Source organism: Setaria viridis, chromosome 5, assembly GCF_005286985.2.
Source record: "Setaria viridis chromosome 5, Setaria_viridis_v4.0, whole genome shotgun sequence".
NCBI lineage: Eukaryota > Viridiplantae > Streptophyta > Magnoliopsida > Poales > Poaceae > Setaria > Setaria viridis.
In genome coordinates, this window is record NC_048267.2 from 12,066,551 (window position 1) to 12,130,249 (window position 63,699).

At 48.4% G+C, this 63,699-nt stretch overlaps 5 protein-coding genes across 5 annotated transcripts; 3 read left to right on the top strand and 2 right to left on the bottom strand.

Moving 5' to 3' along the window:
- Positions 1-3,037: 3,037 nt before the first annotated feature.
- Positions 3,038-11,970, top strand: LOC117855310 (protein FLOWERING LOCUS T). Its single transcript, XM_034737629.2, has 4 exons — positions 3,038-3,288; positions 3,416-3,477; positions 3,586-3,626; positions 10,757-11,970. Exons 1-4 carry the CDS (start codon positions 3,088-3,090, stop codon positions 11,005-11,007), a joined length of 555 nt encoding a protein of 184 aa, XP_034593520.1. The 5' UTR covers positions 3,038-3,087; the 3' UTR covers positions 11,008-11,970.
- A 7,733-nt stretch (positions 11,971-19,703) lies between these two features.
- Positions 19,704-22,465, bottom strand: LOC117857230 (protein BZR1 homolog 2). The gene is made up of 2 exons (XM_034739755.2): positions 22,068-22,465; positions 19,704-20,820 (listed from the first exon to the last, which is right to left on the bottom strand). The coding sequence occupies exons 1-2, from the start codon at positions 22,326-22,328 to the stop codon at positions 20,038-20,040; spliced, it is 1,044 nt and encodes a 347-aa protein (XP_034595646.1). The 5' UTR covers positions 22,329-22,465; the 3' UTR covers positions 19,704-20,037.
- Positions 22,466-37,038: 14,573 nt separating this feature from the next.
- On the top strand, positions 37,039-39,049 carry LOC117856226 (GDT1-like protein 1, chloroplastic). The gene is made up of 3 exons (XM_034738634.1): positions 37,039-37,131; positions 37,263-37,316; positions 38,783-39,049. The coding sequence occupies exons 1-3, from the start codon at positions 37,039-37,041 to the stop codon at positions 39,047-39,049; spliced, it is 414 nt and encodes a 137-aa protein (XP_034594525.1).
- A 322-nt stretch (positions 39,050-39,371) lies between these two features.
- LOC140222788 (uncharacterized) lies at positions 39,372-40,294 on the top strand. The gene is made up of 2 exons (XM_072293921.1): positions 39,372-39,534; positions 39,903-40,294. Exons 1-2 carry the CDS (start codon positions 39,372-39,374, stop codon positions 40,292-40,294), a joined length of 555 nt encoding a protein of 184 aa, XP_072150022.1.
- A 5,323-nt stretch (positions 40,295-45,617) lies between these two features.
- LOC117855237 (uncharacterized) lies at positions 45,618-48,358 on the bottom strand. The gene is made up of 4 exons (XM_034737543.2): positions 47,858-48,358; positions 46,670-46,787; positions 46,216-46,544; positions 45,618-45,965 (listed from the first exon to the last, which is right to left on the bottom strand). The coding sequence occupies exons 1-3, from the start codon at positions 48,226-48,228 to the stop codon at positions 46,341-46,343; spliced, it is 693 nt and encodes a 230-aa protein (XP_034593434.1). The 5' UTR covers positions 48,229-48,358; the 3' UTR covers positions 45,618-45,965; positions 46,216-46,340.
- Between the last annotated feature and the right edge of the window lie 15,341 nt (positions 48,359-63,699).

Below are 63,699 nucleotides of genomic sequence, written 5' to 3' on the forward strand. Positions count from 1 at the left end.
TACTCGGGACTGCTGCATTGACTAAAAGGTACTTGGGGGTTTGTCGTACATACATCTATGGGCCCACCAGAAGGTACACCAGACAGTCCTAGATACATGGCTATACACCGGGACGCGTCAGACATGGAGACTACGGTGCAGGACGGCGTGGTCTACGTGGAGGATAGAAACTAGTCGAGGATTAGGAAACTACCCATAGCAATTAGAGTAGGACTCACTAGTTGAATCCGACTAGTATTCTTGTAAACAACCAACCTATAACTCTACCCCCGGCAATATAAAGCGAGGTAGGGACCTCCTCCAAAGCAATCCAATACAATCAATACACAGGACGTAGGGTATTACGCAATCTAGCGGTCCGAACCTGTCTAAATTGTGTGTTCGAGTTCACCTTCGAGTTCCTGATCTCGGCAAGCCCCACACACTAAGCACTACCTCGGGCACCCCCCTCGGTAGGTTGCCGGGTCTAAACACCGACAGGAGGGAGGCGGCATACTTATGTTGCTCAGCCACCACCACCGGTTGCGCCACCGCCGGATCTGAGGGAGAGGTGGCCACTACTACAAGATCCACGCGCTCCTTGCTCCGCCACGCCTGCCGACGCTCTATCGCCGCTCCTTGCTCTGCCACGCCCTGCCGACGCTCCGCCGCCTCGCCGCGCCCTCCCTTCTTGCTTCCGCCGCTCCTTGCGCCGCCACCGCTCCTCGCCACATGTAAGAGGTGAGGGGCGAGCTGAGGGGAGAGGAGAGGGACGGTGACGGGAGGGGCGGCGAGGGGATCGATCTGTGTGCGGGAGAGAGGGAGGGGATCGATCTGTGCGAGTGAGAGACCGGATGAGAGGGACAAGCGGATAAGTACGTGTGGAGAGGGGGCTGGGTGAGCGTGGGGTGAGAGAGAGAAGGGGGGCTGGCGCGTGAGGGGAGGTACCCCTTTAGTACCGGGTGGAGGCTTCACCTGGTACTAAAGGCCCTCAGGCATATTAGTACCGGTTGAAGCTAACCGGTACTAATGGATGACCTTTAGTACCGGGTGAAGCCTCCACCCGGTACTAAAGGGGGTTACGGGGGCTCCTCAGGGACTAGCTGTTAGGCCCGGTACTAATGCTCATATTAGTACTGGATCAAAATGCAACCGGTACCGAGCCTCGGGACGAATGCTGAGTTTTGCAGTAGTGTATTTTTTTCTTGTGGCAGTGGAATGAAACTTCGCAGTGATGTATAGTTTTATCTACTTTTATGCTTTTGGCAATGAGACCGTTATTTGCCTTTTGTCTGTCGGCATCATTTGACTAGCGTATATATACTCCTATATTTTTCCAACCCACTTGAATGATTCCATGTCTGGCCAATAATGTATCCTTGGATAGTTGCATGGCCTGGCTTTTTAGTTGTATTTTTCACGCACCAAGCTCTCTTCAAGTCAAATGTAAATTTCTCAAAACTTTTGCTTCAAGGCATTTGTTCGGCTTGTACCCCCTCCTACGCGTGGAGGATAAACGGTAGGCGCCGTGGCCTTTTTGAGGCTGCTTGCCTGGGCATCCTTTGCCGAGGTTCTGTGGCCAGCAAAAAGGCCACATTTCGGCTGAATAACGAACGAAATCCTTGGGTCTTTTCTGGGCAGTGGCGACGCCCATTCCTTTGTTATCTGCCGGCGCCAATTGGCAGATGCATATGCATATCGTGTCCGCGCCAGTACTTTTATCGCCATGGAACCTAGAGCACAACGCGAAAGTGGATTCGGAGGTAGCCGAGACGACGCCGGAAAGGCAGACACCTTTGTACTTGTTCGCTGTAGCATGTGTGCCTTTTCTGCGAGGAGACGAAGGTCTGGTTTGGTTCACTTGCTTATTTTTAATCACCCGTCACATCGATGTTTAGATACTAATTAGAAGTATTAAACATAGACTATTTACAAAACCCACTACATAAGCGGAGGCTAAACGGCGAGACGAATCTATTAAGCCTAATTAGTTCATAATTTGACAATGTGTTGCTACAGTAAATATTTGCTAATGATGGATTAATTAGGCTTAATTAGACTTAATAGATTCGTCTCGCCGTTTAGCCTCCACTTATGTAATGGGTTTTGTAAATAGTCTACGTTTAATACTCCTAATTAGTATCTAAACATTCGATGTGACACGTGCTAAAAATAAGCAAACAGAACCAAACAGCCCCGAAATTCTTTCGTGACACCGCCCGTACAAGTGTTCGCTTGATCGGCATGTTGTAGACGTGTGTGATGATCGAAGCAATCTTGGACTCTGCTCGATCCATCAAAAAATGCCAATGGAGATAGATGCCATGAAAATGTGTGTCCACCTCAATGTAAGTTAAATTTAGTTTTATTCTAAGTCGAACCACTTACAACAACAAAAATTATATATTATTGACATAAGGTTTGCGTATATTATTATGTGGGGTAAGGATGGTATCTTCCGGATGATTACTTATTCAAGATTCATAGGCGCAATTACCTTCTCAATTTTTTAACTTTTCCAACTAAACCACAACATGCACGTACATACGTTTGCCGGGCTATTGGCACATGAACATGAACATTGGCGCGTGCTATTCCAATCCAATGCATGAATGAAATATCTCCTGGCCAAATGTTTGGCTGCATTTAGCATACGAAAAGTACATAGGCATGCATCTAGCCTTTTTGAACAAAAGTACCTTAATTATTATTGGCTTTCAGAAACATTCTCTTGTCCCCATCAAGAAAGCCGGCACTATCTGCTGAATACCCTACCATGCATACCCATATGCACACAGCTTGTGCAGTGGAGTCAACTATCCCAAAGTGCATAGCATATATAGCCTTTTAGAGGTATTATATAAATATCATCGTTATTCTTTTCTATCTCCGTACAAGCAGGTTGATTATTTAGGGTTAGAGAGACAGATGACTGCCATTATAATTTCTGAACGTTTAATTTCTTCGTTGTCGGCAGCATGACACTGATGAGGCGCATGCATGCGTCAGCAGGCTCTATATAACGCGCGGCAAGCTGCTAGTAGGTTGGGCCATAAGGCTTCGTCTAAATTAAACCATCTGTCGATCTTGCTTGTGTCGATCGAGCAGATGTCGACGTCGTCAAGGGACAGCCTGGTGCTGGGGCGGGTGATCGGCGACGTGGTGGACCAGTTCTCGCCGGCGGTGGCGCTCCAGATCTCCTACAACGGCCGCCGCCTCATGAACGGCGCCGACTTCCGGCCGTCGGCGGTGGCAGCGAGGCCGCGAGTCGAGATCGGGGGCACCGATCTCAGGCAGTCCTACACGCTTGTAATAAAGTGTTCAAAACATTTATTTGCACCTCGATCCATCTCTATTGTGCGTGATATATATACTACTTTTTTTACAGCTTGCTAATTAATTTCTTGATCATTCCATGGCTTTTGGATGATGCAAGGTAATGGTGGATCCTGATGCCCCAAACCCCAGCAATCCGACGTTGAGGGAGTATTTGCACTGGTGATCGATCATTGGTTTAATTAGCCTGCTTTCGTTTTACGTTACGTACATGGAGAATGTTTCAAAAGCCATGCATGATTAAATTTGGATTCCACCATCCGTTTGCAGGTTGGTCACAGACATTCCTGGGACAACTGATATTGGCTACGGTGAGTAGAAATCAAGTTTTTTTTTAAATATCCATCTATAACATGAATAATAGTATAGCTTCCATATAGCTGTATTTTTACATATAGGTCCAGTTCGTCGCTATACTAGATGCAAGTGGAATGGCTCAAATTGCTCTGTTATTTGGCTAAGCTCAATGGGCCAAAAAAACATGCTAATTTTGAAAATAAAGCTTTATTGCATGGCAGAAATGCATCTTCTAATTATCAAAGGTCCAAATTACTACCTAAACTACGAGCAAAGTCTGAATAACCTCCTAAATTATCAAACCGTTTATTTAACCCCTCCAATTTGTAAAATTAATGCACAATACACCTTTTGCCTCTAATCAGAACCAGTTTTGCTTATGTGGGGGTGATTTAATGCCACGTGGGCTGATTAATGGATCCACGTCATTGGTTCTCTTCTCCTCCGTTCCTCCTTCCTCCTCTCGCCTTGCCGCCCCCTGCTCCCACCGCTGGAGCCGGATTCGCTGGCCAAGTCACACCCTAACTTACCTCTCCATCTCCATCCTACGGCTCATGAGAATTCGAAGCATTCGACTCACAGGTCCCACGCACGCACGCAACTAAGCTGTCGTCTTCCCCAATTTCTCCGTGCTTTCTCTCTCTGCTTTGCTTAGGAAACCATAGCGCTGGCCAAAATCGTCACCACGGTTCTACAGTTGGCACCAAGAACAAAGTAAAATCGATTGCCCAAGGCCTACTCTTCTCTCATGCGCTCTCAATTTTGTTGGAGATAGCTTAATTTTTTGTTGGTTGCTGCTGCTCTTAACTTGCAAGGAGCTACGTCTGCTCTACATGCGCCCGTGGCGGCAGCTCCAAGATCTCCAGGTCCTCGTCGTCATGCTCCTCTCGTCCCTCGACTTCCTCCGATTCCGCGCTGCTGCCGCCACTGCGTCACTATGGGAAACAGGGAAGATGCCGAGTGCCCGGGGCACTCGGCGAAGGCCTAAAAACACTCGGCAAAGGCTTTGCCGAGTGTAACACTCGGCATCTGACACTAGGCAAAAATTTTAACGGCGAATAGAACTTTACCGAGTGTCAAATGTCGGGCACTCGGCAAAGATCTTTGCCGAGTGTCAGTAAACACTCGGTAAAAAAACACCTCGGCGAAGACGGAGAAACGGCGCGGCACGGTAACGGGCGCTTTGCCGAGTGTTTCACAGAAAGGCAATCGGCAAAGGCCAGAAGTTTGCCGAGTGCCATACTGCCAGACACTCAGCAAAGGCCAGGAGTTTGCCGAGTGCCAGGGGCGAAGCACTCGGCCGCCGGGGGAGGGCTGGCCGGGGGAAGGCCGCCAGCCGCGGGCAGGGGAGGGATGGCCGGGCCAGGAAGGGAGCCGGCCGGGTGCAGGGGAGCGGTGGCGGCCGGCCGGTGGAGGGACGTCGGTGGAGGGGCGCCGGCGGGAGGGGCCGAGGCGGAGGGCCGGTCGGCCGGAGCTACGCAGGCCAGTCGAGGGGCGGCCGGGCCGGCGCCGGTCGCGGGCAGGGGAGGGCGGCCGGACGGGGAGCCGGCCGCGGGCGGGGAGGGGCGGCCACACCGAGCGGGGTGGCGGCCAAGGGGAGCCGGAGCAGGGCCGCCGGAGGCGCGGGGCGGCGGGTGCGGCGGCAGCGCGTACGAGGCAGGGCGGCGGCGAGGAAACTGTTTGCAAATGTGGCTCACCGAGTGAGGAGACTGTGCCGCCGGGTGGATAGGCATCAGGGTTTGCCAAGTGCCCGGATCCAGAACACTCGGCAAACTACATTTTGCCGAGTGCCCAGATCCAGAGCACTCGGCAAACATTTTTTTTATATTTTTTTACCCAACTAGGGAAACGGTATATGCGCTGTTGGTGGGCCCATACACAAAGTTTTTCGAGTGTATTTTCAAAAACACTCGGCAAAAAATAAAACACTCAGCAAAGTCCTTTTATATTTCATGTATAAATACCTTCTCTAACGTGCTTTACTAAATTTTTTCGATGTACTTCAAAAAACATGGTCAAATTCACTTAACAATACATATTTAATTTTTCTATGAATATTGTTCCATTATTTTAGGCAGTTATAGCTCAAATTTAATTTATCTTAATTTAAAATCTATAATTGGAGTTAATACATTAAAATTATCAAACGGATACGAAAAATTCACAATATTTGAAAGGAACCCATTGCCTATACAAAAAGTTTTGAAGTCCAACTCTAATTCAACTATCACTTTGACTCCAAATCTTAACAGTTCATTCTGAACTTCTAGACTATTCTCTCGAGATGCTCCGATTTGTTAGCGTCGTACGTGACAGAAGGTGCGAAACCTTCTCAATTTTTTTCCAAAGTCTCCATGGATGACATCATGAGATCTTGACAAATCTTGTGATTTTCAGAGTTCATTTATTTTTTATAGAATTTATAAATCATTGGACCACACGTTTGTGATCGTGTTTTATGACCAAGATGTTCGAAATTTCTTTTCATTTTCTAGGTAAGGCCCCAGAGTGGACTCACTAACATGAATAGGATTTTTCCACTGAACTTATTCCATTATTTAAAACACTTGCAGTTCAAATTTGCCCATAACCGAAAAAATCCTATATGTGCTATAAATTTATTAAATATAGCAAACTGATCCAAAAATATATGAAATTTGAACATGTAGTATCACATGTTGTGTGTGGAGAGTGGAAAAAGTTTGGAGGGCAGGGAGGAAAAAATTACTATTTCGCCGAGTGTCTACAGAAAACACTCGGCAAACGGTTTCCTTTGCCGAGTGCCGCCGGGAAACACTCAGCAAACGGTTTCCTTTGCCGAGTGCCGCTGGGACCGACACTCGGCAAAGTTACGGTTTGTCGAGTGCCGCTAACAGGCACTCAACAAAGTGCAAACGCCGGCCACGCTATGTAACGGCGGCCGCGCGTGCTTGTCATGTGATATAGATTTGCCGAGTGCACCGTTTTACCGAGTGTCATCGTCTCTATTTGCCGAGTGTTTTATTTGTGGCACTCAGCAAACGTGTGATTTGCCAAGTGTTTTTTAAATGCCGAGTGTTTATTTAGATACACTCGGCAAACATGTATTTTGCCGAGTGCCCGATAGTTTGCACTCGGCAAATGTAAAAACACTCGGCATTATCTCGGTTTCCGGTAGTGCGTGATGCAGGGGTGGAGTGTTGCGGCACTGCAGCAGCCAGCGGGTACGGGGGAATGGCGTGCCGAGGACCGCGGCGGAGGTGAGAAGATGGAGGAGGAACGTAGGAGAAGCATAACGGATGATGTGGATCCATTGAACAGCCCGCGTGGTATTAAACCACATCCACGTAACCAAAACCAGTTTTGATTAGGAGTAAAAGGTGTATTGTACACTGGTTTTGGAAATCAAACGGGTTGGAAATCAAAGGGGTTAAATAAACAGTTTGATAGTTTAGGGGATTAAATGGATTTTGCTCATAGTTCAGGGTAATAAATTGAACTTTTTCCTACATTTTTAAAAATGTAGGATGGCATCGTATTTTCCTTTTTTTCCATGTACACCCACTAGCATTCATATGTGCTTCCTACGACGTGATACTTTCGAGAAGAATATTGTTATTTATTGTCTTAGATATATTATCTAGTATATATTATAAACCACAACAGTTTTATAATTTCCTTTAGATGCGGGTTATATTATGCATATTTGCTTAGATTTTAATTTTAAAACATGACAAAGAGGTAGCTTCTGCATTAGCTAGCAATAGTTGTTTGTATAGCTCACTATTAGGGAAGTGACATTTAATTCCGATCAGTAATCCCCCTTCAGTACCGGGCGCCTGAGTCAGTGGGATTCGAACTCACGACCTCAACTCTCACGTGAACCTTCCTTACCATCTCACCTACAGAGCACATATAATTGAGTTAGATATGCTTTTCTTTTGAAGTAACCCGTGGAGAGGCCTTTAGTACCGGTCAATAACACAGACCAGTACGGTGTTATTGACCGGTACTAAATGGTACTCCATAGGGTACTGGTGTTATTGCCCGGTTCTAAATGGTCGAGGCCTTTTAATACTGGGCAATAACACCGACCGGTACTAAATGGTGACATTTCACTACTAGAAATATGAGCATTCATCCTCGGCCTTAGTGCCGGTTGCATTTTGACCTGGTACTAATGTTAGCATTAGTACCGGGTCCAAATTTTGGGGGGGGGAGGGGGGGCAGGAGACCTTTTAGTACCGGGACATAACACCACCCGAGACTAAAGTTACCGGGTGGTATTATGACATGGTACTAAAGGTCTCTCCACGGGTTACTTCAAAAGGAAAGTATATCTACCTCCATCACATGTGATATGTAGGTGAGATAGTAAGAAAGGCTCGCGCGAGGCTTGAGATGTGAGTTCGAATCCTGTGAAAATCGCGTGACTGGTAACTTGGGACGATGTGCATGTGCGGGCGCCTCCTGGCTGTTTGCCGATTTTTTTGGGAGAAAAACACATTATAAATATCCTTTAGTACCGATTATTTGACCCGATATTAAAGGACCCCCTTAGTACCGACATAGCAGTACCAGTTCTGCAACTGGTACTAAAGGGGGGTTAGGGACCGGTACAAATGGTCGTTTCCCCGGTAGTGTTTAGTACCGGTCGGTGTTATTGTCCGGTACTAAAAGGCCTTTGAGGATCGAAAATTTCTATCCGATACTAATTTTGCGCGTTAGTACCGGACGAAAAGTTGTCCGATACTATAACATCAAGGACGAATGCTCATATTTCTAGTAGTGGCTGTTTTCCGGATGATGACGCAGCTTGGCAAATGAGGAAGTCATGATGTAGAATTTTGGTAAAAATTTGTTGTGTCATCAGCGCAACATGATGTCAGTCGCCATCCACTTTCGATGCAGAGGAAGATAACTTGAACTAAATATATTTACTTACTGCAACATATATGCGCATAAACATAAAAAATGTGTCATGCCTCATGCTAGGTCTCACATCTATTTTGGTCGTCTTGTCTAGGCACTCATCAAGATTTAAAGCTAGCCTCTTCTAGAAAACCTAGATACATGTTATGTTTAATTATTTGCTTTGTGTTATGAATGAATTGAGGTCAAAATTTCAAAAATGCTTGACATCTCTTTTTATAAATGATTTTTCTAAAAAAATAGACTCGTATAAGTACCCTACGTATAAAGTCATTTCAATGATATGTAGCTCACTATATATCGACCACTGTTCCTGATCATTGAACTCTGTGTAAACTTGTACTAACTTCTGTCATAACTTTCTACCGATACAAAGTTATTTGCACTAACTTACGGCAACACAACACCTACTTGAAGATTAGTTAATTGAAACTTAAACTGAGATGTACTTCTAAAATTAGAAGTGCCGCCCCAGTTCCAGATATATACCAGAGGCACGTATAGGGTGATGTCCAGCGCTATTTCACATGACTAAATGCATGCATGCTTACACAACATCCATTTGCAGTATAATCAGGTTGTGCAGTACATTATTATTTTTTTTCTTTTTGAGTGCATTCTATTTGCCTGGATTTTTTTATGTTAACTGTAAAAGTATTACTATATAGACTTGTCACCTGAGGAATATATGGATAGATATTTAGACCTGTCACATGAGGAATATGTGCATAGAATACTGAAATTCGTAGATGAAAAGGTAGGGAATAATAGTTCATGAAACGAACACGTGCACAACCTGAAATGATAGCGTATAACCTAACATGCATCAGACATGTTCTTATAGGAATATCTCATGCTTTTGGAACCTTGATTAGTAAGTACACTCAACAATTTTTGGAACCTCACAACAATTCCAGAACTCCTCAAATATTAACAAAAACACTAAGCAAAGACACTGCGTGGATTTGGTTGGACAACATTCTTCTAGTTACGTAGATAGAATATTTAAATTGTTGAGTTTCAAATATATATACCTGCATATATTTCTCAAAAAAATTATAGTAGCTAGAATATATGCGGCATGAATTGTATATGAAAATATGGTTTTTATTTCATTTAGTTAATTGTGAGCAGCATTGTTCAACTCATTATAAAAATGGATACATGGTTACGGTTTAAATGTTTTGCATTCTTACTTGAAACACCAAGCCCTCCCACGCACAAAAGGATTCGAACTGCATATTTCTAGTTGGTTTAATTAACTAGTACGCTAGTCTACGTAGTATGGACACGGGTAGAAAAAAGACCTTCCATCCAACGTTTTTTCCATCCAACGTTTTTTGTCCAAGTTATCTTTGAACCCAGGACTAAAGGGCCTTTAGTCTTGGGTTAAATTTCCACCACCGACGACCACCGACGGGGGGAGCTTTAGTCCCGGTTGGTAATATCAACTGGGACTAAAGAGACTCTTTAGTTCCAGTTGTAACGGCTAATGGGACGAGGGGATCTGGTGAGGCGTTTAGTCCCGATGGCTTTCAGTCCCAGTTGGTGTTTTCAACTCGGACTTAAGGGGGGGCCTTCACTCCCAGTTGGTGACTAAAGGTCTCGCCTCACCAACCGGGACCTTTAGTTCCCCTCTCTCTCTCTCCACCTTATCCTCTCCCCTCCCTTATCTCGAGTTTCTTCCTTATTTCTCTCCTCCTCCTCTCCCTTTCTTCCAGGCGGAGCGGGCGGCGCAGGGTGGGCGGGTGGCGCGGCCGGGCCCATTTTTTTATTTTTTTGAACCTTTTTAGTCCTGGTTAGTATTACCAACTGGGATTAAAGGAGGTCTTTAGTCCCGAGTGAATGATCTGAAACTAAAGAAGGGGCTTTTTGTCCGAATAGTTAGTTCCAGTTAGATTTTCGAGACCTATGCATCTCTCTAACCGGGACTAAAGGTGATCCAACCGGGATTAAAGGTGAGTTTTCTACCAGTAGGAGTGCTTTTCAGCAGTAATAAGAAAAATAGAAACTAAATTTCATGATACAAAATAAGACAAAGGTACAAGTTTTGGCATGAGTGCTAATAAAGAGATATAAGATTATTACCACATCATTAAGCACATGTATGAAAAGTTAATCTCTACAATGCATGCTTAGATAGGTTCAGCTTTCTTGTGAGCAGATCTTAGCAACTGGAATAAACTTTTAGTTTTTACAAGCATCTGCACCTGGTGCATATGTATACACGCAGGCCGCGAGGTGATCTGCTACGAGAGCCCCCGGCCGCCGGCGGGGATCCACCGCGTGGTGTTCGTGCTCTTCCAGCAGATGGCGCGCGGCTCCGTGGACGTGGCGCCGCTCCTCCGCCACAACTTCTGCACCCGCAACTTCGCCGTCGACCACGGCCTCGGCGCCCCCGTCGCCGCCGCCTTCTTCACCTGCCAGCCCGAGGGCGGCACCGGCGGCCGGCGCCTCGTCCTCCGGCCGCCGCGGACGACCTAGCAGCTAGCTAGCTGCATGCTGCTGCTGTCGCGCTGCTGACTGCTGCTGCAGAATGGCCGTCGGTGGTGAGCCCATGGCTCAAATTATTTCAGCTGTCGATGCTATGGATTACTTAATAACCGTAGAGCTGGGTTCGTTGTCTTTCGATGTGAACCGAAGCAATACGAAGGAAGGAGTTATATCTACTACAGCCACTTTGCTAAAGAAGCTAATATTTAAAGGAGATAATTTTCTCAAGAAAATAGAAGAGAAGAAGGAAGTAAAACAATATATTTGTGTTGGCCGCATGCAAGTTGAGATCACACAGGAGGCACCAAGTTGATGGACTAGGCGTGCTGCACTGCATTGTGCTAATAAAAAAAAATTGGTAATGTTGCCGGCTTAATTTAATCACTTGTATTCTTGCCGGATTATTATATTACTTCCATGCATTAGATTCCTAGCCAGGTTGTGTTAGTCGGTCTTTTAATTAGCAAGTCTATAAAGTCTGGTGCATTTGTGCATGCGTCCAGAGGTTTGGTCGAACCAGGTTGCGGCCTTGTGGCCGAATCCAAGTCCATGCCTGCGCGCATATATCAGGGAGTCCTTGCTCCTTGTAAAGGTTAGACTGGTTTTTATTTGTGAGCTTCTTGTCGAAAGACAGAACCCAAGGCGACCATCCCCTCCATCTCGTGAAGAGAATTATGATTGGATCCCTGCGAGGATTTGTGTTGGTGTGTAATCAGGAATCAATTCTTCCTGGGCTCGCATTGGTTCCTGCTGGAATCTCCTCTCTGGATCGTGCCCTAATTGGTGCACGGGTTGGAGAGTTTTGCTCCTGTGGATTGCATCTACAATCAAGTATTTGTAAGATAATTCTCATTATCGTTGATACTCAGCTGTTTCTGACATTTGCCCGATACCCTACTGCTAGTACTGAACCGCGCGCTGCTATATTATCTTGGTTTGGTCACGTAAGATAAATCTGTTGAGGCTTCTGTTTACGGCTGCTGGCTTCTATTGCCGTGGAATCCATCTATACTAGCAAGTTATGGCTGCTGGCTTGCACTAGAATATAATCTTTATTTACGTGAATTTTCTTTGGTTGTGCATGAGTCTAATTAGCAGCAAGAAAGTTCTACTTGTTTGTGTGATTACTGCTGGCTGATAATTGAACACTCAGATATACAGTCGTGATTAGTCTGTACTATCAGTTATCTCCCAACCTGAATATATTATTGAGTCAGCCACACTGTATACTTTGCTGTTTGACTCGACTGAAATTCAGCGAAGAATAATTTCTGTTGCTGCCTGTGCCATGAAAGATTGGGACATATCTCGAGCATCATAAGCGTGTCCTTATCAGGCTCGGGCCGGGCATCATAAGCGTGTCCTTATCAGTCGGTATGTACGTGACACGTACAGACCGGTATTCGATGACGACGTACTCATCGATCATCAGTTAATCAGCAAGATGGTATGTATACAGTATACACATACGGCATATAGGTGTGTTTGTGATTGATCATGGTATATGATGAATTAAACTGCTGTATTTCTCATGGAGCTGCATGTGCTAGCTTTTGTAGATAGCGTGTGTACTTGTAACCTGTGTACGTAATTAACCTGTGATCGCTGAGAAATGAAAAGGTGGGATAATGCCCCAGTTTATCACTAAGCTGTCCTAAATCAAACCGAACTATCTGGCTGCAGAGCTCTCTAACTCAAAGATCCAATCAAGATTAGTTTTTGGGTTGTTTGAATAAAGTGGTTGAAACCAGTGTGCTTAATCGAAAATAAAATAAAATGCAATGATTCAGTTATCTATGCGAAACTTCCCGACAATTTTTTTTGAACGAACATCCATGAGAGAGAGTGTCTATTTCGTTGATAAAGAAAAAGAGTAACAACCGGGTATACACCAGTTCGATCTGCCAACTGGTTCTGACAATTTATGAAGCTAGGGTAAAGGACGGCAATCGCTCTCGTACAGTTACTACCAAGTAGGAGCCTATATATTCTTTTGCTGGTAGGAGTTATAGATGTACATTCGGGCCGCCCGGCCCGGTCAGATCTGGGCCCAGCATGGCCCGTTAATTTTTGTGCTGGGTCTAGCCCATCACGACAACCCCGTCGTGCCACGCCGTGCCAGCCCACGGCCTCCCTGGCGGCCCATGCACGGGCCCGTGAGGCCTTTTTCGTGCCGAGCCGACTCGAAGAGCCCGACCATTTTTACGTGCCGTGCCGGCCCACAGCCCGTCAAGAGGAAAAAGACTTCACCGAATAAGGGTGAAATACTGATTCACAATCTAAGACTTTAAAATTCATTAAACATTCAAGAAAACAAAATATAAGGTTAATCAACAATCACACATTCATCACATGCACACAATCACACAGAAATTCATAATAAAGGAATTATTAGAGCCGTTAACACTTGATCTATGTGATCAAGTGTTGCCTGCCTCATTAAAAACCTTCCTAGGTAAAAACTCACCCTTGTGAGAAAATCCTAGGAAGGGAAAACGAGTACAGCCAGCTCAAGACTCAAGTTCAATTCAACATTACAGTTTACAGACATTGAGACACACACAGAGATATAAAAGTATAGAACTAGAACACCCAACTTGCCAAGCCAACACCAACAAGCAACAGTCCAACAGGCTTCAGCTTCATCCTCCAACCCTCCAGCAATTCAGCTTGCTCCTGGGGTAGGCCTAAAGGTGCACAACAACATAAGTGTTAGCAATTGAAAGTGTTTAACAATTGAACAAAAGATGAGTTAGTAATGGACTTACTGACTAGCTTGGCCTTCATCTTGATCTGGGTAGGGACTTTTGTAAGTTTTCTCAAGTTCATTGACCTCCTTCTCAACATCATGTTGTGCCCTTGCATCTCCCAACTCCCAATCCTTGAGGCAGGTCAGCATCTCCACCATCTCCGGCAACAACTGTCGGCGCCGCTCCTCAATCACCCTGCCAGTTAGACTAAAACAAGATCCGAAGAAACAGTAAAAACTGGAACAGACATAACATCTTTAGCAAGTATGGACAGAATAGGATAGGATAGCTTGAGCTCATGCCACCAACTAAATATGTTGAAGTCATCATCATAGCAAGTAATAGTATCATTGTCCAAGTAGAATGACAGCTCAAAAGCAGGAGATATAGGAGGTGTAGATGAAAGAACAGGAGAACCACATGAACCAGATGGACCAGGACCACCAAAGATCTTACCACATGCTGTTCTTTTCTTACCAGTAGCAGCTGTAGGTTGAGAGGACCTTTGCGTCCTAACTGCACCAAACTTGTTTTCATACTTGTTAAACAACTTATATAATTCAATTCTTACCTCAGTGAAATAAGAAGAGTAATCAACAGCAACTGTCTGAGAAAGAAGTTGGAGAACATTATGAAAACCTCTCACCTTGGCTCTAGGATCCAAAATGAATGCAAAAGGAATACAATAGAGGTATGTTCTGCTAATACTTGAGGAACTTAAGCTTCATGGGAACAACAATGTTTCTGAGCAATGGATCAGAATCTTAGCCATGCAAATGACCAGCAATCTCAATAATATGATGCAACATCAAAGGACTTGTTAGATAGTAAACACCAGATAAAGCAACAGTGGAATCATAAAACATTTCAAGGAACAGCAAAATTTTCTCAGCAATTACCCAATGGCTTTTAGTCAGAAGTGGTTGGCCATTGTGCAAACCATAATGAGCAGAAATAAAGACAGAAAAGACAGTCTTATATGGTAGTAGATGTTTGAGCATGAGATATGTAGAATTCCATCTCACATCCATATCTAAACCAAACTTACGAGGGCGTACCCCCTTGACAATGCAGAAGTTATGGAAAGCTGCAATGCGTTGATTAGAAGAGTTCAAAAAAGAGATTGCAGTCCTAAAAGCCTCAAGATAAGACTTGATCCTCTTCAAACTGGACTTGACTATGAGATTGATAATATGACATGCACAGCATTGATGCAAAAGACCAACAAGTGCTTTATCAGAATCAGAATCAAGAGGTTTAGGATCTGGACCTAGATAACCAATAAATTTGGCAATAAGTGTGGACATGGCAGAAGTATTAGCAGAAGCATTGTCAAGTGTGACAGAGAAAATTTTATCCTGTAAACCAAACTCAGAAACTACTTGTTCAATACACTCAGCAATGTTAACACTAGAACGAGAGCAATCAATCAACCTAACAGCAATGACTCTCTTCTCTAATTCCCAATCAGCAGAAACAAAATATGCAACAACACTAAGGTAGTCCTCCTTAGCATTGCTAGACCAAATATCAGAAGTAAGACTGACAGAAGAAACATGAGAATTCAAAGTATCAATAAGAGAAACATGACGCAAGGTAAAGTACTTGGTAATATCTCTAGAAGTAGTATGTCTAGTAACTTTAGCAAAACGAGGGTTATGTGCACGCTAGATGTACTCCACAAATGCCTCTGTCTCACCAAAGCCTAGGGGTAGATCAAGTCTAGCAATCAACCAGCACAATTCTTTACGAGCAAGATCAGGCTTGTATTCCCAATATCAGAATTGAATTGCAGTTGCGACTGAACAAGAGAAGAATGGTTTTGTTTAGCCAAGCACATCTTCTGGTGCCGGAGCAAATGCCCAGTACCAGCACAAGACCGACCAGTAAGAATGTGAGAACAATGACAACACTTGGCAGTGTACCTTACCTTCTTACCGTTGGCGTCTTCCTGGAACAACTCCTCAAAGTCGTTCCAGGCAGCAGATCGCCGCTTCCCCTTGCGGACACTTGTGCCCATTGATGTAGTCGCGGTAGAAGATGGGGTAGAAGATGGGGCAGAACCTCCAGCACCGACAGCATCCACATTGACAGGAGCAGCAGAACTACCGAAAAGTGCCACGGCTCCGGCAGCCACGTCGTCCTCATCGTCGCCTGGCAGAACAGAATAAGAAAAGGATCAGGAAGATAGGAACAAGAAGATGAACAAGAAGATGATAAAGAGAACAAGAACAAGAAGAGGATCAGAAAGAAGTTACCTGGCAGGCCACAAGCCCTTAGGTTGTCGTTGATGGTGTAGCTCTCATCCATCAAGACGACCTCCTGTGGCAGGCGGCAGCCGGGGCGTCTCTCAGGCCTCAACCGCTCCGTCACTCAACGACACGCAGCACCCGACGGGCGACGAATACCTGCAAGAAAAATAGGAGAACAAGATCAGGAACAACAAGAGGATCAGCAGAACAATAAGGGGATCAGGAGGACAATAAGGAAGAAGACAGTTACCTGCGACGCCGGAGCCCGGAGCAGGAGAAGAAGACAGTTACCTACAAGAAGAGGATCAGGAAAACAAGAACACGATCAGGAGGATCTACATCAAGAGAACAAGAAAAGGATCAGGAGGATCTACATACCTGTGACGCCACAGCCCGGAGCCGGAGAGGACGATAGGAACAAGATCAGGAAAACAAGAAAAGGATCAGGAGAACAAGAAGAGGATCAAGAGGTTCTAGATCCAGATATAGGGAGGCGGGATGGGAGGAGGTGAGGAAGAGGGAGCAGAGAAATCGAGGCGAGGAGGCGGTGCCGGTGGCAAGCCGGCAAGGCACCAGGGAGGCAGGGAGCCAGAGGGGCGGTCAGGCGGAGGCGCGGAGGAGGTAAGCCGGGAGCGAAGGAGTCGAGGTGAGGAGGCGGCATGCCGGTCGCTGTTGGCCGTCGCCGGGACGCGGGACTGTGGGTGCGGGACGGGACGGGAGGAGCCGAGGAGGCGAGAAGCCTAGAGCAGAGGAGTCGAAGTCGAGCTGTTGAGGCGAGGAGGCAGCGGGCAGTGGGGAGAATGGGGTAGGCCGGTAGGGTTTGCGGAGAGGGGCACGGCCGGCCACGGGGGGTTTATATATGCCCCCCTCCCGACCGTTGGTGGAATGGTGGGCTGCCTAGGCCAGCCGGCTGTTCGCTTGATGGGCCGGCAACGGGCCAGCGGTTCGCTTTCGTGCTGGGCCGTGCCGCCCGTCGGGCCAAGGCACCGGCCCACGCCCGGAACTAGCATGTGGGCTGGGTCAGCCCGAGTCCGAAGAGTTACAGGCCGGGCCGGACTAGGTTCGGACCAAAAAGACGGGCTTCGTGCTGGGCTACCGGGCTGCGGGCTGCATGTACATCTATAGTATGAGTTGCACTCAGTCTTTGTACCTGATTTATTTCTCCATATCCAAAAGAAAAATAATTGCTCGCTCTCTTATGATGATACAGTGCTCCAGGGCAATATATATGAATTCTGGATACTATTTTTACTCACAAATTAGCCAACACAAGAGATATAAGAGTACAGAGTTTTCTTGTTGGGTGCTTCATGCTTCTAGCAGCAACTGCGTTGGAAACATTACCGGTTACGCGCGCTTAAGTATAGCTTTTACTTGATGATGCGCGCGCTCCTGAGGAACGAGCCGCTCTTGTTGATCTCGCGCAGCGGCTTGTCGGTGAAGCGGACCAGGTTGTAGGCCCACGCTCCCGCCACCGTCCCGCACACCGGCCCAACCATGTACACCCAGATGCTCTTGTACCGGCCTGCCACGATCGCTGGGCCCAAGGTCCGCGCCGAGTTCATCGACGCACCCGTAATGGGCCTGCGAGTGCGCCAAGGCAAAAAAAAACCCAACTAAGAACGTCTCAGCCCAATCACCACGAGCCCCCACACGGCGCAGATGCCCGGGAACGTCACCGTGCCCTCGGTGCTCAGGTTCACCACCACGGAGCCGCACCCAGCGAAGATGATGAAGTAGGTCCCCAGGACCTCCGCCACAATCTGCATGCTCTCGTTCGTTCCATGCACCCATCAATCAAAGAACACATCATTCATCCTCATTCGAATTTCGATTCATATGTAGAGTACATTGTGAATTCGCATTTATTTTCAGCTCTGTGCTTCCAGATCGGTGTTGATTGTGCTGAAAATCTGTCGAGAAACTTGTCTAGGGGTACAATTTAAATTTGCACTACTACTGTGCAGTGCTGAGCTTTGACAGCTGATCAGTACTGTTACTGTACATTGCATCGCTACTACTGCTTCACTACCCCTAAAATTACAGCCTCCACGCCACGAAGGATTTAGCACTGACAGCTAGTGGTAACCAGCAAGCAAAGGCAAGTAGGCAACGGCATCACTGATGGTACTGAACAGTGAACACTGAGCATAACGAACAGAGCAGATATGCTCGGAGCACTTTAATTTTGTAACAGCATTATCAGCCATACCTTCTGCATGAACTGGACGGAGATCATCTCGTTGCCGCCGCTGCATCTGTCGCTGCTACCGCCTCCATCTTCTGAACTCTGGTACCTCGCCTGCTCTCCATGCTGCCGGCCTTCTTCCATGGTTTCCCCGGTTGTGCTTCCCCCGCCGTCCGCTCTCCTGGCCATCCCCCTTCCCTTCCTACCTCATCGCGATCCTCCTGAATTTCTGTTGTGTACAAGTAGTCAACTACACCCTACTCCTCTCTGCTAGTACCCTGTAATCCGTATTTAATAGAAGCATGGCTGTGCATGGCGTGCAAAATCTTCTCGGATTGGCCACCTACTCTACGTATGTGTCGTGTGCCAGAACGAAACCAATCAACAACCGGACCGAACTAACAGAGATAAACCTGAATTGTTTTCTACGAGGATTCGGGTAAGCTCGTCGTGGCAGCTTTTTTCCCACCAAACTGAACTCACCTCAATACAGACAGATTTTGGAATTTTGCTGTCCTCTTCAGCCAGTGCGACAAACTTCTGCAGCTTCTCTTGATCAATCGATTAGCTAAGGCAGCCCATCGTCACAAAATGGAACCTTTCTGACGCGTCGCCAATCAACGTTCTCTGCTTGGGCCAAACTGACGTGCAACGGATTTTCACGAATACTCAAGATGCTCGTAGTGCACCGCAAGTCTAGACCAGCATCACCACCATACCATTCAGGAACGTCGCTCTCAACATAGACTCACCCGGACACGGCCGACTGAAATCCCTGCGCAAGTTTGGCCAACGACTCCGTGTCCCCAAACTTGCTTACAGCAAGCCTGGTTGGTGACCAGGGCAACTAGCACATAGCCAAGCCGCCTCCTCTTCCTCGTCTCCAATTTGATCGGGTCAAACAATCCGCGCCGCGTCATCGTTTACCCGCACGTAGCCATCAGCTCACCCTGATCGGCGACAGCCCACTTGGTCCTGATTCAGGAAACGCACGAGAGCAAGCGTGTCGTGTGGTGGCCTTGAAAGAACGCGTCGTCCGGCCGCACGAGGGGCAGGGTTTTCCGGGCGGACGGGGGAGGGAGGGGAGGACGATCGCCGCGGGAGAGTTCACGATCACACGCCTGCTCTGACTCGGTGCCATCCGGTCAGTTAATTCGGAAAGCGACGGCGAGACGCAGCGCGTGCGGCACCACCAGCGGGGTGGAATGGTCAGGCCGGAGAGAGATGAGATGAGAGACCCCCCGCCAGACGCCACAGCGACCGGTCACTACCACGCGCCGGCAAGGCGGCAGCCCCCGGCGACCTTGCTGGGACACCACGGGGCACGCGGGGCCAACCCGTCGCCGTCGCCGCGGTCGTCGCGGCACGGGGGGGGAGCACCGTCATCCCGCTGACAACGGCAAGCGGCGAGCGACGTCCGGGCTCCGGGAGGTCAACACTATGCGTGGTGTTGCCGAGAACAGGATGTGTTGCCGAGAACTAAAAATGCTTCACAGGTTTCTGAATGACTTCTGACATTAATTTACAATTGTCACGACAACAGCACAGGGGGAGCTTATGCGACACCCAACCGAGATCACCGGCTGTGCAGGGCACCGGGCTACATCTGAGCTCATTTCGCCCGAACCAAGCCCTTCACACCTCTAGGCTCTATCCCTCTCCCCTTGCATAAATAAACACCACAATTATCATCACAACAAGTGAAGCTATCTGAATGGAACCACACAATTGGTCTCCATTACGAACTAATCAACAACAATAAGAAAATACACTAAAAACAACGGCAACAATTCCTCCAAGTTAGCGATGTTAAGCATCATCAGCGCCTGCCCTAGAGCTTCAGGGTCAGCTCCAGGTCGTCCGATCCAGAGTCCTCATGGATCCGCTCGCCTTCCCACGCCCTCACCAGCCCAGCAGCCTGCTGCGCGCCGTTCGTGCTGCTTCCGAAAGCAAACTCGTCGGAGACGGCATCCATCATGTGAACATCAGAGGGTCGTGGCATGCCTGGGATCGCGGGAGAGCATGTGCCGCTTTGCCCCGGCGTGCACATCCTTGATGAGTTGCCACCAACTGAGATAGATTCTTTGAAGACGCTGAACGGATTAGTGGATACTAGGCTGAAGGTAGGGGAATTCGGACTGGTCGATGAGATTTGGATACTGGCAAGCCATGCAGGGTCAGGCGCCATCGACCGACCAGGACTGGGCGGGGTGGAGTTCACTATAGAGGGGCTGTTTGCGCCGTGCCATGGAGGCTGGACAGCTGATTCATCCCAATCTGTCTTCATCCGAGGTGTCCGGGCAGATGGTGAGCTTAGTGGGGGAGTTACTGGAGCACTGATGGAGCCACCATGGATCAACAGTGGTGGTAGAAGCGGGTGCTTCTTTGATGGAGTACCGTTGGACAATGTCTTGAGCCATGGTAGGATAGGGTTGCCATCGATACCATTAGCCATTTCATTAGGAGGGAGGAAGGGAGAAGATGCACCGCTGGGGAATGAAGAGGAAGTAGGGCTCGCATTGTATGATGCCCGTGGACTTAGTTGGTAGGATGAACATGGGCTTGGTGATACGGAGCACCCAATTGCATCCATGCGTTCTTGAGGCTTGCTTCCCTGTGGGAAAAAAGCAAAGACTCGATCAGTTCTAATGCCACACACTAGAAACATTCAACTTGTGCAGAGCAAGATGAATAAAAATAAAATAACAACAGAACCAATCTTCCAGCACTAGCAATAATCCATGAATTTATAATCATCAAGCACGCCCATTGCGTAATATTGGTACAAAAAGGCTCTTAGTCTGTATAGGTCATCAATTGGTTCACACAACAGCATAGTTGAAAATGCCATGGATCAAATACTATCTACCCAGTAGTGGCAAGAACAGTTCAGTGTACAATCAAACATGCAACAGCTTGTGCAAGGCTTGCAATGTAAATACTAATGAGTTATGAGAAAAAAAAGGAAAAACTATTCTTCAGTCTTGATTGAAACACATATATGCAGATAGTCATCACTTGCTTACGCTGACCTCTCCATAGATGAAAGAGCATCAACACACGAGTGCCAAGCATCGAAGCAAGCAAGCAATGTTCAACATTTGCCTCAGTACAGTCCATACATAACCAAGTGGCATATGACTTGTGAGCTAGTTCAAAGCAATGGCACGGTGTCATCTTGTTCGTACATACTAGTGGAACCCCAACAACCAATCGAGCAATTCGGAATTCAAACAGATTCAGCATATTGGGCTATTGGCTACTGGTGGCTACTGATCCGAAGCGCTGCTAAACAGGACTGCAGGACCAACAGCGAAATGTTGCATTATCAACACGAACTGTCGGAGCACTAGCAGAATTCGATGCCCCAATCCAAGTCCGCCTTCCAATGACCACTCCACTAACGAGCCCCGGAGAACGAGAATCTAGCACCATCTCCGTCAAAATTTCCAGCGGCGAGAAGGGGGGGGATTCCACGAACGCGTCAACACTCCATCCACCCACCACCCGTGCGCGGTCCAGACTGGCATCCCGCACCTTTTGCCCCCCCTCGCCACGTGCAGAACCCACCCACCCACCAAAAAAAATGGAGAGATAGAACAAAAAAATGGAGGAAAATACCAGCAAGCTAGCTAGCTAGCTAGCCAGCTACACAGTTCACATCGTACATCAAGCGCCACAACCTCACCACCCCCACGGCTCACGCCGGCGTGCGCCGACGAGCTCGCGCGCCAAACCGCAGCGCGGAGGGCGGATCGATGGATGGAGGGGAGATCGGGAGGGAAGGGAACGAATCGGCCGGAGCTGCGGGTGGGGGGACCCGCGGGGAGACGAGATCTGCCGGGCGCGGGGAGCGCGTACCTTGCGGTAGGTGGTGCCGTCGGGCTCGACGACCCATCCGGCCTCGTTGCAGAGCGCCTTGAGCACCTCGTTGTTGTCGCAGTGCTTGGGCAGCTTGTACCCGCCGTGCGCGCGGAGGCCCGCGAAGATCTTGGCGGCGATCGCGCGGCGCCGCCGCTCACGGCGCTTGTTGTTCTCCCGCTCCCTCCACGTGGGCATCCGCCCCGCGCCCGCCACCCCCAGCGCCCCTCCTCCTCCTCCTCCTCCCCCGCCGCTCGCCATGCCGAGCCGAGCTGAGTGATCTCCGCTCGCTGAGGAAGGGAAGGGGACGGGACGAGACTGGCCTGGTCCCCGCCTCGTTGGGGTGGGGAGGAAGCGAGAGGAGCTAGAGAGCGAGGAGCCGAGGAGGGGGGGGAAGCGTGAGGCGAGGCGAGAAGGGATCACACGGAAAGGCAACGCACGCTGGGAGCGAGGGGTGGGTTGGGTGAGGGGAGCAGTGGCGTGAGCCTTGAAAGGCTCCCGGCCCGCGCTGGCGGACGACAAGGCCCCTCGATTTCCGGGGTATCCACGCGCCTGCCACCGGGCGGAGCAGGCTAGCGTGCGGGCGAAGCGAGCGAAGCCGATCCCCGCGGGGGTCTCGTCTCAGGGGCAGAACGGGGAAACCGGGCAGCGGCCACCAGCAGCACACTAGCTAGACTAGAGAGACTAGACAGCGGCAGCCCACGAAGCGTGTCCCCCCGCCCGGCGCGGCTCGGTCCACGTCGAGCGGCGCTGCACGTGGGCGCCAGTGGGCTGCGGGCCCCACCTGGCGGCCGGAGGCCCCGGGAGATGGGGGTGGTGCCGTGGTGGGACCTTGGTTGGGGTTGGAGTACGAGAGCGAGCATACCCGGCCCGCGGGGCCATAGGACGGGCCCACCGGCGGGAGGGACACGTGAGCGGGCCCACCGTTGCTTTAGGGATCACGCCTTCGTTTTCTTTTCCATTTTTTCAGTTTTATAAAAACACGATTTCCCGTCTTATTTTAGTCCCGTCTCGGCGTGCGGGCAGAAAGAGCGCAGCGGCCGAACGCCTGCGGGCGCGCGAACAGCAGACGCCGGGGAAGGGAGGGAGGGACCCCTCGCGCTGTCGACACGTGGGGAGGTAGGAGTAGCAGCAGGAGGGCGCGTGCGGTGCGGCGGAGGCGGGGCGTGTGGGAACAGGGGCAAGCGACAAGCGAGGTCGTCTCGGATCGGGAACGGCGTGCGCGGCGCGGGGCCGGGGCCGGCCGCCGGGCGGGCGCGGGCGAGTTTTTTCTACGCGCACCCGTCGCGTGGGACGCCAGTCATAAAGCGTACCTGACCTGTATTTTCTATTGCGAATAAATCCGAAGAAAATCTTAGCTTAGACTGGGGCAGTAAGCACACGATTTTTTTTTTGCAAAATAAAGGTCCCTTCTCACAACTGAAACGATAAACACGAAGTATCATTACGATTTTCTTTATTGGACAACAATGGTGCAAGTATAAGTAGGAATGGATCACATGTGTCCTCCTGGTGCTAGTTGTTTCAAAAAAAAATGGCGTGCTTGGCTGCTACTGCTAGGCCGGGGGACAGGCCATGGTACGCCTAGCGGTGCTCTGGGGCGGGGCGTACGCACGCACACTGTCGCGGAACAGCGCGGCACTGCTGGTGGTGGCATCTCGCTCGCGTCAGAGCGTCGGTGGGACCCACCCAGTCACCACCCCATCCAGCGCGGGGTGAGTGACGACAGGAGGGGACAGACGCGGTTGCGTTACGGGCGTGCGGTGCGGCGACGGGGGCCGCCGGGCCGGGGCACCGTGCGGGGGCTCGCGGCGGGTCCCGTCGCCATCCCCCTGCCCTGACCCCCTCCTCCTGTCCTCCCTCCGCGGCAGCAGCGCTACCAACATGGCACCACGTGATCACGGAAACCGGAGGCCCCCGTCTCCCTGCGGGCGGGCCCCACCTCGCGTGCTCCCTCCCTCAATCGTCATCCTCTGCGGCTCGGTCCCTGTGGCCCTGGCCTGCCAAGGACGGACAGCGACTGGAGTGCCACTGCTTCACCTGGCTCTGGCTGGGAGACTGACCTGCTGGCTGCTGGTCCGTACCCGGAGACTGGCATTTGTTTTCAAAAAAAAAAAACTGGCACTGCCCTGTGGCTGTGCACGCCACGCCTGCTGCGATCCCTGCGCCTATCGATGTGGAATCATGTGACGCCGTATTTGTGTCACGCCCCTCATGTCGCTGGCCTGGCTTCCCGCCAGGCCACCAGCAGCACAGGCGCCGCAGCGGGCCGCGGGTGGCGGGCGAGAGATGCTCTCGAGCCGCGCGCGGCAACGCCCCTCCCCTCCCCGGCGTACGTGGGGATCGAGCACAGCGCGCACTGATGGGCAGGGCTCGCAGTGGGCCACACGCCCACACGGTAGCAAAGCTGCAAGCAGAAGCAGAGCACGGCCGAGCTCTGGACGCGGCCAAGCCAGACCCCAATGCAGAGGAAACGGATCAGCTCTGCTGATTTGATCTCCTCCTCCCAGCATTTCTGCATTTCTACGGTAACATTTCCTGACCTTCTAGGCCATTTTTGCTAGGGAGGAAATGCAGCACATATGATGAACTCAGAAACTGACTTGAAAACAGACGAAAGCCTGCCGCAAGGCTACAAGTTTCCCTACAAAACAGACGCCGCTACTGACGAACCTACTGTGTACGTACTGTACAAGCCAGAGCAAGCACGGGAGAGACGCGATGGACTGTGCCTGCTGCAGTGGTGCTTGCCTATTTCCCTCCGGTGGCCGTGGCTGGCTCCATGAGAGTGAACCCGAAGAAAAGCCAGGGTCACCTGGAAGCGGGAAACGCAACAAAGATGGATGGCTGCAAGTTTCAACGCAACAAATCGAGGAAACCCATCGGCGCGAGCACGAGGCTCGGGGCCGGGCCATGCTGAATGAGGTCAGCCCCCAAGACGAAACTATAACCAGCTGGGAACGGACGGCCCCGAAAACTGGGGGGAAGAAAGCGAAGCATCGCGTGCCGTCCAAGCTCTCCCGTTTCCCTCCCCTCGTCACGCGGAAACGAACGGGAGCGAGTGACAAAGCAGTCAGGCAGGCGGTCATCCATCCAGTTGGACTCCATCGCCGGCTCCCCGCACCGGTGGTGACCGATCCCAGAAACAAACTGACCAGTCTGAAACGGATCTCAATTCTCAAGGACGGCGGCATACCGGTCGGTGCAGAACTCCACGAGCGCAGAGTCCAGAGCACGCACAGGCCAGTCTGAAACCGAGCTAGTAATGTTCAAAAAAGTCTGAAACCGAGCTGCTGCTCGTCCAGGCACGCCAAGCACTGGTGTTAATAAAAAAAAATAGGGCCTGTTCCAATCGAACCAGTCCAGAAATGCACTCTTGAGTCTTGACTTGAGGAGCCAAAAAAAACATCACGCTGCACTGCTACATACAGAATCCAGGGTTCCACGATACGAGTACGTAGCTCGTAGCAAGTAGGATACGGTGTGAAAGGCATCCACATCTGACATCCACCCGTGATGATCTCGGTTAATAAAGGTGGAAAGTGACGGTGCATTATCCTGGAGAAAGGGCGCGCCCAGCTTTCCGGGGTTTCCTGTTGACGAGTTCCTCCATTTCGGTTTCTAAGATCACGATTCAAATGTTACGATCTTTATCAATAATTTAGCCAATAACTTTTTATTTCTATAATTTAAGTATGACTTGGTTAGATTTGTAATTAAATATACTCTCCAATGATTATAAATATATTCAAATGTTACAATCTTTAACCAACAATTTAGTGTCCATAAGTAGTGTCAATCGTGTCAAGACATCAACTCTATAAATTACACCCCGAACCCATGATTTCTTGACGTGGAGCTGTAATAAATTCTCTCTCCTCTCTTCCCTCTCTTATTCTTCATTAGAGATCGTGTCAACACAATGTCTTACAGGAGACTCAATTTCTCCATATTTTTACATCTCTTTCTGTTAACTCTCTTGTTACCTCAGTTTTATGCCTACATAGCATCATATTTAATGCTGTGAAAACTAGCTAAGGTGGAGGGTTAGAATTGTATAATATAAGGGGACGTTTGGATACCAGGGGCTAAACTTTAGCCCTGTCACATCGGATGTTCGGATACTAATTAGGAGGACTAAATATAAGCTAATTATAAAACTAATTGCAGAACTCCTAGGCTAAATCGCGAGACGAATCTATTAAGCCTAATTAATCCATCATTAGTGAATGGTTACTGTAGCATCACATTGTCAAATCATGGACTAATTAGGCTTAATAGGTTCGTCTTGCGATTTAGCCTACAGGTTGTGTAATCAGTTTTGTAATTAGTCTAGGTTTAATACTCCTAATTAGTATCCAGCATTCGATATGATAGGACTAAAATTTAGTCCCCTCCTCCAAACACCCCTTAAGATAAATGAATGGTCTAAGTCTGAATGATATACCACACCCTGTAAATAGGAACAGATAGAGTACTGTGTACAGGGATAGGACAGGGCGGGGGCTCCATTTGCCAATTGGAGCTGCCGGAGCACGCCGCCGACGGCAGGCGCTGCTCCCGATATAAAAATTGTTCGGCCAAACCCATTGCCGGCTTTAAGAACACACAGAGCATGACAGTTTTTAAAAAAGAACAAACGTCAAGGTCGTTGATCGTAAAGAATAAAAAGATCGATCGAGGTCGAAATGTCCTTCGCCTGGTTTACTTCACTCCCAACTTCCAACTTTAGCACTATACAAAAAGAAGATTCTCCATTACATCAAACTTGCGGTACATGCATGGAGTACTAAATGTAGATGAAATTAAAAACTAATTGCACAGTTTTGTTGTACTTTGCGAGACGAATCTTTTGAGCCTAATTAGTTAATGTTTGGACAATAATTTACAAATACAAACGAAACGCTACAGTGTGCTACAGTGCCGGCACAGTAATTTTGACACTCCCAATTTTAATATCTAAACAAGGCCTATCAGATAGGTCTAGTGTGACAGTGAAATCGTGCCTTGTCCGGTCCAAGTGACCTGCAGGTGGGTAAAACCACGTCACATGGAAGTCACACTGATGCTGGACTACTGGTGAAATGCTGAACCTTTACCTTCAGTCCGTCAGGCCCCGGGGAATATGCTTCTGCACTGCGCGAGCAGAATCAATCAGTTCCATTTCTGACAAGAAAAGAGTAAAACAAAGGGGGAACATCATATCCTTGTTGCAAAAAAAGAATTCACATCTGGGGAGTTCAGCGAGATAAGATACGCAGTAGGCGACTAAGGTCTTAGTTCTCAATTTAGGAGTGGTAAAATTGATATTTTGCTATAAATGCGCAACTGTAGCGTTTCGTTTGTATTTGTGAATTATTGTTCAAATAATGACTAATTAGGCTCAAAAGATTCGTCTCGCAAAGTACAACAAAACTGTGCAATTAGTTTTTGATTTCGTCTACATTTAGTACTCCATACATGTACCGCAAGTTTGATGTGATGGGGAATCTTCTTTTTGCATAGTGTCAAAGTTGGGAGTTTGGAGGGAACTAAACATGGCCTAAAGCATGGTAACATTGACTTAGGTAGTGTTTGGTTGCTCGCATGGAAGATGATCCTGTATGGGATGGTTCAGCTGGATGGGTTGATCCTGGATGGGTTGATACAGGTGGGGATGATTCCATCCTGTACCGAGTCGTTCGGTCGATTTTGGCGCCCAGCTCGGTACGGCATCTTCTCGGTATATTCCAAGAATCTGAACCATCTCATCCTGGATGAAGTGGTGCGATTCAACAAACCAAACACTTGGTCGTGCTCAGATCCCGCACCAGTTCATACATGTATCGGTTCATACGAGGAACCAAACACTACCTTAGAGCCTGTTTGGCTCACGAGGACTAAACTTTAGCTCCTGTCACATCGGATGTTTGATACTAATTAGGAGTATTAAATATAGTCTAATTACAAAATTAATTACACAGATGGAGGCTAATTCGTGAGACGAATCTATTAAGTCTAATTAGTCCATGATTTGACAATATGGTGCTACAGTAACCATTTGCTAATGATGGATTAATTAGGCTTAATAGGTTAGTCTCGCGAATTAGCCTAGGGGTTCTACAATTAGTTTTATAATTAGCTCATGTTTAGTCCTAATTAGCATCCGAACATCCAATGTGATAGACTAAAATTTAGCCCTGTATCCAAACAGCCTCTTATGTTGAGCAGCACCATCTGGCCAAGCAAATGATGAACAAGTCATTGCAAATAGGATACACTATCCTCTTTTTATTTTATATATATGCAAAGGGTTATTGGAATACTGCAATTGACACAGTTGCTTCCAATGGAAAGTAACCTTAAACAAGGATTATCATCTCGATGAATGATTGTCAAACATGCGGTGCTTCAGCGATAAGGAACTTGACAAATGTGCATATCAAAATTGAGGGATAAGGGTACCCACGGGTTCCCGCCAATCAGGATACTGGTTAGCCTTTACAGGCGGGCCCGTCCGACCACGCCGTGCTAGCCAAGACATGAAGATACGTGAAGCACGAGCTCGGAGGCCGGGCGAACGGATTCCGCCCAGATATTGCGGGATACTTGTTGTAGTCCGACTCAAATTGCTTTCCATGTAACAACCGACTAGGATTAGATCCTATCCGATTATAACCCTAGGTCGTCAACCTATATAAGGCATCTAGGGATGCCCCCTGAGAGTGCCTCAACTCAACCCAACGCATCTCATACCAGCAATACAATCCATCAAAACACAGGATGTAGGGTATTACTCTCTGAAGGTCCGAACCTATCTAAACCTTACGTCTCTATGTTACCATTCGAGTTCTTGATCTTACAATCTCCACCGCCTACAAATCTACCACCTGGGTAACCCCCTAGTGGACTGCCGATCACTAAATCCGACAGTTGGCGTGCCAGGTAGGATTGATCGTGAGATCCTCCCTAGCGACTCGATAGTATCTCGCCCTGGCGTCATCTTCCCCGAGAGCATGAAGGACTTCCTGGCAAATCCGATCCAGCTCCGCTTTGGGAGCATGCCGGTGTACTTCGACTCCGCCGCCTCCGTCGCCGACTCGGTGTCCACCGCCAGCTCGGCATCCGTCGGACCTAAATCAACGGAGCAAGACCTAATCATAGAGGATCCCGCACATCCTCGCAGCAAACCGCCCACCAACATTCTCCGATCTAATCACGGAGCTAGATCGCATCAGCAACACCATTGCTAAGTGCATCAACCTCTCCGAGGTGGCACTACGTCCTGGAAGGTTGGTGCAGTACTCTTCCCGCGCCCCTTTTGGCATCAAGAACTCGGCTGCTGTGTTTTCCGAAAAACTCATGCAATCCTTCCAGATCCAATTTGACGACCCATCCGAACCCACCCAATTTCCGGACTGTGGCGAGTTCCAGGTCCGTCTCTTCGCCCTCACCCCAAACCCTATGGCGAGGGCGACGACGGAAGCTCTACGTCACTAGATCAGGGAGTCTTCGCTGCCTCCGTCGACGAACCTCCTCGTGATGGTGAAACTTCCTCCCAGGAGGAAGAGCGCAACGAGAGAAATCGAGACCGCGCCAGACGCCACCAACAGGAATGAGTCGAGCAAGTTCCTCAGCCCCCTGCTGCCCTCATGGCGGCTGGTGCACCTCCCGTCCCACCGGTCCGACCCAACGGCACCGTCAATGGTGGCTAGGATGACGCAGAAGGTCGGCAGAGGCACCCTAACCCACCACGTGCTTGCAATCTACAGGCCGACTTAGAACATGCCGGTCACGATGTCTTCACCACACCCCAGGCCAACCTGGGGGCTGTTTTTACTGACTTGGAAAATCTTCCAGAATCGGAGCAATTACAGCGGATCCGAGCACGCATCCACGTCGCTAATGCTTAGATCGAGGAAAAGGCCCAGGCCCCAGCATGCTCAAAAAGCCGATCATCACACTCCAGATCTACATCTACCCAGCACTTCCGAAGCCGATATACTAAGCGTAGATCCGATTGCAACCAATCCGATCACAACCGCCGCAGGGGAGGTCGGCTGGAACCCATCCAGGAGGAGGAGGTGGACCAATCCCAAAGCAATACTACTACCCCGACGACGACGACGACTGCCGACCAGATAATCACCACCGTGACAAACCGTCACCGCGATGGGCGAGGAGACGGCGAACACCACGGTTAGCGTGGTCAACAACCTGATCGCGACCTCCGCGACAACCTCCACGACCTCCATGGTGAGCTCAACAACCGTCACCAGGAGCGGGATGTGGCGGAGCTCCACCGGCGTGCCCAGTACAACCGCGACTTCAACTCTCCAGTTGTCGGCAACCAACCAAACCGCGACATGGAGCAAGAGGCCCGCAACCGTCGGGAAGAGGAGCTGCGCTGCCATGACGATTACGACCGTCGCTACGGCGTCCCAGTGATGTCTACAATCCACCCCAGTGTGACAACGGGGCACGTCCCTGGACCCCACCAGTACACTGCCTCATGGAAGATGACGACATGGACATCAACAGGATTGCCACGCCTCAGGGCTGTCCAGTGGCCACACACCTTCAAGCCAGCCATCAATGAGAAGTACGATGATCGCTCTGACCTGAAGATCTGGCTAAGACATACTGCACCGCAGTTCAAGGCTACGCACGGCACCTACCACCAGATGACTGCCTACTTTCCGGTGGTCATGGGAAGTGCAGCTCTCCTATGACTCGAAAACCTCCCACGAGGCTGTATCGACACATGAGGACAGCTCGCCCGAGCCTTCACCCGAAACTATCATGCTACATACACTCGACCTGGAAACACAGAAAAACTCGACCAAGTCCGCCAGCGGAAGAATGAAACTCTCCGCGAGTACGTTAACCGTTTCTTCGACAATCGCAACGGGCTTGCCAGCATTGAAGACCGTGACATCATCTGGTACTTCCGCACTGACCTCAAGAACCGCTTGATGTTCCGCACCATGTTCCAAGCCGCTCCCAAGATGGTCGGACACATGATGCAGATCGTCAACCTTCACGCTGACACAGATGAGGCCAAGCACGTCCAATTCCAGGATGGCAAGAATCACCACAATGATGACGACGAACCGCCAACCCATCAAGACCACCAGCACCAACCCCGACCAAAGCCCTGCCGACCTCGGAAGAGGGCCCCTGAGGTCCTCGCCGCCGAAGCCAACTTTGCGAGGCAAACAACATTCTTCCAGGAGGAGTTCGACGATACGTTGAACGTCCCGTGCCCCTTCCACAAGGACGCACGCCACAACCTTCGGGACTGCACGGTCCTCAAGAAAGAGCTCGCCGTCCCGATTGAATACAAGTGGCCTCATCAAAATGACTACCACAAGGAATATAATTGTCATGACAACTGCCGCCGCAACGACCAACACAAGAAGAGCGCATCGTGACCAGCGCAACCCCGACACCAACTAGGGCACCAGCAATGACAACGATGAGTTTCATTGTCCCGAGCGAGAGGTGAACATCATCATCGGCGCCCCTAAGCCTTTTTGCAGCTATCGCAAGCACAAAATGCAAAAGCGGGAAGTGCACTTCATTTGCGTCACACCAGTTCAGTATCTACGCTGGTCGGAGATGCCCATATCCTTCTCCAGGGAAGATCCTTGGGTGCACATCCCGAACCCCGAGTCTTACCTGTTGTTAGTTTGTCCCACCATTGATAGAGTCCTCCTCTCCAAGGTGTTGATCGACAGCGGCAGCGGCCTCAACATCATCTTCACCGAGACCCTGAAGCGCATGAACTTTAACTTTGAGCAGCTCCTTCCCTACGAAGACCCTTGAAAGAATCTAGAATGTTGACTAGAGGGGGGGTGAATAGTCGAACCGTAAATTTTTACAACTTCAATTAATTTTATCAGCGACTTCCAGAGATTTCCGAAGATTGTTCTAGAAATTCCGAAACTTTCAGAATTTCCAGAGAAATCTCCGAATTCTTCGGAGATTAGAGGATTTGAACTACAACCTTATGAAAAACTTGCTAAGAAGTAAATCGTCGAATATAGGTTATGCAACAGGTTATTCTAGGCCTTTGGCACAAGATAGAACAGTTGAAAACTTGCTAGAAATGTAGATCGAGCACAAACTCTAGAAATATGTTCTATGCTTGAATATGAACAAAATTAAAAACAACAAGCACAAGAGACACAAGGATTTGTTTCCCGAAATTCAGCTTCACACCTTGAAGCCTACGTCTCCGTTGAGGACCCATGAAGGGTGAGATTTTCACTCCTAAGCCACTTTGCTCCCTCTAGCGACCACAAAGATCAAGCTAGAGTCACTTACTCAATCGTCAGGGTAATACAAACTTCCCGTGGGAGCCCACACTCCTTGGATGCTCCACGGGCAACGCCTAGCTGGCTAGGAGCTTCAAGCTCCAAGAGTAACAAAAGCGGAAACACCAGCTTGACGAAGAAAAAAGGTTGTCAAGAGATGAGAAATCGGCTCACTAGCACTCTCTCTTTCCCTTCCCTTGAATCCCTCCTTAAATCCCCATCAAATCTCACCAAGAATGCTAATGGGGAGTGCAGAGGGGAGCTTGAATGCTATTCAGAAGTTCAACACGAAGTTAGGTCAAGAGAGTGACTGTGGGAGGGGGTGAGCAGGTATTTATGCCCCTTCACCCCGAAGCTAGCCATTAGGGGTTAAGTTGTGGAATTTTTCGGAAATTTTTTTTGGAAACTTCTGGAACCTTCGAATTCTTCCGAAAAGCTCTCGACCTCCGGAAACTCTGTAAACTCCGGAAAATTCCGAAACTCTCAAGTTAGCACCAATCTAAGTATCCCCATGTGATGTGCAGGTGCAAAGATGTCTCTCATAGGTTTGTTAGGTCATCTTGAGCACCTTTTTCAATGTAAAGATCAGAGATTACGCATCCCTCTTAATAGTGCGGCATTTCTATACTCAAATTGAAACCGAAAATAAATTTAGTCTTCAAAGTATGTCGTTTATCTATTCATTTCCTTTCGAGTGGTCAATCACAAGTGCTTCATGTCCAATAATCCTTTTAAACCTGCTTATGCACTTGAAAATTTGTTAGATACTTAAGCTTGCATCAGTAATTCACCAAAACCCACTTAAGGGGCCAAGATACTATTCAACGATATAGTACCCGGCAAAAGATCCTATCCTATCAGGAGAGTCGTCCTGCCAGTCATGTTCGGCACCCCCAACAACTACCGCACCAAGCACCTCACCTTCGAGGTTGCCAATTTCAAGGCCTCCTACCATGTCATCTTTGGCAGGCCAATGCTGGCGAGGTTCATGGCGATCCCCAACCAAACCTACCTTATCCTCAAGATGCCAGATCCAAACAGCGTGGTCCCCATCTTCTGTGATGTTGAAACATCCTACAAGTGCGACACGAAAGTCGTGCAGCTAGCCAAGACCCTGGAGTACTCGACTAATGCCACCATGATGCTCGCCGAGTCCAAGAAGGTAGACCAGAGTCAGCTGACGATCCTAGAGGTGGACCCGACACCCATGACGCTGCAGCCCGACCCGCAAGCCAAGAAGATCTGCCTCGGCTTGGAAGACCCCTCCAAGATGGACCTCATCGGGGCCGGCCTCACCCCCAAATAGGAAGACGCGCTCAGCAGCTTCCTCTAGGACAACTTGGACATATTCGCGTGGAAACCATCTTATATGCCCGGTGTCCCACGAGAGTAGGCTGAGCACTCCTTGGAGCTAAGCAAGACAACAAGGCCGGTCAAACAGAAGCTTCGTCGTTTCGCTCAAGATCACAAGAAGGCCATTAAGGTAGAAATAAATAAGCTCTTAGCTGTCGGTTTCATCCGTGAATGTAAGTACCCCGACTGGTTAGCAAATCCAGTCCTTGTAAAAAAGAAGATTGGTGAATGGAGAATATGTATCGACTACACCAATCTCAACAGACACTACCTTAAAGACCCCTTCCCTCTTCCTCGCATCAACCAAGTCATGGACTCCACGACCGGTTGCATCCTGCTGTGCTTCCTCAATTGCTACTCAGGCTATCATCAGATCGCCCTCAACCTCGTCGACCAAGGTAGAACTACATTCATAACGCCCTACGGCATCTACTGCTACAACACCATGACCTTTGGGTTAAAAAATGCCGGCGCCACCTACCAGAAGGCAATCCAGGGTTGCCTCAAGAAACAACTCGACAAAATCGTAGAGGCCTACGTCGACGACATAGCTGTCAAGACCAAAGACGAAGAGAACTTCATCACCAACCTTACCCAAACCTTCGATAGTCTCTGGGCCTATCGATGGAAACTCAACTCGGGGAAATGTGTCTTCGGTGTCTCGTCCGGAAAGCTCCTAGGCTTCATGGTCAGCCAACACAGCATCGAAGCCAACCCTGTCAAAGTGGACGCCATTAGGAACCACTACAAGAAAACCTTCTTTCTATGACAAAAATCCTCATGACGGGGCAAATTTTTGTCATATAATATATCATAATATGACGCAAAAGTTTGTAGCGTCATAAAATCAAGACAGTCAGAACTAGTTATGACGACACTATTTTTTTGTCACATAAAGGTACCAAATGTCGTCACAAAATGTAAATCGCTAGGAGCCGGTTGACGATGGCGTTTCTATGATGATATGTGTTGTTTTTATGTGACGGATGTGGAGCGTCACTATTTGTTATTTCAAATATGTGCCCAGCAGCGCGAGCAGGCGGCCCAGCTGCGAGCTAAAATGCAAAAAAGGAGAGCAACTGCTGGAACTGGGAATCGAACCCGAGACATTACAATGGAGTCACGCATGCCTTACCACTAGGCTACTGGCTCAGTTGTGTTTTGTCTTTGCATGGCCAATTTTTATATAACATGATACTGATCATGATTTGGGTTGAAGAACACATGAATAGTTGATCTTTCTCTTTTTAATCTAGAATCAAAATCTGTAGCTGGTATTTCTCCATCATACATTATCCAAATTTGATGAGGTTTTGTTCTAAATTTTCCTAAAATCACCATCTTTTCTTTAATGGTGTTCGTTTGTATGTTAATTACTATTTCTTAATTTTTTTCATTTGACATGTTTTCTTCCAACTAAATAGAGAATAGATAAAACATGTTTTTTGCGTAAAAATTGGTAACATAACTTCATATTTTCTAATGTCATGGTAAACATAAGGTTCTATCCAACTTTGAGGTGCATACGAGTTCGAACATGTAAAGTGCTACTTAAATCTCAAAGTTTAACTTGAGTTAGTAGAAACTATGTGAGAGATGTGTCCATTTGTAAACAATATACAGTACAACTTTACTAAAATCTTATAAAACTTTTATGACACGCTTATAGACGTAAAATATGTTGTCATGTCAATTTGTAGAATTTTTTTGACCAAATTTAGATATTATTGTAATTATTATGTGGTAATTTGGAGATAGAAGTTTGAATTGTCCCTAGAATACAATTGAATTATTATATATATCTCCAAGGCATGGGCTATAATTGAACATAGAAGCCTAAATATAATTTTGTGCATTTTTTGAATCTTATAGGAGCACACATAGTTCAACTTGGAATTACTTTTGATAAGAACGTAAAAAATCATTTAAATGATAGAAAATACTAAATCTGTTAAAAAATTCTTGAAACTTCTACATGACAACTTAAATGTTGTCTATTACATGTAAACAAATAATAGGGTATATAAAATAATGATTTTGCAAGTTACTTCAAAGGGTGTATTAATTAGTTAGTTAAAAAATAGAAAAATAACTTTTTTGCACAACAAGTGGCAATGTAAATTAACAAATGTCAACAACAGGGTAAAGGTAAGGTTGTGTCCAATTTTGAGGTGTGTACGAGTTCGAATATGTAAAGTGCTACTCAAATCTCAAAGTTTGACTTGAGTTGTGTGAAATAATGTGATAGGTCTATCTATTTTGTGAACAACATACACTCCAATTTTTGTAAAATCTTATGAAACTTTTATGTCAAGCTTATACGTCAATAAATTGATTCTATAGCAATTTTCAGAATTTTCGAAAAAGTTTTAGGTATTATTACCATTATTTTATAATAAGGTTGCAAGTAGAAGTTTGAATTATCCCTAGAAAAAATTTGAATATATCATCTATTTTCAATATATGAGCTATAATAGAACAGAGATACTTAAAATATATTTTTGAAGAATTTTTTAAATATTATTTGAGATACATGTAGTTCAAATTGTAATTACTTTCAATAAACCTGCAAAAAATTATTTAAAATGTTGAAAATAGTAAATGCATTTGAAATTTATTGAAACTTTGACAAGGCAACTTATATGTAGTCTATTGTATATAAAAATATATCAGTGCATATTAGATAATTATTTTTGTGTGTTACTTCACAATGGTGCAATAAAATCAAAAAAGGAAAAGAAAAACATTAAGCAAAGAAGGAATGAAAGATGGCATGTTTCGGCCCAAATGGCCCAATTATCTGCGGCCGTTCATCACCGATCCAATGGCTCTAATTGTGCTCCCATAGTATATATTCCAGTGCCCAAACGCCAAAACCTACCTCGCGCCTCCCTCCCCAGCCACCCCTGCCCCCCCTCCCCAGCCACCTCCCGACGCCTCCCTTTCCCTCTCCCTCACTCAAATCCTATCGAGCGAGAGCCAAGCCGTCGGCCCCAGCTGATCATGTGGACCTCTACTACCCCACCTTGCTAGTCACCACCACCTCCCCCTTTCCCTTCACGCTCCCTGCTCCTCCTTGCTCTTGGAATTCGGACTGTTGCCCGACACCCGGTGCGAATTTCTACCTACAGGTGTTGAGGTGCCTCCCAAAACGCGACTCGGGGAAGCTGCCACCGCCGCCGGTTGGAGGAGGCACTGGGCTGTCGATTCGGAAGGTAGCGGGTCGAGGAGGGTTCCGAGCCGCGCCGTTCGACGCATCGTGCGGGCTCGCGTTCGTGACGGTGGCGGGGGTGCTCATGCTCTAGGGGGCGCAGTAGGTGATGGCCACCGCGCAGTTCGGGGGTATGCAGCCGGCGGATGTGCTAGGGGATCTCGGGGACATCAGCACAGGTTTCTCTTCAGTTAAGAGAACTGTCTCTGCTCTTTGATGATTTCCGAGCTCAAAATTTTTTAGTTACCGGCAGGTTGATTGCGATTTCTTATTCTAGTTTATAATAATCTCTCATTCCCTAATCTTTGTAACGACATTTAATCTGCATTTCAGGCTTTCCTGTTGATCTTCTTTTCTGAGCTAGGAGACAGAACGTTCTTCATTGCGGTAAGTACTCGCTAGTCACAACTCACTCCACAAACAAAGTGAGGTTATTCTTATGTAGTCAGATCTATTTACGAACGTTCATTGTCTAAATTGCACTATTGAATATTGATAGAAAGAGAGTGCTTTTATGAAACGAATGAAACATAAATTTAACTTGGTGTCCTGGTACAGACTTTTCCAGTGTCCGCCTTGAGCATTCAGAGTTCATCTGATTACACAAGTTTCTGCAGAGCTTGAAGAGCGTATACTACAACATCTAGCTGTTGCCGCTGCAATGGGAAGGGCGTATCATCTTGGAAGAAGGGAGGGGCATAGGGGCTGATCTAACTGTTGGACTGTTTGTAGCTGTTTCTGGAAGCAAAGAAACATGAAGTATTGTTGTTTTTGAATGATTTGAATGTAATTGCTGAATGATCTAAATTTATTTGCTGGAATCTGAATGCCATTTTGGTTGATGGGTTGATATAATTTGGTATGTATTTTCGGCTGAAACGATCATTGTGATATATGGGCTAAGATTGCATTTGGTGTTCAAGGCCTATTTAGTGGGTGTGGGCTGAAAAATGGCCCAACTGAGTGGCCCAGTTCTAAAATGGGCAATGAATGCTAGGGTATTCATTGTGATGGTTGGTGTATTAGGTGACGAGTTGACCTACCAATATGTGGCAGTTGCAGTCGTCATTAAATTACAACAATATATGACGACACAACAAAACCATCACAAAAGGTCATGACATTTTGTGATGGTTTTCCATATTGTCGTCACAAGGTACATTTAGCGATGGTCGATATATGATGATCTTCATGACGATGGTTTGTTGTCATATCATTCTTTTTCTGACAAATTATGTACTTTCTATGACACTTTCAGTTTGTTATAAAAGCCCAGATTTTTTGTAGTGAACATGGCGCAACCGGCCGGCAAAAAGGACGTCATCAAGCTCATAGGCATGATGGCAGCCGTTAGCCGTTTCATCAGCAAGCTCAGTGAAAAGGGACTCCCCTTCTTCAAGCTGCTCAAGAAGGCGGACAATCCTCTCCACTCCTCCCATCTTGACAGCCCCGGCCGACCAAGAAACACTGCAGCTATACATCTCCACGACAACACACGTTGTGAGCCCGGTGCTAGTTGTAGAACGCGAAGAACCCGGCCACGCCCACATGGTGCGAAGGCCAGTATATTACGTTAGCGAGGTCCTAAACGACTCTAAGATCCGCTACACGCAGGTCTAGAAATTACTCTACGCAATCCTGATCACCTCCCGTAAATTGTGTCACTATTTCCAAGTGCACAAGATCTGAGTGGTTTCCTCCTACCCAATCGGCAAAATCCTACACAACAGGGACGTCCACGGCCGAGTCATCAAATGGTTTGTGGAACTCGGGGAATTCAACATCAACTTCTGCCCACGTCAAGCGATCAAGTCCCAGATCCTGGCTGACTTCATCGTTGAGTGGACTAAGAGCCGCCCTCCCTAGAGAGGCCAGAGCACTGGATCATATACTTCGACGGCGCCCTCAACCTTGAAGGGGCCGGCGCTTGGGTCCTCTTCATATCCCCAAAAGGCAAGCAGCTCAAGTACGTTCTCCAGATACATTACAAGGCCACCAACAATGGCGCCGAGTACGAGGCCCTCATACACGGGCTCCGCATTGCCGCCTGGCTCGGCATTAAGCGCATCCTCGCGTTCGGCGACTCCGAGGTTGTCATCGAGCAGGTTAACAACTCCTGAGAATGCACCAAGGAAACCATGGATGCCTACTATGCTGAGGTCCGCAAAGTCAAGGCTCACTTCGACAGCCTCGATTTCCATCACGTCCCTAGGGAACACAACGTCGCCGCCTACGTCCTATCCAAGCTCGGCAGGAAATGCGCCCCAAGTCCCGGTCGGCGTGTTCGTCCAAGACCTACGAAAACTCTCTATCAAGATCCTGGACTCAGACCAAGCTGACAGCAACGCCCAACCTCAAGCCGACCTAATGTCCACCGATGTCCTGATGATCGAGATGGAGGAAGACTAGCACGCACCCTTGATTGCATTTATCACCGACAACATGTCTCCCAAGGACAAAGCCGAGCATGAAAAACTCACACAATGCAGCACCAACTACGTTGTGATCAGCAAGAAATTGAACAGGAAGGCCGCATCTACTAGCATCCTGATGAAGTGCATCCTCTACAATGAAAGCCTCGAACTCCTCCACGAAATCCACTCAGGTTTGTACGGGGATCACGCCGCCTCGGGTAGCCTGGTTGGGAAAGTGTTCCAATCAGGCTTCTACTTGCCAACCACTATCGCCGATGCAAAAGAGCTTGTCCAGAGGTGTAAAAGATGCCAGTTCTTTTCCAAGCAGCAGCACCTCCCAGCCCAAAACTCTACGCATCATCCCACCATCCTCTCCCTTTGCATGCTTTGGGATGGATATGATCGCACCCTTCAAGACTGCTCCGGGTGAATACACCCACATCTTTATGGCAGTCGACAAATTCACCAAGTGGATTGAGATCAAGGCTGTCACCAGCACAAAGTCAGCCAAAGCCGCCCAGTTTATTAAGGAAATCACCTATTACTTTGGATTCCATAGGATCTGAGTTCTGGGATTTTTGTCAAGACAACCTAATCGACGTGTACTACTCTTCAGTAGCTCACCCACGCTGCAATGGTCAAGTTGATCGTGTGAATGGGATGGTCCTCCACTCCCTCAAGTCTCGCATCTTTGACGACGTATCCAAATACGCCACCAGGTGGCTCCACGAGTTACCCCATGTCATTTGGGGCCTGCGAACCCAAAAGAGTCAAGCTGCCAGCTATACTCCCTTCTTCCTAGTATACGGCTCCGAGGAAGTGTTGCCAACGGACGTGGCCTTCGGCGCCCCACGGATCCAATACTACGAGGAGGGTGACATCGACAGTCTGGAAGAACACCGCGTGGCGGCTCTTATCCAGCACGGGCGGCACGAGCAGCAGATTCGATGATACCACAACAAGAATGTCTAGGAATGCTCATTCAACGTTGGCGACCTAGTGCTCCGCCAGATCAAGTCCACCAAAGACATGCACAAGCTGTCGGCCCCCTGGGAGGGCCCCTTCATCGTCAAAAAGGTCATACCACCCGGTACATACCGGCTGAAGTGGGTGGACGGCTCATGCATCCCCAACCCATGGAGCATCTAGTACCTACGATGCTTCTACCCTTAGAATATAAAAGCTATGTACTCTTTCAACTTTCTCATATTGAATAAATAAAACCCCAGAGGTTCTTTGCGTACCTACTACCTTCTCGCTTTCTTAGCCACGCTTTTAATCATGCTCGGGAGTTGTCTGACCTGTTCGAAAGACCACACCCTTGCCTTTACGCTCGGGGGCTTCCCCCACTATGCGTTGACCTCCGAGTCCGAACTTTTTTCCTACCCCTCTCAAGGTTGTGTGACTAACTTGTGTGGACAGCGTCCTAGCATGCGAAACCTAGACAACCTTGCGTTCACCTCCCCTACAAAGATCGAGATCCGGCACTCTGCTTGTGTGGACAGCGTCCTAGCATGCGAAACCTAGACAACCTTGCGTTCACCTCCTCTACAAAGCTCAAGATCCGCTCTCAGCAGAGTGCCGATCAGGCAAGGCTAGACGCTTAGTGGATACACGCCTAAGCCACACGGTGTTCTGTCAAACATACCAAGGGAGGGAAGGAGTTTTGCCTTTACATAAGTTAATCAAAAAAATTTCTCACCCCACGGCACATATTGATACATTTTACAGTTTTTTCATTACAGGTCCAGTTCCTTAACTATGTCCTCTACAGCTTGTTGATATTGCTCGGCCAGCTCCGGAAGGTTATCAGCATCATAGTCCTCAGCAACGCCCGTTCCGACACGCTCCACAGCCAGTCGGGGGAAGTGCGTCTTAAGAAGCGCCGTGACATTCTTGGCGCACTCCACGACGGTCTCCTTCATCAAGGTCTTCAGCTGACTTGGCACAGTCTTCAGGTGGTCCAGTAGCGGTGTTGGCTCATCAGGGTTGACCTCGGGCTAGATCATGTCCATCATGTAGCCCGCGACCGACTTCAAGTCCTCCAGCCCTGCAATCACCACCTGATCATGCTGAAGATTATGCATTGCCGCAATCAAGCACCGGTCCATATCCTTGCGCAAGTCAGCCTCATAAACAAGTTTTTGTGACATGGCATACTCACAATGCACGGCAATATCATGATCATGCTGGAGTCGGGCGCTGGCTGCTTCGCACTCTTTGAGGTCTCTCTTGAGGCTCTCTTCTTTCTTCTAGGCATCTGCAAAGCAATGAGATTGAAAAATAGGCATTGGTCGCATCTAGAAGATCTGGACTCACAACAAGGATCGAAGCCATTACAATTCAGCATGACGTCGAGGTTGCTCTGGACGTCCTTGGTTATCTGTTTTTGGTCTGCAATCTCCCGATCTTTTTGTTAGATCTGCTCTGCGGTGTCCTCCTTGGCCTTCCTGAGCTTGGCCTCATGGCCTCCTGCGCTCCTGCGCTAGAATTGTCCTGGAAAGTCTCTCTTGTCCTCAGCAGCCTCCTGCGCTAGAATTGTCCTAGAGAAGTCCAGCATGAAGGGATCGTCTTTTTCGTGGGCATTGACGTTGGCCTCATGGCCCACCACCTCAACATCAACCTACGCCTCCCTAGGGTCTTCCTCCATCTGGACCTCGATTTTGGCATCCGTGTCACCGGGTGCAGCAACTATAGCATCTTCGGAAACGTCTTGGCGCAGGGGCGACTGCTGCTCGGGCCTCTCAGGCTTTGTCACTAGGCCACTTTCACCACCGGCTTGAGTAGCAGATGCCAATGCAGCCTCCTGGGGTGCATCAGATGTCCGACCCTCTGCTTGGGTCTCGACACCATCATCCTGCGAGTTTGGCTCGTCCTCGATCACCGCCTTCGTGCTCGGACGGCAGGACACTGAGTTAAAGTGACGCAACATACAGACAAGCTTTCAACAACAAATGACGATGTGAAGACACTTACATCGTGCTCTTCTTCACTTGGAACTTTGGGCAGAGAGGCGCTGGTTGTGGCAGGGTTGGCTCCTTCTGCTTTCCCCCGCGGATTTCTATCTTCAGCTGCTCCTTGACCTTTTCCACGTCGGTCGTGGTCCTCTAAAGGAGCTCGGCTTTCTTCTTCTTGGCGGCCGGGCTGGGCGACTCGAAGTTGTCGCTTGGCACCCCGGATGAGGTCTCCGCAAGGGATGTCGCCGCCATAGTAGGTGCCTTCGGCTTCGTGGCACCCCTCTTCTTCTGCACCGGCTTCTCTACCTCCGACACTTGGGACTCTACCACCTTGCAAACGGCCTGGCGCGTCTGCCGCCCAGCAGGAGCCGTGCCCTCGGCTTTGAACCCGCTGCCTTGGACAGGCACGTCCTCGTCGGAGACATCGATAGTTGACTCCAACTCCCAATCCATCGCAGCAGGCGGCTGGTCGGTCTCGGTGGTCGGGCGGATTTTGGGTCGCTGCTGCTCGGCCCCTCCGGGAAGTGGCGCCGAACAAAAGAATTCAAACTCTCGGCTCTGGTCAATCAACAGGATCAGTTAGAGAAGGCGCAAAAGCAAAGCAGGAAACCCAAATGATGCAATCAAGATCTTACTGGGTTGGCCGGCCAATTGAGGGAGTATGCCTTGGGGCAGCGCTTGTTCTTGATGACACTACCAAAGAACTCACAGACCCAGCCGGCAATCTCTTCTTGAGTAACCTTTTGTTGTATTTCCCGGGTCGGATCCAGTGGACCTGAATACTCGTACGCCAGGTGGACCCTGTCCTTGATCAGTTGCGTTAACCTTTAGTGAAAATTGATGCTCATAGCTCTAGCTGTGAGCCCACGCTTCTTCAGCTCGGCGATCTCCTTCAACAACTGGTTGACTTGGACCATCTCCTCGAAGGTCGGCTGGTTCGATCATTCCATCCTTGTCACGGGTGCGAATCCGAGGCGAGGCGACAATCCAGCTTCTGATTGGCAACAAGGCACCATTCCTTGTACCACCCCTAGTTCGAGTCCTTGAGCATCAGATCAAAGTACTCGGCGACCTTCTTAGGCCCCAATGAAAACCCACAGCCACCGATCACCCTCGGTTTCCCCTTGGTTGTCACCACTTTAAGTTGATACAGATATCTCCAAAGATTAAAATACGGGGGATTCCGAGAAATGCTTCGCACAAATGGATGAAAACTGCAATGTCCAATATGGAGTTAGGGTTGAGATGCACTAACTCGATCTTGTTGTAGTCCAGTAGTCCGCAGAAGAAATGCCCGGTCGGGATCCCGAATCCGCGCTCAAAGAATGCCGCAAAGACAACGGCTTCGATCTTATCCTTGGTGGGGAACTGCTCGCCCGTGGTCGCCTTCCACTCAAGGAGGGACTTGGTCCAAACAGGTCGTGGTCGACGAGGGCCTGGATCCGTTCCTCAGTCATCACGGACTTCATCCAGTAGGTGGATGGGTCCGGTGCCTGCTCCGCTGTCATTTTTTCGGTTTCTAATCCTCGCGGAGCAAATCGGATGTAGGCGGGCCTCTTGGTTTGCATACGACGGGGAATGGTGGTGTGGCGGCGGTGACTACAGCCTTCGGGCGAAGGAACGATGGATGCGGCTTGCGGACGTGGCGGCGTGACCTAGGGCTCTCTGTCGCGGAGGCTATGGCGTTGGCGACGGCGGCAGCGGCGGCGCTTGGGGCGAGTGGAGTTGAAATGAAAAGGAAACCGCGCCTCTTTGGCTTTTGAAAGTATTGATGGCGTAAACCTAGCGATGGAATCCGCGGGTCCTCTGTTACATCGCAAGCGATTGACAGAATCTGCGGGTTTTTTGTTAAGTCTCACGGTGTGCCTCCTTGGCTCCGCTAGTCCTCGCGCTCGGGGGCTGGGCGCCTATTTCAGGTCGGCGTGCCTCCTTGGCTCCGCCAATCCTCACGGTTGGGGGCTGGACGCCTATTTCAGATCAATGTCCTCTGCGGCTCCACCAGTCCTCGTGCTCGGGAGCTGAGCGCCCTCGCGCTCGGGGGCTGGATGCCTACTTCAGGTCGGCGTGCCTCCAGCTCTGCCAGTCCTCGCGCTCGGGGACTGGGCGCCTATTTTAGGTTGGCGTGCCTCTGCGGCTCCTTCAGTCCTCGCGCTCGAGGGCTGGGGACTATATTTGGATCGTTTTTACGACAAAAACAATACGTGAGATTCTTAACCATTGGACCAATTACTTTAATCGCTTTAATGCTCGGGGGCTACTCCATATGGAGTGCGTCTTACGGCGCCCTCCATATGCTTCCCTTCGATCTACAGGATGCCAGACATCCCGTCGTATAGCCATGCGCATTTGGTCATGCACCTACGCAAGCTTCAATATTTTTTCTTTTTTGAGCATTGCGCAACCTCCATCACTATGACGACACCGCAACTTTAGCCGAGTACATTACAAGCTTCATTGCGCACCCGTCAAGCTCCTGCTCGACTCCACATTGCTCGGGGGCTTAAGAAATAAGCGTACCCACGGGTCCCCACCGACTAGAATACCCTGACAAGTGGGCCCGTCCGACCACGTCGTGCGGGCCAAGATATTAAGATACGTGGAGCATGAGCTCGGAGGCCGGACGAACAGATTCTGCCCAGATATTGCGGGATACTTGTTGTAGTCCGACTCAAATTGCTTTCCATGTAACAACCGACTAGGATTAGATCCTATCCGATTGTAACCCTAGGTCGTCAGCCTATATAAGGCAGCCAGAGACGCCCCGCGAGGGTACCTCAACTCATCCCAACGCATCTCATACTAGCAATACAATCCATCAAAATACAAGACGTAAGATATTACTCTCTGAAAGCCCAAACCTATCTAAACCTTGCATCTCCATATTACCATTCGAATTCTTAGTCTTACGATCTCTTCCGCCTACAAATCTACCACCTGGATAACCCCTGATGAACTGGCAATCAAGTCACTAAATCAGACAAGGATCTAAGGGGGTGTTTGGATACGAGGTGCTAAACTTTAGGAGTGTCACATCGGATGCTAATTAGAAGGACTAAACATGAGCTAATTATAAAACTAATTGCAGAACCCCTATACTGAGCCTAATTAATCTATGATGATCTAAGGGGGTGTTTGGATACGAGGTGCTAAACTTTAGGAGTGTCACATCGGATGCTAATTAGAAGGATTACATATGAGCTAATTATAAAACTAATTGCAAAACACCTATACTGAGCCTAATTAATCTATGATTAGCACATATTTACTGTAGCATCACATTGTCAAATCATGGACTAATTAGGCTTAATAGATTCGTCTTGCGAATTAGACTCCATCTGTGCAATGGATTTTGTAAATAGCCTACGTTTAATACTCCTAAGTAGTATCCAAACATCCGATGTGATGGGTACTAAACTTTAGGAGGTGTATCCAAACACCCCCTAAGGGGGAATGAACTATTATGTCATCAAATTGTTCCATCTTGCCATCACTGTCAACGACCAGAGTTCCTATACATCATGAGGCATTCAAGCTAATACAGCAAAGCTTGTCTATGCATCAATCAGCATGAATCCTGATGCTTATCCCAGATTGCTGGATGTTAGCTTTGTCTTCACTCCTCAGAAGCCCGAGTCCGACTGATAGGTGTGAATTTCACTGCTTAGCTGCCGAAAAAAAGAAAAACAGACTTTTAATGCCAGAAATAAGTAAAAGCCAGAAGTTAAGCCCGATATATATCTCTTATTTGTTTGATTGAACAAGAATTCTAGAAAGTTCAACCAAGTTAAGGCAGGATAACTTTTTCTTGAACTAAAAGGCAGGATACATCAACATAGCTACTTCCACCTTCATAGGATTGCAGATTGCACACAAGAAAAAACAAATGACACGAATAATGGAGGTCAGCACTCTAACCTTGAGAGGTCACTGTGACTGAAACATCAAACATAGCTTCAACTATTTGCTCCAAGTAAATGCAGGCAGTACTGTGTTAGAAGGACCAGAAAAACTGTCGAAACTCTGTTCCCGATTCTCAGCAATTAACTGCTAAGATTTATGGTGTCCTTTAGCACCTTGCAGATGCTAGCTTTTAATTCAGCTGTAACCTGGAGTTCCTTCGGGCAAGCATCCAGGACAAGCAAACTAATAATTCTCATTGTATCCGACAGAATCACTTTATTATGCCTAAGGACTTCCTGGTTAGCAAACTTGCAAGAACTTCTCAGTTTACAGGAGCTGCATATCTGAAAGGGAACAAAATGTCAAAAGTTAAGAGTTGAGTGTGTATTAAGAGCACTTTACTTCATTTTTTCTCTGAGTACAATGTGCTCAGAGCGCTGACCCACCAAGCAACTGAGTATGGACTTACTTTGTCTTCCTGGATGTTGAAGAAAGCTCGTAATCTTTTTGATGCAAAAACCGTTCTTCGTTCAACAGTCGGGCACCCAAACAAGGCTAACTTCTTCAAGTCGCTCCCTGACAGCCATCTGCCAGCAATTCACAAAATGTTCAACAACAGATAGATTTAGTGAAAGGAAATAGTTCTGCCACTCCACATTATTTTCCTTTCTTTTTCACTGTAGCTAATAGAAAATATTAAGGAAATACATGACAAAATAACTATCCAGGCCTTGTCACCTATTAGCTTGTCACTACAAAACCGGACAGTAACATTGCAGGCTTCCAACACTTAAGCAAGGAATCAAATCGAAGGTGGGGTGTTATCATTTACAAACAACTGGTTTCAGCCCAAAGAATGATTGGTCATAACTTGGCAGGATCCAAAGGATGAAAATTCAATGCGGCAGTTTGCAATAATATTTGATGCACTGCAAATAGCTTGCTTAACAAATCCCATATAACTATATAAGACATACGCATTCAAGCTACAACCAGATGGATTGAAGTAACAAATGCAATCAATTTATGAAGCAGAAACACAAATGTTCTCTTCCAGGGTACAAATTCCAAGGGATTTACTTCCTAGCATGAAGAAAACTACATACAAGTATATTTTCCTTTGATTCGGTTGTTTCATGGCATTTCCTTAGTCTAATTACTAGCAACATGAAGCATTTGCTCGCAGTGATGCCTCCCAGGCTACAAGTCGCCACTTGCAAATAATCCACTTCAGGCATTGCATAACAAAATCATGCCATTTTCCAAGCAAATTACAAGTTAAAATGCAGTACGAAAAAGCAAAAAAGCCGTCTCACCCCCATCGCCAGTGCATAACCAACACACTAGCAAATTAGAGGTTTCGAATACTGGAAGAAACACAACTTGCGAGATGCATTCAGTGCCAATGATTCGGAGCCTATGGGTGTAAAATCTAAACGCTTCAATTTACCAAGCGATGGTAAGGGATCGACAGTGCGAAGTGGGCAGATCCAACATCGTCGTCTAAAGTAACTACCCATTTCGAGAAACTGGACCCCGATTGTTCTATACAGACCCACAAATCAAACTTTTCCTGCAGTGCTCTGTCAACAAATTCGGGTAAACTAACCGACCCAATTGCGCAAGGGTAGGTAGCAGCACGAGAGGCGGCACTCACTTGGCGACGACCTGGTTGTCGTGCCCGAACCGCTCGGCGGCGGCCTTGACGACGTCGGGTGAGACGGCGTGCGGCGCGGACGAGAAGTCGGGCCCCGGCAGGTACCTCCCCTCGTGGAGCCGACGGAGCAGCGCCCCCGCCTCCTCCTCCCACGGCTGCCTCGGCCTGGGCCTCCGCGACGGCGGCTCTTCGCCGGAGCCCGGCCGCGGCGACCGAGGCTCCTGGCCGAGGAAGCGCGGGGAGAGATTCGTCGGTCGGCGCTTCGGGTTGCGGAAGATCGAGGAGAGCTTCGGCGCGGCGGAGGTGGCTGTGGCGGAGGAGGAGGAAGAGGACAAGGAGGAGGAGAGGCGGCGAGCGGCGTGGAGCGCCATGGGTTTAGGGTTCTTCCTCCTCGGCCTCGGTGGTTCGCCTGGGTGGGGGAGATGGGGAACAATGGGATCCGATCTGCGTGCTGCGGCTGCACTCCGGACCGTCCGATCGGGGGTTTGCGGTGTAGATTGGACGGACGCGGAAGACTCTTGGGCCGTCTAAAATTTGGAAGGACTCGAATTTCACCCGACATGGCCCATATAGGCCACAACAACGACACAAGGCAAAGATCCAGAGTGAAAAACACAAGTGCAATTCTGTTTCTGAACAAAACCAGCATCAAACGTGGTATCACTACCGATCAGTGTTGCAGACACGCCCAACAGTCGCAAGCCAAGCCAAAGGTTGTGTCGGCCATGTCCAGCGAGAGAGAAGCGCATCAGCATCAGCAGGGAAGCAAAAGACGCTGCCAAGGAGGAGGAGATGTTGGACTCCAAGACTCGTTCGCTTCCTCGTTCTTAGCCAATGAGAGCAGAGGCGGCCGCTGGCCGAGTAAGTGACAGCAAAGTTAAGATGAGCGACGGCGCCCTGCTCTGCCTGCTGCTGAAGTAGCTTCAGATTCGATCGAGAGCTAGGAGATCACCACCACATGTTTACTACCGTGAGCGCGAGATGTTCAGCGGTTCAACGCCGGCTGCAGCGATCTGATCGCTGCCGCTAGGAACATTCCGAGAGGGAACTTTTCTGCCTGCCCAGGATGCCGTCGGCACAACAACAGAGCGAGTCGCTCCGTCTCCTCCTCGGATGAAAACACAACGGCAAGTCGCAACAGTGACCCGTTCGTCCGTTCTGAATATTGTGTTCTCTCCTGCTGTCCTGCAACCATTCGTCCTTCCTTCCTCATGGAATCGCGTCAGACAGGGATGCGCGAAGGCGACGGGTTTTTCTTTTTCCTTGCACCTGAGATGAACTAGCTAGCCCGACCTAAAAGCAGACTGTTGTATGTGCAATGTCATGGGCAACAGTGAACACTCTCGCCTCTGCGCACATGGCGATGATTTCTTTTTCTTCCAGGAGTCGGCAAGCGGGCAGGCCGGTGTCTGCATCCAAGGCACTGCAACTGCATGAACAGCCAAAGGGACTCCTTCCCACAAAGGCTTTACCTTGAATTCTTGAAAGGAAGAGCAAGCCTTACTTTCTTTCTTCTGATCCACACCAGCACGTAGTATGAGATAAGGCCAAACCACCGGCATCAGGTCAGGTGCTTAATAAGTGACATTAGCTGCTCACAAGGACTAGCAGTGTGTTGAGAATGTAACCGTTAACAACGAACCAGCTTAAGAAGTTAGTAAGGTTCCGGGCTTGAATGGTCATCAAGGTAGCTAGCTGCTAGATTCCATGAGTTTGCAGTGAACTACTGCTACTTTCCATAGTAGCACCACTGCTAGCTGCCAAGCAAGTTGGAGCGTTCAACGCTTCCGTTTTTCTGTTGAACGTTGCCGCTGAACACGGCAAACTCGTACTACTGCTGCTGAACATGGTTCGATCCGTAATACGAGTTCCATTGCTTCACGTCGTACCTGCATGATCCTAATTCTAAACCAGGTACTAGGTATAGGTAGGTCAACGCATAGCAATGCGCCATGCAGTCCTTGCAAACCCAGCAGAATCAGGCCGTTTGTCTCCCTACGTTTGTCTTGTCTTAGCTTCAGGGGAGAGAGAAGAGCAGTAGGGCGCCTGGAAAAATGGAGAATCCGAAGCTGCTGTTCAGATTCTTCTCATTGCCGGCCTGGCACTGTCAGGCTACGTAATGGCGTGCTGTTTGCTCAAACTTGGAAGTAGGACGTGGTGTGTTTTGCAGCGTGTGCTACCAGGTGGTACTCCTACTTGACAGCAAGATGCAATGACGATGACAGTGGCGCTGAGGACGGAATTGAACCGGGCCGATTAGCTAGGAGGCGCGTGGGCTGCGATTGGCGTTTGCGCCACGACGACAGCGAACAGGAAAGCAGAAGATGCTGCTGAAGGAGAGACGTCGCCGGACGTTGAAGGCTTTGCTCTCGTTCTTCGTTCCTAGCCAATCAGCAGCCGCGGCGGCTGTTGGCCAAGCAACATTCATTCCGAGTGAGATCGACAGTGCCCCGCGCTGGCTGCTACCCCTGCAGGTTCAGGCTCCAGGGCTAGAGAAAAAGCGAGAAATCACAACCACATGTTCAATGCATTTCTGGTGGATGTTCATCAGCGCCGACCGCTCCAATTCGATCGATCGCTACTGCCAGGAACATTCCGAGAGGAAGCTTTTTTCCTCTCCAGGACACCGACACACCGTCGCCCGTCGGCAACAAACAGTGAGTCAGTCTCATCTGAATGTACTAACTACAAGAGTTTACATCTTTCCCTACAGTTTTGTTTGGTAATCGTCAACAATTTAATTCCTTCAAAACTCAATACCTACAGTTTTTGTGCAAAACAAAAGAGAGAGACAGTCTTGCAGCCTTGCAGGGAACTCGAAAGTCGGGGGAATTAAACTGAAACGAACCACAGGAAGCAGTGAGTCTTCTGTCCCCTGATTTGTTTCTATAGAGTCACAGGAGAGAAGAAAACACGTACCACGCTCCGCGTCATGCATTACGGGAGAGAGGTTGCTTTGCTTCCAAGAGTGTGCACAAGTCGCCAAGCAAGCCACTGCTTTGTCTAATGCAACATTGCAGTGTGCAAGCAGGCAGGCAAGCTGTGGCAGTATAGCACGCAGAGAGGAGCAGAGGCATTCAAGCCACTGCAACTGCAACCTGAGAAGACACAGAGGCTTGCCTTGAAAGGAAGCGCAAAGCCACGCTTTTTCTTTCCCCTGAATTAATATGATCTAGCTAGCAGATCAGACAAGCCCCAAATAACAGGACGAACACATTGTTTCGTAATCATATTTGTCGATTGTTAAACAAAAAGATCTTCTTTTTTTTACGAAGGAGTAATTATACTTTTGTTAGAATTTGTTACCTCATGACTTCATGAGGCCATTTGGGGTCACCACTCAAGTGCACGGGACAACAAGCTTACCTTGGAACAGTGTCGTACGAGCTGTAGTTGTCAGCTTAACGCTTCTCTGTTCATAGAAAATTGTGCTGGACATTTTCTTTCTTCCACTAGTATCGTTTGAGTCAGAGTTGTACTTTACATAGAGGAGAGTATACTAGTGGTACCAGGAAAAATGGATACTATGTAGGTCAGCACATAGTCATGTGCCGATAGTACGCGAGGCACGGTAAATCAGGTGGTTTGCCTCCCAAGTGTTGTGTTACCTCCATTGGGCCAACAGCGCAAAATGTGACTTGGACACCAGCAGCTGGGATTCTGCTGTTTTCAGGGGCCGAAAAATGCAGTTTCCGGTAGTAGTAGTCCGGCAGGCAGAGGAGTTGGATTCCGATGCGGCCAGCTGCTGCGGCAACTTGCCCCGTCGTGCGTCCACCATGTACGCGGACGTGAGCTGTGTCTGACCTGACCTGCACGACTTCTCCGGCGGCCGCTCCAGGATGAACCAGGGATGAAGCTTCTTCGATTCGCCAGTTGCCTGCATGGTAATGGTAGGACGTGCGTGCGTGTTTGACCTGACCCAACCCGAACCCTGTCCTTCTTCCACGGGGCGGCACCGAGCTTCTTGTCCTGCACCCGCACACGCACGTACACTTGGATTCGGTCCAGTCTTAATTTCATCGTCACCCGATGCAAAAGAGTCTTGGACGGCCAAGGGTTCCAGCTAATCGAGGACGCCATGTGAATCGAGTACATCCAATTCCTCCTATGTGATGACTGATGATGATTTGGCTAACCAATTTGACTGCGCCAATGAGAGCAGACCATCCAGCCAATCAGATGCCGTTGCCCATGCCTCCTTCACCATCACAGCCTCCGGCTCTCCCCTGAAATGGTTTCAGTTGCAAGCTCTCTGTCTCAAGTCTCAGCTCATCAGCCCCACCACCCGGCTCTATCTAGCTGCGCAGTTATAAATACGCTGCGACGTCGCTCACATTCCTCCCTGCAAATCGCAACACCCAAGCCACTGAGCGAGCTAGACACACACAAACCCAATCCAGAGCTAGCCAAGAAGCAGGGAAGCTAGAGACGATCCATCGCGCGCTGCCATGGCTCCGTCGTCGCAACGCACGGCCGCGGCCGCCTTCTTTGTCGTCCTCCTCGTCCTGGCGTCGCCGTCTCTGCTGCAACTGCAAGCAGCCAGGACGACGCCGAGTGACGACGGACAGGGACAGCAGCAGCAAGTGCTCGCCGCGACGGCGACGACGATGAGCAGCAGCAGCTCCACTACGCCAGCGGCCGGGCCTGCGTCGGCATCATCGGCCTTGCAAGAGAGGCCCGCGATTGCGCTTCTGCCGCCGCCGCCGCCGGCCACCACCATTGCGGCAGCTGGCCGCAGCCGGCTGCTCGGCTCCGTGCCCAGCCCCGGCGTCGGCCACTAGCTCCGCTCCAGAGTCCAGACACCGCCTCTTCGCAGTAGCGTGATACTACTGACCATGAGTCTTACTACTAATTCCTAGTTCCAATTTCAGCATGAGAGTTGAGACATCTCCACATGCTACGACGCATACATGTGGATCAGAGTTTCAGGCAAAGATCAGTTCTATATATGTTAATATACATATAAGTTAAACTGGAAAATCTTTTTTCTTTATCTTCGATTTTAGTTTTCATTACGTCGCTGTCTGCTGGATGGTTCTGATGTGTTTGAATGGAATGTTGCTAAAAATTACATCAAATTCTTTGACGTTTCACGTGGGCTCCCTATTGAGTTACATCGACCGAAAAGGGACCTGATTGGACGCCGGCCAAAGCAATCCGTCGTCTCCTTGCTCGGGTTCCCTTCTCGCGGTTGCTTGCCTGGCATCAACACCTGTTGCGTGCATTGGCGCATTGCTGCCGATGGGCGATAGATCCAGCGGCAATGGCAAAGCTGATGCTTCTTCCGATCCATTTGCTCCGGCGACATATGGAGTGCTGAAAACTAAAGCCATTCATTCCCTTTTTAAAATGCTGCAAAGTCAACGCACTTACATTCCAAATAAAACGCTTGAGTTTCACACCATACATCACTTCAATCTCTCTGAAAGATGTATAGATAGGACGTAGTGGTCCTATAGACGAGTTATTTGATTTGATTTGAGCTTAATTTTGATGTCTCAAAAAACCAAGTGTTTTATAGCCTTCTAACATTTTTTTGTCTATATTGGGTTTGCAGACATTTTTTTTGGGTGCGATATTTATATGATGGAGCGATTCCAGTAGTACTTGACTTTTTTTTTTGTCAGTTAAAATTTAAATTTAATCGAAAACCAAGCGTTGAAAGCTTTCTACAATGCTTATGTGTTGTATAGTCACTGTTTCTGATAATAACATGACCGAGTAGGGTTAGATGTGTTCAAATAGTGCCTTGTTAATTGCTTATACAAATAAGGGCCCATTTGTAATGCGAATGATGTTTAACAATAACGAATCCCTTTTCCTAAATTAATTGGCCTATGATTTACCGAAAGTTCAAAAAGTTATATTGCTAAAAAGAGAAAATTCAACAGTTGTGTTAGGAGTATGTAATAATTATTGCATGAAACTGTCACCATCTCAGGGATGATGATGCTATAGCTAGTTCCCTCTTTGTGCGTTCATATAAATGCACACTTGGTCAACCAGCTCAACACCTGGAAATCTTATCCTATTATTCTGCTTCAACGCTTTGCAAAAAGGGGGGAAAAAAAGAACGCTTGATACAAACAAATCAAAGAGCTAGCATCAATAATTGGCACATTTGGCAACATTAGAAATTATCTAGGTGTCAAAAAACGGACAAAATATATGCAGGGCACATCACCATCATATTAGCCAATAGCAACGGTAGGTTGCAGTGAAAAGCGTCTATCTAGTGTGTAGAAGTAGAACCGTCACATCCCAAACTTTCTGCACGGAAATGTCCAATCCTTAATGGATAGACATGGCAAGAATGCAGCATGACTTCTTTTGCAAATGCCGGGGCTAAGTGAGTCTAAGTGGAAGTTTCATGGAGAATTTCATGAGCATTAATTTTCATGTCACATCACCAATTTTGCTGACTTGGCAAGATATTTATGAAGAGAGATAAAGAGAAGTATCATCCTATGTGAGAGAAGTTTCATCCATATGACACTCAACAGGTACAGTTATCTAGTTCCCACTTTTGGTAACTGTGCAATTAAACTGTGCAACGAGACTGGCAGAGATGTCCATATCGAGTTGACACACAATTCGTGGCAATCCCATCGAGAGCCATTCAACGTGGTCACTGTGCACTTTTGAGATTTAAGCCACTGTACCAGATAATTAGCACGGATCAACCGCTGTCTTAATTAACTGTGACAGCAACAGTGACGGCCACACAGGATTTCAGGGAACTGGAAGGTCCGTCTGGGCCATACTCGGCCATTTTTCCTTGAACGATCCCCCATGTGTTACTGACGAGATCTCCGGAACGGAGAGTGGTATGCCCACCCACACGTCCAGCAGATATTTCCAGGCTACTCTTGCACTTTTCTCCCTTTTAAGTTGTGCTGCATATCATGGATGATCATCAGTTCAGTTGCTATCGCCGAAGAAAGGCAAGAAAGGGCTTTCGAGTCCGCGCGAGCACGGACCATCTCTCGGAGTTTCAACTCTCAAAAGTGCATCGCGATCGCGTCGTCGTCTTCCTCTGGAACGAAATTCATCGAGATCAAAAGCTTCAGTTCATTCCTGGTGCGGCGGCGGCAAATCGTTTTTCCACACGTGGAGGTCAGGTACGGACGCCATGTCGCCTCGCGACAGCCGACGGCACCGATGCCGTGGTTTCCTACGCGCTGGCTGACCGACTCTTTACAGCAAGTAGATCGGCCAGCCCAAAAAAGCCTAGCTCGATCATCACCCTGACCCTGAGTGGCGGGTCGGCGCAGGTCATCTTCAACCTTCTTCCTTTCTAAGGAGAGGAGACCCTTGAAACAACTCCTTACCCGAAGAACCGTACCCCGATGATAACAACCACCAAGGGCGCGATAAGATTAGGTTTGGATGCAGAAGGACGTCGGAGTGAGTGACTGACGGTGTGAGGGTTCTTTTGGCTCCTAGCATGGTGACCTACCATGTAAGTTGCAATGCGAACAACAATCATACAAGGCCAGGGCTGTGGACGAACAGAACTCGCTTGTCCAGTCAAGTTAAAGCTGAAACGAAATATCGTGCTGCATTTCCAATCCTCATCAAGAATCGCCAACTGATGAAACTCCATCCACGTTTTTGCCACACGGTGTTGTAAAAAAGCATGCACGTTGATTGGAACTTGCCAATAACATATCGAAAGGTTTCACGTCAGCGCGTGTAAGTAGTCCCGAGTTTTCGTGCTGGACCAGAGCAAAGGTTCGTTTGACATGAGCCAAACCCACTGTGCATCTCACTTTGGAAAGTGAAAAGGTGCCATAACGCGTGGTAACCACGGCCACCGGAGGAGTGTCAGCTACTGTTCCTTGAACATGCATGGCAATGAGTGCTACACCTCTACACCACACTATAGAGGATTGACCACAGGTCCACAACTAGCTATTCTTCTTCAGGAATTGCATTTCATCATTGGTGACAAGATGACAATGGATCGACACCCCCCCGCCCCCCACCCCCTTCTTTTTTTCCTTTTGAGCGAGAATAGGTAAATGTGCACCAGGAATCGCCTAGCCTGCACGCGCACCATACACTCCAATCCCTCTGTTCTAAAATAGTAATGTTTTAATTTTGCCATAAGTTAAACTTTTCCAATTTACATCTGTAATACAGTATCAAGATATATAAATTTGAAGGTAGATCTTATATTAATAAAAAAATCGATATTGTAGGTATTGTCCTATTTTTTCTATTAACTTACTAGATAATATTGATATAAGACAACTAAAATACCTTACATCTTAGAATGGATGGGTTACTTTCTTTTTCCTTATGGTATTTTTCACCTCAATTTTTTAGATCATTTTCCGCACAAATCATTTAGGACGTCTTTAATGGTATGAGCTATACTACCACTAAGTCAGCAAATGTGGAGGAGTAGGCACCCTTGAATAGGTGCTATGATAGTGAAGTGCATTGGAAAACATTCGAAATGGTCTTTTAACTACACGCTAGTCTATGCTTTTCTCACTGTTCTAAAATATTATGTTTTAATTTTATCATATGTCAAACTTCTCCAACTTTTACATCTACTAATATCAGATAAATGCAGTGCCAAGATAAATTTGAAGGTGAAGTTGAATAAACAAATCTGATGCTGTAGGTGTTGTTTTATTTTCTGTTAACTTGCTAGATAATATTGATATAGGATAAAACTAAAACACCTTAAATCTTAGAACGGACACTTTCTGGTATTTTCACCTCTATTTTTTAGATCATCTTCCACACGAGCCAATTAAGCTCGCCTTAGTAGAAGTGGGTAGCGGCACTGGGTGGACGATATATCCGCCCTTAACTAAGGAGGTGTTTGGGAGATAGTGGCTAAACTTTAGCCCTGTCACATCGAATATTTGGATGCTAATTAGGAGGACTAAATATGAGCTAATTACAAAACTAATAGCAGAACTTCTAGGCTAAATCGCGAGACGAATCTATTAAGCCTAATTAATCCATCATTAGCGAATGTTTACTGTAGCACCACATTATCAAATCATGAACTAATTAAGCTTAATAGATTTGTCTCGCGATTTAGCCTAGGGGGTGTGCAATTAGTTTTGTAATTAGTCTATGTTTAATATTTCTAATTAGTGTCCAAACATCCGATGTAGTTTTGCCCCTGTCTCCCGAACACCCCTTGAAATAACAAGCTATTCTAGAGGAGCAGTTGATTTAGCAATTCTTAGTCTTCATCTACCGGGTGTTTCATCAATTTTAGGTTCTATCAATTTTATAACTACTTCTATCTTTACTTTTATTAAAAATGCACGAGCCATTTACTAGCATGCAGGAGAAATCTTATTTCTCTTCTGTTTGTTTTTTCTATAACAAAATACTTCTGACTTGCGATAGACCGACAGATTGCCTACTGCTGGCCCAGAAAATATGGGCCCAGCCCATCCTATTCCTGGGCCGATATACGAAAATAAGGCTGGTTTGTATTCGTGTTAGTTTTTGACAAAAGTTTGCAGCTTTTTTTTTTCACTTTAGTCCAACATAAATCAACGTCGAAGAAGAAATACAAAAACAGAGAAGATAGAAGAGCCGATTTTGATCTACAAACACACTGATACCACGCATTTACATGATCGATCGTATATAAGTAGTAGTAAGTACAGAGCTTCAACGTTAATCTGTATCATCTATAGTAAATCAAAGATAAACATGTGTGTGTGTGTGTGTGTGTGTGCGTGTGTGTGTGTGTGTGCGCGTGTGTGTGTGTGTGTGTGCAAAAGTATGGAGATATATACTCGTGACGATCAGCTGATAGCAGAAGCACAAACGATCAACGCATGCCCGGTGCGAACTCCGATCCTGGGAAGCACCCGCCGCGCGCTACACGTGGCCCCTGATGCTCGGGCCGGATGGCGGCAGCGGCACCACCTGCCGGGGCTTCGCCGCCACGCGGTCCGTCGCCGGCGCACCGTGGCTCGTGGACATCGATTCCGGCGCCGCCGGCGACAAAGCGGCACGGCCGCCTGGCGCCATGAGGAGGACAGCCGAGCGGCGGTGGCCACCGCCGCTCCACGGCCATGGCGCAACCCTTGCCGCGGACGACGGCGACGCAAGCGCTAGCGCTACTAGGATGAACCCCAGCGACATGATCGTCATCTTCAACTTGAAAAGCCGCCGAGAAGCTGAAGGTGGAGGAGCCATGGCTCTGGGCCTCTGGTCGATCGATGGCTCGGCCTTCAGATTGGTATGTGTGTGCACGTATGTGCTGTTGGTGGAGGAGCCATGTGAGCTGGAATCTATTTGATTTGATTAGATTTGCTGATAAAGAAGGTTTGGTACGTGCTAGCACCGAGTCTCTATCTCTATATCTCTTCATGGACTCTTGACAGGTTTGTGTAGGCATCGCATGCGTTGTTAGGATGGTAGGGGGCGCATGGTTACGCATGTCAGTGGCATCTGATAGGAATCTGGGTTTCAGAATAGGCTAGGGCTTTTCAGATAGCGAGGGTGAGAGGCGTCACAACTCTAGACGACGTAGACCAAGCAAACTGCCGCCCAACTGCAATATTTCTTGAATGATGGTGACGTAGAAACATGAGAAACGCTATTTATCTGTTCGAACAAATTTGTTGACAAAAAATCTGCCAGATTTGCAATGTTCTAGGGTAATGTAAACAATATTTGCCGGTGAAATAAAATATTCTAGGTAGAGCATTCAAATTTCTTAAAAAAACAGAGGTGACAGGCTTTAGATTTGCAATGTTCCAGTCTAAGAAAAAAAATCCAAGTAGCAAATAAAATATTTTAACTCTATTTCCCTTATTCTGTAATAGACGGATGAATATAATTACATTGTTGCATCTGACGGAGATTTCACTCATGAAATCTGTCAAAAGATAATTAGATAGTCCCTAGAAATAAACTATACAATTGCGATGCAATAGTATGCCTAAACTTTTGGAGTTCATTTGTCAATATGAGTGTTCATTTTCTAGACTTATATTTAAGTCGTTAACTACTAAAATGATGAATGTATTAAATCATGAAAATCCAAAAAAGTACAGATGTTAAGGCAGCCTCGGGTAAGACAACTATACTAGTATCACTTTTTTGGGTAAATTATTTGTAGTACCTTTTACTGTAAAATAAGTTAAAAATCATAATATAACAACAACAGTAGTTTCAAGCCATACAATTTCCATATGTCAAACAAGAATGTTCACAACCATGGTCATGGTTAAAAAGTTGAAAAGATCCATTGCACACACACCAACATAGAACTTATCTTTGATTATGGCGCAGGTTGTTGCTATTCTTTGAAGCATCCATAATTTTAATCCCACAAACTTCTACGGTAAAGAAAACAACCCTTCATTGGAATATAATAAAACGGAGAGGTTAATGTAAGCGATGAGAGAATGAAGTGGATCGCAACAACTGAACTGCATTGATCTTGCCTTGGTGTATATGTACATGTACACAGCTGAACGAGTCAGTAACTAACCGATAAGCTAACTAAGGGTGTGTTTGGTTGGGCTGTGGCTTTTGGAAAAGCAGCTGTGAGCTGTGGACTGTGGAAAAGCAGCTGTGAGAAAGCAGCTGTGGGAAAAGCAGAAGACCGTTTGGTTTAGACCAGCTGTGAAACTATATTCGGCACCGACGTACAGCTAGAAGCCCAGCCATATGAGCCTCCACACGCGCCTCCTGAGTCCCCTCACAGCACTACAGATTGCCGGCCACGGCACCATGGCCGAGCAGTTTGCCGGCAGCGGCCCATCCTGCACAAGCTGCTAGGGTGAGGTGATAATCACAACAGAGGAAGAAATCGAAGGGGGAAATGGAGTAATAGCAACTAGATACCTTGGAGAATCACATTGGAGTAGTAATGATCGGAGAACCCCAGCCATCACCATGGATTTAGTGCAGCTTGCTTGAGCGCTGTAGGTAGCAGGAAGGGGAAAAAGAAATAGAGGAGCAGGGAGTTGAGCGTGTGTGCTTGTTGGCCTGCTCGTTGGGCTACAAGCAAAGAAGCACGGGTACCCGTGCTTAGTGGAGAGAAGCAGCTAGCACTCCACCTCCTCGGAGAAGCGTGCGAGGCCACTGGGTCGGAGGCTGGAGGGCGCACAGGGGCTGGCGGTGGCCTGGCACCGGGCGGCGGGCTGGGACAGGACAGGCACCGGCCGAAGAAGCTGAGTCCTGGCGGCGGCCGGCCTTGGGCGATGCTGCTGGGAGACGGAGCGGCCGGCCGGCCGGCTGAAGGGCAGGACCGCCGGCGGTGGCGGCGCACGTTAGCCGTCGGGAAGACTGTGCGGTCGGGGGCGGAACCGCGGGAAAAAAAGAAGAAGAAGAAGAAGAACGAACCGTTTTTTTCATTAACTAGTGGCAGGTGGGTAAATAACTCAAAGTTGCTTACTTCAAAAGCCAACGAAAGCAGGGGGAAGAGGTGCTTTTGGGTTTGTACTACAATGAAAGTTGCTTTTGGGCAAAAGCATTAATAGCTTTGAGGCCCTTTGGTTGGCTTTTGACTTTTGCAAAAGCAAAAGCAGGTTGGAAAGCCCAACCAAAGGCACCCTAACCTAGCTACTTACACGGAGAACCACGGGACGTGATTTACGGGAGCCTATACATCGCCAGTTAATTGCACTCAAAAATCAAGCCCATGCACCTACGATTTGATCTTCCTTTCTTTTTGCGTCACTGTATGTTCTCAATCAGATGTCACACTCACTCTAGCTATCAGGGTCCATGACTCGATGGTTCATCACCGGCCGAAGGAAGACATGTATGGAGCAAGCATATCTGCTGAACCTATAGGTTTGCATGTCCACGTGACATGTTGGCATTTCCTGTCGGCCTGTCGTCAGTAATGGCTGCTAGCTCTACCCAACACGTGCGTGCTTGGACCGTTGGACGACCACCATCGTTTGGTACGAAGAATTCCTGCATATGATGACACGGCTGGTTATATGCAGCTTATCAACTTAGCTTGATTTGCAGTGATGACAGATGAAACGAGCAATGTAATGCATGGATTAACTGTTTTGTATATTCTACATTGATGATGCGAACAGAGAGAATTTGGGTCAGAACAAATAAGCCAGAGGATAGATGCCTTCGAAGCATTAGCCCATGGGCTAAGTGAATGATCAGTAGTTATAAATAACATTGTTGGGATTCAGGCATTCAGCAGCAGTAGACAAAACAGGAAGAGGATACGCTGCCTGCGCAATCTCTTCTTCCTCTTCTTCAGCCTTCTCTGTTCCAAGGGCGTAGCCAGAAACTCAATTTTTTCGTTGCTAGGGGGACCAGCAGTGGTAATTTTTTCAAAATTTGATAGAATTCTTTTTTTTTTGGAAAATTGGAAGCCATAGCCCCCCCTCCTCGAGGCACAACAGCAAAACTGGAACGGTAAAAGCAGAGGAAGACGACAGACGCGAAGGCGTAACCGGACTGTCCTTTTTTGAGGCACAACTGCGGGCAACGCGTTGCCGGGCACAAGCGGCGAGCGCCCGTTGCTCGTCTGTTTCTTCGCCATCGCCGCCGTCCTCTCGTCTCCCAAGCTCTGCCACATCCGATCCCACACCAGTCCGTGCCTCGGGGCCCTCGATCGGTTAGAGGAATGCTGGCGGCGATGGACTCCTCGTGCCGGCGATGATGCGCCGAGGGGAGCAATCGGACATCCGGTAGGACAAACGGGAGGGGAGCGCGCATGGAACGGCCGGGATACGGCGGTGCTCCGGCGAGACAGCGGCGCCCAGGGGTGGTCGGCGAACGAAGTAACGACCGGGGGCGGACGGTAAATGAAATACCGCCCACCCCCCGGGTTCCCAGTAGCTGTTGGATCGGACACCTGCGGCCTGGATCTGCGTACGGGAAGGACAGACTTCTCTCCTCTATCGCCCTCGCTCGAGAGACCCCTGCTGTGCCCCTTGACGCCGCTCTGAGATCCGGCGACCCGCGGCGCGCAGGCACCGCCCAAGAACGCAGCTGTCGTCGAGTGAACGCCTCACGGTAGAGATTGTTGCTGCAGATCCGCGGAGAAGGCGAAGATACGGTCCTCGCGCATGTCCTCCTCCGTGCAGACATAGGAGCTGTTGCTCAAAAGAAGTAGAGGCATTGGCATTGACCAAGGACTCAAGGACAGTAAACACAGGCCAGAGGCCCTCGCCGTCGGCACCACTGGAATCGAATCACACCAACACGACCCAGCGGCGTCGCGGACAGGCACGGCCCACGGCATGCATCTCGGGCTGGCCAGAGCTTGCGGCGACGCACAGCGCGCGCCTCGGAGGCAAACGGGCTGGTGAACAGAGGTCGGGGACGGGGAGAGCCTCCACCGCGCCGGTTCCGTTCCGCCGGCGGGTGACCACAACTTCAGGAGGCCTCCTCCCTCCGGTACGCGGAAGGTGACAGGCGAGCGCGCGAGGTCGCGGCCGGGTCGCGGCGGTTGTCCGGCGAGACAACAACCCCAGGGGTGGACGCCTCGGTCTCTATCAACCATCGGATCGTCCTTGTGCGGTCGAGATTGACCAGGAAATTACATAAGCGGATGGAAATTCCCCAGTTCTTCTTCCTCGCTCGACTCCCGCGCCCCCGTCCCCCGCGCGGCCAGACTGCCAGAGCATCTGCTTCCCCCAACGACGTCCTGACCGGACCTCTCGCGAGCCGCGGCACCGGCGGTGGAAGGGATACGGAGACCCACACTCTTGTTCCGATGATGTGTCCTTGCGGCGGCGAGGCCGAGGCTCACTGCCCGACGGAACGGCCTTCTCATCCTACTGCTCGTTGCGTGGCAGAGGGCTTAACAGCGCAGAGAACGGCGGCCGCCGGAACGTGGCGTGGAGGTGCAAGACGATGTTAACTGTAAAACGGTGCCGATGAACATGAGAATTTCTGCAATCCCAAGGACAGACCACCATAAACTGAAGATTTGCTTGATTCTGATTTGCAGACTGCAAAGACACGCCGCAGCAACAGGCATTCTGCAAGCGTGGCTACGAGTGACAACCCAGTGTTTAGCTATCCCCTCTTATCACTCTGCGGATTTGTGCAGACATATGGCGATACTGCACCTAGCGTCAAAACTCAGAACAGAACCCACATGAAAAATGAAGGAGCAGCAAAAATGGCGGCGGGAACATAACGATGTACAGCTGCAGAGGCATTTTGCTGACTGCTTTACACAGCCGATGCTTTCATGAAAAAGATTTGCACAGATCGTTTTGCAGTTGACAGTTGAAACCAATGATCAAGTCTGTGTATCAGGCTATCTGGGACCAAAGGGTCCATCTCCATCACCACAACCAACAGCTCTATCTGGCAACGGTCTCCAAGCATAATAGCTCGAGAATTTGACACGGGCGAGTCATGGTTCAGCTCCAAACAGAAGCACCAGCGAGTCAGCAACAGGAGCAGGAAGGGACAGTTGGGATACACCACAAAAGAAGAAAAGCCGTCAGCACAAAAGGCGCCATGCATTGCCTCGTTTCTAAAATCTTTTCTTTGCAGCTGCTTAGTGCCATTTAGCTGTATCTTTCCCGTCCTTATATTTTTTGATGAAAAATGCGTATCACGTTGCCGATCAATAATTCAAAACCAAAGCAGAGGACAATTATGAAAACCAAACATCCACCTGGCAGGAGACAACAGGACGAGGCGAAACGGCCTATTGGAAAGAAGCTCTAATCTTTTTTGTGTGCAGCTTCTTTTTCTCTACATCTCAACAAAAATAGTCATCCGCGAAGTAAAAGCACGTTTCCTGAGGATTTGTGATGTTTGATCTACTGGGATGCTTTAGTTATTATGGAAAAAAAAGATTAGTAGAAAGTAGAGCAATGAGAACCATGGTTCTGAATATT

Bases quoted from the DNA above. Each gene is read 5' to 3' on its own strand.
- LOC117855237 (XM_034737543.2), bottom strand. From the start codon at position 48,228: ATGGCGCTCCACGCCGCTCGCCGCCTCTCCTCCTCCTTGTCCTCTTCC. The intron at 46,788-47,857 runs GTGAGTGCCGCC...AATTGCTGGCAG, and splicing joins GACAACCAGGTCGTCGCCAA to ATGGCTGTCAGGGAGCGACT. The intron at 46,545-46,669 runs GTAAGTCCATAC...GTTCCCTTTCAG, and splicing joins TCAACATCCAGGAAGACAAA to ATATGCAGCTCCTGTAAACT.
- LOC140222788 (XM_072293921.1), top strand. From the start codon at position 39,372: ATGTCTCCCAAGGACAAAGCCGAGCATGAAAAACTCACACAATGCAGC. The intron at 39,535-39,902 runs GTTTGTACGGGG...TGGATTCCATAG, and splicing joins CCTCCACGAAATCCACTCAG to GATCTGAGTTCTGGGATTTT.
- LOC117856226 (XM_034738634.1), top strand. From the start codon at position 37,039: ATGGCCACCGCGCAGTTCGGGGGTATGCAGCCGGCGGATGTGCTAGGG. The intron at 37,132-37,262 runs GTCTCTGCTCTT...TCTGCATTTCAG, and splicing joins TCTCTTCAGTTAAGAGAACT to GCTTTCCTGTTGATCTTCTT. The intron at 37,317-38,782 runs GTAAGTACTCGC...GTGGACTAAGAG, and splicing joins ACAGAACGTTCTTCATTGCG to CCGCCCTCCCTAGAGAGGCC.
- LOC117857230 (XM_034739755.2), bottom strand. From the start codon at position 22,328: ATGGCGAGCGGCGGGGGAGGAGGAGGAGGAGGAGGGGCGCTGGGGGTG. The intron at 20,821-22,067 runs GTACGCGCTCCC...TTTTTCCCACAG, and splicing joins ACGGCACCACCTACCGCAAG to GGAAGCAAGCCTCAAGAACG.
- LOC117855310 (XM_034737629.2), top strand. From the start codon at position 3,088: ATGTCGACGTCGTCAAGGGACAGCCTGGTGCTGGGGCGGGTGATCGGC. The intron at 3,478-3,585 runs GTGATCGATCAT...ATCCGTTTGCAG, and splicing joins TTGAGGGAGTATTTGCACTG to GTTGGTCACAGACATTCCTG. The intron at 3,627-10,756 runs GTGAGTAGAAAT...GTATACACGCAG, and splicing joins GACAACTGATATTGGCTACG to GCCGCGAGGTGATCTGCTAC.